The 71,222-nt window shown below is 45.3% G+C and overlaps 14 non-coding genes across 14 annotated transcripts; 7 read left to right on the top strand and 7 right to left on the bottom strand.

The window, feature by feature from the left end:
* The first annotated feature begins 40,851 nt into the window (after positions 1-40,851).
* trnas-gcu (transfer RNA serine (anticodon GCU)) lies at positions 40,852-40,933 on the top strand. The gene has a single exon. It is a non-coding gene; the product is annotated as a tRNA-Ser (tRNA).
* A 920-nt stretch (positions 40,934-41,853) lies between these two features.
* trnap-ugg (transfer RNA proline (anticodon UGG)) lies at positions 41,854-41,941 on the bottom strand. The gene is given in 2 exon segments: positions 41,854-41,889; positions 41,906-41,941. It is a non-coding gene; the product is annotated as a tRNA-Pro (tRNA).
* Positions 41,942-42,449: 508 nt separating this feature from the next.
* trnas-gcu (transfer RNA serine (anticodon GCU)) lies at positions 42,450-42,531 on the top strand. Its single transcript has one exon. It is a non-coding gene; the product is annotated as a tRNA-Ser (tRNA).
* Positions 42,532-43,451: 920 nt separating this feature from the next.
* On the bottom strand, positions 43,452-43,539 carry trnap-ugg (transfer RNA proline (anticodon UGG)). The gene is given in 2 exon segments: positions 43,452-43,487; positions 43,504-43,539. It is a non-coding gene; the product is annotated as a tRNA-Pro (tRNA).
* A 508-nt stretch (positions 43,540-44,047) lies between these two features.
* Positions 44,048-44,129, top strand: trnas-gcu (transfer RNA serine (anticodon GCU)). Its single transcript has one exon. It is a non-coding gene; the product is annotated as a tRNA-Ser (tRNA).
* A 920-nt stretch (positions 44,130-45,049) lies between these two features.
* On the bottom strand, positions 45,050-45,137 carry trnap-ugg (transfer RNA proline (anticodon UGG)). Its single transcript is given in 2 exon segments — positions 45,050-45,085; positions 45,102-45,137. It is a non-coding gene; the product is annotated as a tRNA-Pro (tRNA).
* A 508-nt stretch (positions 45,138-45,645) lies between these two features.
* Positions 45,646-45,727, top strand: trnas-gcu (transfer RNA serine (anticodon GCU)). Its single transcript has one exon. It is a non-coding gene; the product is annotated as a tRNA-Ser (tRNA).
* A 919-nt stretch (positions 45,728-46,646) lies between these two features.
* trnap-ugg (transfer RNA proline (anticodon UGG)) lies at positions 46,647-46,734 on the bottom strand. Its single transcript is given in 2 exon segments — positions 46,647-46,682; positions 46,699-46,734. It is a non-coding gene; the product is annotated as a tRNA-Pro (tRNA).
* Positions 46,735-47,242: 508 nt separating this feature from the next.
* On the top strand, positions 47,243-47,324 carry trnas-gcu (transfer RNA serine (anticodon GCU)). Its single transcript has one exon. It is a non-coding gene; the product is annotated as a tRNA-Ser (tRNA).
* A 919-nt stretch (positions 47,325-48,243) lies between these two features.
* On the bottom strand, positions 48,244-48,331 carry trnap-ugg (transfer RNA proline (anticodon UGG)). Its single transcript is given in 2 exon segments — positions 48,244-48,279; positions 48,296-48,331. It is a non-coding gene; the product is annotated as a tRNA-Pro (tRNA).
* A 509-nt stretch (positions 48,332-48,840) lies between these two features.
* On the top strand, positions 48,841-48,922 carry trnas-gcu (transfer RNA serine (anticodon GCU)). Its single transcript has one exon. It is a non-coding gene; the product is annotated as a tRNA-Ser (tRNA).
* Positions 48,923-49,842: 920 nt separating this feature from the next.
* trnap-ugg (transfer RNA proline (anticodon UGG)) lies at positions 49,843-49,930 on the bottom strand. The gene is given in 2 exon segments: positions 49,843-49,878; positions 49,895-49,930. It is a non-coding gene; the product is annotated as a tRNA-Pro (tRNA).
* A 509-nt stretch (positions 49,931-50,439) lies between these two features.
* trnas-gcu (transfer RNA serine (anticodon GCU)) lies at positions 50,440-50,521 on the top strand. Its single transcript has one exon. It is a non-coding gene; the product is annotated as a tRNA-Ser (tRNA).
* A 918-nt stretch (positions 50,522-51,439) lies between these two features.
* trnap-ugg (transfer RNA proline (anticodon UGG)) lies at positions 51,440-51,527 on the bottom strand. The gene is given in 2 exon segments: positions 51,440-51,475; positions 51,492-51,527. It is a non-coding gene; the product is annotated as a tRNA-Pro (tRNA).
* Between the last annotated feature and the right edge of the window lie 19,695 nt (positions 51,528-71,222).

Below are 71,222 nucleotides of genomic sequence, written 5' to 3'. Positions count from 1 at the left end.
CTAACTGTTTACAATATTTCTTCCTCATTGTTCATTTTTAGAAATGTTTTAAAAGTACAGAAGCTTTACTTAAAATTTACAAGTTATTCACTGTATACATCGAAACTGAAGATGAAAAGTTTTTGATGATGCAATAAAAGGTCACTGTTTCACTTTAATAGGTGTCTGCTTCTGTCTTTGCCTTGCGGGGGGAGGGGTAGGTACAGGGCGTAACTACCGCATGAAACTTTTAGCTGCCAGCAGTTCGCGAGCAGCCTTAGATTCGGCGGCACTTGGCTCCTCCCCATGAGGCCTGGCAACATGCACATTGCCATCGCCTTCATCCTCCACTTCAACAGGCAGCTGTTCATTATTGTTAAGGGTCAGTCCTTCCTGCAGGGCAAGGAGGCCAGCACAATCCGTGCCACTTTCTGGTGAGAGTACTGCAAGGTCCCTCCTGACCAATCCAGGCACCGGAAGCGTGATTTCAGAACTCCTATTGTCCTCTCCACCACTTGACATGTAGTCACGTGTGCATGGTTGTATCTCTCCTGAGACTGATTAATGGTATTGTGGTAGGGGGTCATCAGCCATGATTTTAGCGGGTAGCCCTTGTCGCCCAATATCCATGCGGATACTGTAGGCAATTTGCTGAGAGAATCGTACAATTTAGAGTTACGGAGGACGAAGGAGTCATGATTACTTTCCCGGTGCCCTGCATTCACGTTTAGGATCCGGAGGTGTGCATCACATAATATCATAACATTCAATGAATGATACTCCTTCCTGTTAACGAATGTCACAGGTGCATCCTTGGGTGCCTTCAAAGCAATATGGGTTCCATCGACGGCCCCAATCACTTTGGGTAATCCAGCAATGCGATAAAAAGCTAAGGCCATCTCCTTCTGATGTCGAGTGGACAAGTCATAACGAATGAAATCTGAAAGCCTACGGCAAATGGCTTCTGTGACCTGGTGAATGCAGACCTTCGCAGCATTCTTGGAGATGTTGCATATGTCACCGGTGCCTGCTTGAAATGATCCACTTGCAAAGAAGTTCAATGCTGTGGTTACCTTCATGTTCACTGACAAGGCAGTGCGTGTTTTTGAGCGTGGCTACAAGTCCGCCTTCAACATGTCACATAGTCGGCCAACTTCCTCTTTACTGAAGCGCAGCCTCCTGATACACAACTCCTCGGAAAGCATTTCAAATGATCGCCTCTCCCTGTAAACTCTGTGTGGTGGGTGGTTGTTTCTTCTGATCAGGCGACGGTTATGGTTCCTCAATCTTCTATGTTGCTCCCTGGCGTTGCGATTTCTTTGAAGCAAATACACATAGAACATCGTGGCAACATTTCTATAAGAGGGCATGTTTCTCGCTCACAGGACTCCTCACTACACAGGCGTACCTGTTTGGAGTAAATGGAAATAGTTGTTACAGTTATTTTAATAAACTTAGTGCCTATAACATCAACTCGGCCTATGCCAGGAAGCTTGCTTTAACGGCTTGCAAACACATCCTTCCCGCCTGATGAATATCACAGGCCTAGATCCTTTTCTAACAAATTACATTTGCAGAAATTCATCATTACTTTAATACATTCATCCACGTACTGAAAGGAATACATACATAAATGCACATCCTTAATGGAATATATACAGACATACATACAATCATACATACATACTTACTAAATATTACTGATGACAATTTCATTTTGTAAGCATTTTATTATTTCTAAAACTGTAAATTTCACAATTTATAAAAATAAATTCAATGAGGCCTTGCCCACAGCCACAATTGCTCCTTCTACCTACAGTACTGAAAAACCGTTTTAAACAAAAAAATGTTTTTAAACTTACCTCAGCCTTTCTTAAAATAACTTTCCTCCCTTTCCCAAACAGAAATAAAATGTCTTTCAAAAGCTCCACGATGACAGACTTTACCTCCGCAGCTTCTCGATAGCTTTACTCCTGCTTTTTTCATTTCCAAGTTGTCAGGACCTACCCTTACTGAATCCATGAATGAAATCGACGAAGTTCACTGCGCACGCGCTGCCTGTGCAGTCGCACGCGCTGTGCCTCTGAACCCATTAGGTCAGGGGACAGGAAATGCCAGTTTTCCCCGCGTGTGCTGTGCATGCTGAAAACCGGCAATTCCTCCGGCCACACGCGTGAGTACCCCGTCCGTACTCACGCGTTCAGAGAGGAATTACTGGGCCAATGTAATTTCAAAAATATTTATCAACCTTAATGACGAGATTTTCTGTTTTAGTGTCTTTGGTTGAGAGATAAATAATGGGCGAGAAATCCTCGTTCTTTTCGGCATACTCTCATGGGATCGGAGGGCCCGGTTTAACGTCTTACTAGAAAGACGGAGGCACCAACAGTGCAGCACTACCTCAGTACTGCACTGGAGTGTCAGCCTGGATTATGTGCTCAAGTCTCTGGAGTGGTGCTTGACTTTGCTGCCGCTGAGCCACGGCTGACACCTACACTCATTTCATTTGGCTGGAGAGAAATGACGGAGATAAAAGGAAAAATTATAATGGAGTGAACCTTCAATTTGTTGTCCAACAGAAAAGCGGGCATCGTAATCGGCCGCCTGTTATAGAAACAGTCCGATTTGTGTTGCCATACATTTCATAAGCATTGAAAACCAGGCCTGTCTATAATGGAATGGGTCGTGGTCAGTTGTTAATCACTCTGGGCCTGCTTAAACCGGGAGTGCTCACAGTCCCGGTCATTCTGTATCTGTTTAAAATGGCAGAGCTCACAGTCCAGGAACATTCCGTTTCTTTTAAAGTAGAGCGATTTCAGTTTTCATGACCGAGGTGTTGAGTTTAACTAAATGTGGCGGGGCTTGTCTGGGATTTGAACGCGGGAGCTCTCGCATTTCAAGCCACAGAAATTCCCTAAGACGAGAATCATACCCCCAGACCAACGAGCCGCCGATGCTCTGCTTCAAGTTACATTGCGATTCCCTGCGCTGGTGCAAACCCAGCTAGCAGAAGTCCTGTTCATTCAGTTAAAATGTTTATCTTTTCCTCAATCCGCTTCTTTTTGCGAGCAGTTTCCTTGAATCTGCACACAATTCTCCCCATAAAAAGAAGCTCAGCAGCAACAACAGCCACGTGTTCTAATGGATAAGGCGTCTGACTTCGGTTACGCGTCTTTCCAGTTATCAGAAGATTGCAGGTTCGAGTTCTGCCGCGGTCGTTTAATTAACTGGGTGGCACTTTTTCTGTTCTGAATCTAGCTTCAAACCGACCATTTTTCACAGTCCCTCAACTGAAGCAGCGGAAGGCCATTTGCTTACATTAAGCTGATTGTACATTTTCGACATTGTAGATCTGTGTGCACGGGCAGGATAAGCGGGAAGTGGACTTTCTTTCAGAGTATTTCTGCTTAGATGCAAAAAGCAGGAAATGGAATGGTTGAGAGCAGCGAATGGTTGCGACGAGGTGGCCGGGAGATTAAGGCGATTGACTGTTAATCTCAGAGCCGATCTGTAGGCGAAGGTTCGAATCCCATCCTTGTCATTATAACGTTTGATACTGGTACACCTTCCGTGCATTTAATTGAATCTTGCCTAAATTAAGCTTTCAAATGCAATTTCGTTAGAATCGCCCTGGTTCTCCTGGTCTGTGCCCCATGCATTACTCATATCTTGTTAAAATTAAAAGAGACCACTGCAATTCTTCAACTTCTTGAATGAAGGTGGAGCAGTGATCGCGATACGGAGATTGTCGAACTCCTCCTTTCTTCTGCTGAGATTGTCACCAAATGAAAGAGTAGCGGGACCACAGACAAATGATTAGGGAGCAGAAACATAAATTGCTCCTTTAGGAGGCAATGTAATTTCAAAAATATTTATCAACCTTAATGACGAGATTTTCTGTTTTAGTGTCTTTGGTTGAGAGATAAATAATGGGCGAGAAATCCTCGTTCTTTTCGGCATACTCTCATGGGATCGGAGGGTCCGGTTTAACATCTTATTGAACGACGGAGGCACCAACAGTGCAGCACTACCTCAGTACTGCACTGGAGTGTCAGCCTGGATTATCTGCTCAAGTCTCTGGAGTGGTGCTTGACTTTGCTGCCGCTGAGCCACGGCTGACACCTACACTCATTTCATTTGACTGGAGAGAAATGACGGAGATAAAGGGAATAATTATAATGGAGTGAACCTTCAATTTGTTGTCCAACAGAAAAGCGGGCATCGTAATTGGCCGCCTGTTATAGAAACAGTCCGATTTATGTTGCCATAGATTTCATAAGCATTGAAAATCAGGCCTGTCTATAATGGAATGGGTCGTGGTCAGTTGTTAATCACTCTGGGTCTGTTTAAACCGGGAGTGCTCACAGTCCCGGATCATTCTGTTTCTGTTTAAAATGGCAGAGCTCACAGTCCCGGATCATTCCGTTTTTTTTTTAAAGTAGAGCGATTTCAGCTTTCATGACCGAGGTGTTGAGTTTAACGAAATGTGGCGGGGCTCGTCCGGGATTTGAACTCGGGACCTCCCGCATTTAAAGCCACAAAAATTCCCTAAGCAAGAATCATACCCGTAGACCAACGAGCCGCCGATGTTCGACTTTAAGTTGCATTGCGATTTCCTGCGCTGCTGCAAACCCAGCTCGCAGAAGTCCTGTTCATTCAGTTAAAATGTTTATCTTTTCCTCAATCCGCTTCTATTTGCGAGCAGTTTCCTTGAATCTGCACACAATTCTCCCCATATAAAGAAGCTTAGCAGCAGCAACGGCCGCGTGGCCTAATGGATAAAACGTCTGCACTTCGGTTGCGAGTTTTTCAGTTGTCAGAAGATTACAGGTTTGCGTCCTGCTGCGGTCGTTTAAGTAATTGGACGACACTTTTTATGTTCTGAATCTAGCTTCAAACCGACCATTTTTGACAGTCCCTCAACTGAAGCAGCGGAAGGCCTTTTGCTTACATTAAGCTGATTGTACACTTTCAACATTGTAGATCTGGGTGCACGGGCAGGATAAGCGGTGAAGTGGACTTTCTTTGAGGGTATTTCTGCTTAGATGCAAAAAGCAGGAAATGGAATGGCTGACAGCAGTGTATGGTTGAGATGAGGTGGCCGAGAAGTTAAGGCGATGGGTTGTTAATCCATTGCCGATCTGTACGCGAGGGTTCGAATCCCTCCTCGTCGTTATTGCGTTTGATACTGGTACGCTTTCCGAGCATTTAACTGAATCTTGCCTAAAATAAGCTTTCAAATGCAATTTCGTCAGAATCGCCCTGGTACTCCTGGTCTGTGCCCCATGCATTACTCATATCTTGTTAAAATTTAAAGAGACCACTGCAATTCTTCAACTTCTTGAATGAGGTTGGAGCAGTGATCGCGATTCGGAGATTGTCGAACTCCTCCTTTCTTCTGCTGAGATCGTCACCGACTGAAAGTGTAGCGGGGCCAGAGGCAAATGATTAGGGAGCAGAAACATAAATTTCTCCTTTAGGAGGCAATGTAATTTCAAAAAAATTTACCAACCTTAATGACGAGATTTTCTGTTTTAGTGTCTTTGGTTGAGAGATAAATAATGGGCGAGAAATCGTCGTTCTTTTCGGCATACTCTCATGGGATCGGAGGGCCCGGTTTAACGTCTTACTAGAAAGACGGAGGCACCAACAGTGCAGCACTACCTCAGTACTGCACTGGAGTGTCAGCCTGGATTATGTGCTCAAGTCTCTGGAGTGGTGCTTGACTTTGCTGCCGCTGAGCCACGGCTGACACCTGCACTCAGTTCATTTGGCTGGAGAGAAATGACGGAGATAAAGGGAAAAATTAAAATGGAGTAAACCTTCAGTTTGTCGTCCAACAGAAAAGCGGGCATCGTAATCGGCCGCCTGTTAAAGAAACAGTCCGATTTATGTTGCCATCGACTTCATAAGCATTGAAAATCAGGCCTGTGTATAATGGAATGGGTCGTGGTCAGTTGTTAATCACTCTGGGTCTGTTTAAACAGGGAGTGCTCACAGTCCCGGATCATTCTGTTTCTGTTTAAAATGGCAGAGCTCACAATCCCGGATCATGCCGTTTTTTTGAGAAGTACAGCGATTTCAGCTTTGATGACCGAGTTGTTGAATTTAACTGAAGGCGTCGGGGTTCGTTCAGGATTTGAACCCGAAACCTGTCGCATTTTAATCCACAAAAATTCCCTAAGCGAGAATCATACCCCTAGACCAACGAGCCACCGATGTCATCCTCTCATTTGCATTGAGTTTCACTGCGCTGGTTCGAATCCAGCTCGCAGAGGACCTGTTTATTCAGTTGAAATATTTTTATCTTTTCCTCAATCCACTTCTTTTTTCCAGCAATTGCCTTGAACCTGCTCACAACTCGCCCCAGAAAAAGAGATCCAGCCGCATCAGCGGCCGCATAGCCTAATGGATAAGTGCTTCTGACTTTGGTTGCGAATTTTCAGTTGTCAGAAAATTGCATGTTCAAGTCCTGCTACGGTCGTTTAATTATCTGGGCGACACTTTTTCTGTTCTGAGTCTGGCTTCTAACCGACCATTATTGACAGTCACCTGAAGCAACGGAAGGTCTTTTGCTTACATTAAGCTGATTGTACATTATCAGCATTGTAGAACTGTGTGCACGGGCAGGATAAGTAGTGAAGTTGACTTTGTTCAGGATATTTCTACTTAGATGCAAAAAGCAGGAAATGGAATGTCTGAGAGCAGTGCATTGATGAGGCGAGGTGGCCGAGAAGTTAGGGCAATGGACTGTTAATCCATTGTGTATTGCATGCGTGGGTTCGAAATCCCATCCTCGTCGTTACTGTGTTACATGTTTGAAGCTGATGCACTTTCCAAGCATTATCACTGAATTTTACTTGAAATGCAATTTCGTGAAAACTGCACTGGTGTTGCTGGTCTGTGCCCCTGCATTGCTCATACCTTGTTAAAATTGAAACATTCCACTGGAATTTCTCAACTACCTTGAATGAAGGTGGAATAGAGATCGCGACTCGGAGATTGAGAACCCTCTCTACCTTCTTCTGAGATTGGCACCGAATGAAAGACTAGCGGCAACAGAGGCAAATGATTGGGGAGCAGAAACATAACATTTCTCCTTTGGGGGCAATTTAATTTCAAAAATATTTATCAAACTTAATGATGAGATTTTCTGTTTTAGTGTCTTTGGTTGAGAGATAGATAATGCGCGAGAAATCCTCGTTCTTTTCAACATTCTCTCATGGGATCTGAAGCCCCAGTTTAACATCTTACTAGAAAGACGGCACTGCCGACAGTGCAGCACTCCCTCGGTACTGCACTGGAGTGTCAGCCTGCATTATGTGCTCACGTCTCTGGAGTGGGGCTTGAGTTTGCTACCGCTGAGCCACGGCTGACACCTGAACTCAGTTCATTTGGCTGGAGTAAAATGACGGAGATAAAGGGAAAAAAGGTAATGGAGTAAACTTTCAACTTGGCATCCAAGATTAAACTGGGCATCGTTATAGAAACCGCGAGATTGATGTTGCCATCGATTTCATAAGCATTGCAAATCAGGCCTGTCAAAAATGAGCGGAGTCGTTATCAGTTGCGAATTATTCTGGGTCTGTTTAAACCGGGAGTGCTCACAGTCTGTGATCATTCTGTGTCTGTTTGAAATGGCAGAGCTCACAATCCCAGATCCTGCCGGTTTTTTTAGAAGTCGAGCGATTTGAGCTTTGATGACCGAGTTGTTGAGTTTAACTAAATGCGTCGGGGCTCGTCCGGGATTTGAAACCGGGACTTTTCGCATTTTAAATCGTCAAATGCCCAAAGCGAGAATCATACCCCTAGACCAACGAGCGGCCGATGTCATCGTCCCATTTGCAATGAGTTTCACTGCGCTGGTGCGAATCCAGCTCGCAGAGGACCTGTTTATTCAGTTGAAATATTTTTATCTTTTCCTCAATCCACTTCTTTTTTCGAGCAATTGCCTTGAACCTGCTCACAATTCGCCCCATAAAAAGAAATCCAGCAGCATTAGCGGCCGCATAGACTAATGGATAAATGCTTCTGACTTCGTTTGCGAATTTGTTGTCAACTCCGTTTGTGCTCGGTGTGATTCCAACCAATGGAGAGTTTTCCCCTTGATTCCCATTGACTTCAGTTTTGCAGGTTTCTCTAGTTGTGTTTATCTTTCATTCTTCATCTATGAGCTGTTTCTGAATCCGTGAGTTTGTGCTGCTTTGTGGGTGAGCGGCAGACATGTAGATATGTGCTGTTCGCTCTCCCAGATTGAGAATGTGGAAAATGTGGAGCAGTCTTCTGTAAACAAGCGGATTTACATATTTACCTCACAGTTTCCGCACATCTGGGACTGAATTCCCGCTTTTAATTATAAAATCGCGGAATTTTTAACAGTTTTTGTTTTAAATCTTCTGCAATGTCGCCAAACTGAGGGAATTGGGGATTTTTGATTAAAGAGCGGGGGCTCATCCGCGATTTGGGTCCTCGCCTCTCACTTTAAAATCAATGGATTTTTCTGTGCGAGAATCATACCTCTACACGCTATCTTTCAATGTCTCACGTCTCTGTGACTTGTCTCTCTGTGTTTGCCACTGATGGACGTCTCAGGCTCCCTTCAACTGCCAAGTCTGATCTAACCTGCCGCACCAGCAGGAAAGGGTAAAGAAAGTAATAATGACTGAGGCGGCAGGGAACGTATTTAAAAAGTCAAATTCTAATTTTCATACCGAACCCGGTGAAGTAAGGATGATATTGTTGACTTGAAATATTTCGGGTACCACATGATATTGCTGTACATTTTATAGGAACACGAGATTGGAAGGACAGAAGCAGTCTGAAAGAAATCATACAGCTTCGTTTACCAGCGGCTTGTTTGTCTCGGAGTTTGAATCTCGCTCGAGGGGTTTCATTGGTTGCTTTGGGAGAGGTTCCCAGATTCAAACGCTGTTTTTGTACAGTTGCAGAATGTGCGCAGATTGAAGCTGACATGATAATTGTTTACAACTCAACTGACCTCATTGGCGATTCTCAGTCCTTGAAAAACTTCAATGTGCTTTGGCTTTAGAAGTTCATCACCAAAACCTGACCGAACAGCGATTCTGGCGAGACTCAAACCCACAACCTTTGAAAGACCTTTCCAGCCATTACACTAGAAAGTCCAATGCGCTACCCATTGCGCCACAGAGCCGATTACAGCAGATGACGCTGAATCGATGAGATTGAGCATCTTTGTGGTGACCGGGAGACTGGACGATATGTTCAGATGATTTCCCTGTAAATAGCCTCCACAATAGCCTGGGCCTCCTTTTCAACAGTGGAGTGCCTGGTCTCCGAGCCCTGGAGGGTTCGTGAAAAGAAGGCCACTAGTCTCCCCGCCTGATTGAGGGTAGTGGCCAGGGCAAAGTCAGACGCATCGCTTTCCACCTGGAAGGGGATGGATTCGTCCACTGCATGCATGGTGGTTTTGGCAATGTCTTCCTTGATACGGTGGAAGGCTAAGCGGGCCTCTGCCGTCACGGGAAAAGAGGTGGACTTGATCAGCAGATGGGCCTTGTCCGCATAGTAGGGGACCCACTGGGCGTAATAAGAGAAGAACCCTAGCCACCTCTTCAGGGCCTTGAGGCAGTGGGGCAGTGGGAGTTCCATAAGGGGACGCATCCGGTCGGGATCGGGGCCGATGACTCCGTGTTCCACAATGCAGCCAAGGATGGCGAGGCGGGTTGTGTGGAATATGCACTTCTCCTTGTTATATGTCAGGTTGAGAAGTTTGGAGGTGCAGAGGAATTTTTCGAGGTTTGCGTCATGGTCCTGCAAGTCATGGCCCTAGATGGTCACATTGTCCAGATATGGGAAAGTGGCCTGCAACGCATTTTGATCGACCATCCGGTCCATCTCCCTTTGGAAGACGGAGACCCCGTTGGTGACGCCAAAGGGAACCCTAAGGAAGTGATAGAGGCGGCCGTTTGCCTCAAAGGCAGTATACTGGCTGTCCTCAGGGCGGATAGGAAGCTGGTGGTACGCTGATTTCAGGTCAATGGTCGAGAAGACGTGGTACTGCGCGATCTGGTTGACCATATCAGCTATGCGGGGGAGTGGGTAAGCGTCCAGCAGGGTGTAGTGATTTATTGTCTGGCTGTAGTCGATGACCAGGCGCTGCTTCTCGCCGGTCTTAACGGCCACAACCTGGGCTCGCCAGGGGCTGGTGCTGCCCTCAATAATCCCTTCCTTCAGGAGACGCTCCACTTCGGTTTTAATGAAAACCCTGTCCCCGGCACTGTATCGCCTGCTCTTTGTGGCGATGGGCTTAGAGACGGGGGTGAAGTTAGCGAACAGTTCGGGGGGGGGTTGACTCTGAGTGTGGAGAGGTTGCACCTGGTGCACGGCTGGCAATTTGGAAGCTGCTGGCTGCGGACTGTGAGTGGGGGGAGGGGTCCACCGTACGCCATCGTAACACTTTTCAGGTGGCACTGAAAATCTAACCCCAGTAGAACGGCAGCGCAGAGGTGGGGCAGGACCAGAAGTTTAAAATTATCATACACAGTCCCATCTACTACGAGTGTCACCACCGCCAATGTCTGCCGACTGGGACTCGGAGGCCATAGAAATCTGCTGGTGCGCAGGCAGGACTGGGAGAGGGCAACGCCGCACTGTGTCGGGGTGGATGAAGCTCTCCGTGCTCCCAGAGTCAAAAAGGCAGATTGTTTCGTGACCATTTACCTTCATGTCCATTGTGGACCGGGCCAGCTGGTGCGGTCTCGCTTGGTCCAGCGTAACGGAGGCCAGCATAGGGGTCGGTGTGTCGCTGCGGGTATCAGATGAGGCGGTGTCGGTGGCCTGCTGCGTCCCGGCTGTCGTCCAAGATGGCGGCGTCCATGATCCCCATGTGGCTGGAGGCGTCCAAAATGGCTGCTGTTCCGGTGGTTCGCACATGGCAGGGGAGGCCCAAGATGGCGGCCCGCACGGCCCACACGCGGCGCTGCTGGGGTTCGGGGTGGCTTTGGTCCTGCCGACGCTGGCGTAGTGTCCCTTCTTCCTGCAGCCCGAGCGGATCGCATTTTTCGCCGGGCAGCGTGCTCTGGGGTGTTTGGCCTGGCCACAGAAGTAGCATTTCTGGCCTTGGGGCATTGCTGTCTGGCCTTGGGACACTGCTGCGGTAGTTGGGCCGTTGCTGGGATGTGGCTGGGGTGGCACGGTGCTATGAGACGGTCCTACCGTGTCCCAGGCTGTCATTACCCGCGGCGTCCACGGTGCAGAGGAGTAGGCATCCATGCCCCGGTAGGCTGCGTCCAATGATAGTGCGAGTTCAGAGGCCTTGTTGAGATCGAGGTCACTCTGCTCCAACAGTCGCTGTCGGGTGTAATTGGACCTGTGGCCCGCTACAAAAGCATCCTGGATACGTTCCTCTGTGTACATGGCGGCCTTTACATCCTTACAACCACAGGCCCGGCCAAGCACAGACAGTGCCTGAAGGTATTCCTCGGTCAATTCCCCAGGCTGTTGTTTACGACTCCCCAGAAGGTGCCTGGCGTACACTTCATTCACTGGGCGCGTGTACTGGTCCTTGAGGAGCTTGATAGCATCCGCGTACGAGATCGCATCCTGGATGACCGAGTACACTCGGTGGTTCACTTTGGAGGTCAGGACATCCAGTTTGTCCTCGTCCAATTTGACCATTGCAGCGGAGGTGATCAGGAATTTTTCAAAGCACCTCAGCCAGTGAGTAAACTTGGTGGATGTGTCCGCCTCCCGATGGGCTAAGTCTAGGCATGCTGGTGTGAGGATCTTCTCCATTATAAAATCTTGTTAATAAAATTGATGCTCTATCAATAACTCAAAAGACTGAGATTAAGTGAGTAATTAACAGGCTTTTATTAACAAGAGAATGAAGGTGTGCCTCGAGTGGTCGACCGGTCCAGAATACAGAGGGACTGTGGAGCAGTCACCTTTATACCTGGACTCGTGGAAGGAGTCAGCCGAGACATGTACAGGCATGTACACAGTGGAATACAAACAGTGGTTTACCAGACCTCCCTCACCTCTTTTTCTGGTACATTGATGACTGTATTGGTGCCGTTTCCAGTCTCGCCCTGAACTAGACATTTCATTCACTTTGCCTCCAATTTCGACCCTTCCCTCACCCTCACATGGTCCATCTCCGAATCTCCACTCCCTTCCTCGACTTCTCCGTCTCCATCTCTGGGGATAGGTTATTGACCAAAATTCACTACAAGCCCACTGACTCCCACAGCTACCTGGACTACACTTCCTCCTCACCCCGCCTCCTGTAAGGACTCTATTCCATTCTCCCAGTTTCTCTATCTCTGCCGCATCTGCTCCGAGGATGTCGCCTTCCACACCAGTACTTCTGACATGTCTTCCCTTTTCCGCAACCGATGAATCCCCTCTACCATGGTTGACACGGCCCTCGACCATGTCCATTCTATCTCCCGCACTTCTGCCCTCACCACTGCCCCTCCCTCCCAGAACCACGATAGGGTTCCCCTTGTCCTTATCTTTCACCCCACCAGCCTCCACTTTCAACGGATCATCCTCCACCACTTCCGCCACCTCCAATTTGAACCCACCACCAAACGCATCTTCCCTTCACCTCCCCTTTCAGCATTCCCTAGGGAACGCTCCCTCCATGATACCCTTGTCCACTCCCCTATAACCGCAACACCCCCTCCCCTTCACCTGGCACCTTCCCGTGCCAGTGCAGGAGGTGCAATACCTGCCCTCCTTCCCACTGTCCAGGACCACAAATACCCCTTCCAGGTGAAACAGCGATTTACTTGTACTTCTTGCAATCGAGTATACTGTATTCGATGCTCACGATGTGGCCTCCTCTACATTTGGGAGACCAAACGCAGATTGGGTGACTGCTTTGCGGAACTGCTCTGTTCAGTCCATAAGGATGACCCTGAACTTCCGGTCGCCTGTCACTTTAATTCACCGCCCCATTCCCACTCAGACCTCACCATCTTCGGCCTCTTGCATTGTTCCACGGAAGCTCAGCATAAGATCGAGGAACAGCACCTCATCTTCCGATTAGGCACTTTACAGCCTTCTGGACTCAACATAGAGTTCAAAATTTTCAAATTATAACCTTGGCCCCCATTACATTTTTACTTATATTTTTTATCCACACCTTTGTTCTTGCGCTCCCCCTTTTTTTCGCTCCCACATGCCAGCTGTCTCCAATTCTGCCAGCGCATTTCACACCTAATCTAGAGCCATCTTTTGTCTCCACTACTCCTATCACCATCCTGTCTCATTTTGAATATCCCTTAATGTCTCTTCACTTCTCTTTTGTTCTCTCCCAGCCTGGCATTTTAATCTGTTTCATTTCCTGTGCTTTTTCAGTCTTGGGAAAGTGTTCTGACCTGAAACTTTTACTCTATTTCTCTCTCCACGGATGTTGCCTGGCCTGCCGAGTTTTTCCAGCATTTTCTGTTGTGATCTTCTGTGGATGTCTTGCCTCCCTCTCCCCTTCCTCCCACACGCAGCCGGTTTTTAAACCTTGTTTTAAATCTGCTGCTCTGCTGGGCCAGTGCATTCCACAGTCTCACAACCCTTTCTACAAATACACTTTCACTGCATGACTTCTCTGTTTCTTAGATATTAATCACCTTGAGGTGCAATGATGGCGTTTGTGACGTCAAATTAAAACGCGGCCAATTGCAAACACGTTGGGTTCAAAGTTTCTTTTGCATAGAATTGAACCTGAATCTTTCAAGATGGAATATTGTGTTTGCTGCTTCACAATAAATAATATCTTTTTATAAATGTTGGCTCATTAGTTCCCCAGTGTCAGAGGAAGTATTGTCTGATCCCCTCATTTATTTCATATAAGACACAAACATAGGGTAATCATTCAGAATCACCTCACAGATTGACACTGAGGTAAATTAAGTGGGAGATACAGACAGCATCGGGACACGTGGAGGAATAGACAAGAGAGTTGGAGAAATAAAAAACGGCCTGAGAGTCCAGAAGACAGTGAATGGTAGCTGATAGATATCAATGAGTGGAGGCGAAAAATTGTATTGGGATTCGGCACCGTGGCTTAGCTGGTCCAAGCGTTTGTCTACTTAAACAGGAGATCCTGGGTTCGACACCCAGCAGGGTCATTTTTTTTAATGAATCTCTAGGGATGAGCTTCTTCTCGTGTGAAAAGGCTAAAATTCTTTTAAATTAAACTGCGGCTGCACTAGTTCCCATTCTGGATGAAGGCTCCAGTCGCTGCGGGGCCTGGGTCGAATTTCACCACTTCCTAATTTCTGGCGGTGCTGATTTTTAACTCTTCACCTATTCTCCATCTTTTCTAAGCAGTGCCGTGTGTTACTTTGTTGTGGTCAGAGCAGAGCTCCAGTAGTTGATGTGTGGCGCCATGATCATATAGTGGTTATTACTCTGCGTTGTGGCCGCAGCAACCTCGGTCCGAATCCGAGTCACGGCACAGATTTCCCTTCCTTCCACATTCAATAGCCCTCCTTTATTTCCCTCCTTCAATGTCATTGTAACTTTCCTGCGGTATTACCTTAATCTAACATTCACTTTCTCCTACTTAAACCGCTAAGTGTGCTCTGCTCCCACCGCTGATCCTGGGGCACATGTCCCATTCGCCCCAATCTGAATTGGTGCATTGAAACGAGTCGATAGATTTAGACCTGCGGGACCTCTCGACAGACAAGCTCTGCGAAAGCAGGGCCGGCCTTTGGAAACAAAGCAGCCCGATTGTACAAGAACATTCCTTGGGAAATGAAGTGCACTGGGGAGGCTAACTGAAGAATTGGATTTGTTCACCTGGTAGTTGATGCTTTTCCCTAAACAGTTGATCAGCGTGAGCGACGGGAAGCGCTACATTGCTGCGGATGAAGGGTGAAATATGCAATTTTGGCAAACTGGTTGTCAAAAAGGAAAATCGATGCTCAGGATTTATGAAGGAGAGTAAGGGACGCTCCGGACGTAATAGACAGGGGAAGGGACGCTCCGGATATACCAAACTGTTTCAGGGACGCTCCAGATTTACCAGACAGTGTAAGGGACGCTTCTGTTGTACTAGACAGGGTATGGGACACTGCGGATGTAACAGACAGTGTAAGGGACGCTCCGGATGTACCAGGCAGTTTCAGGGACGCTCCGAATTTGCCATACATGGCAAGGGACGTTCCTGTTTTACCAGACAGGGTAAGGGACGCTCCGGATATACCAGACAGGTTAAGGCACAGTCTAGATGTACCAAAAAGGGTAAGGGACGCTCCGGATATATCTCACAGGGTACGGGACGCTCCGGCTGTATCAGACAGGGTAATGGACGCTCCGGATGCATCGGATAGTGTAAGAGACGCTCCGGATGTACCAGACTGGGTAATGTACGCCCCTGATGTACCAGACAGTGTAAGGGATGCTCCGGATGTTTCAGAAAGGGTGAGGGACGCTCCCGATGTACCAGACAGGGTAAAGGACCCTCCGGATGTAGTAGACAGGGTAAGGGATGCTCAAGAGGTTCTGGAGCGGGTAAGGGACGCTCAGAGCCTATCAGACAGGGTAAGGGGTGCTGAGGAGGTATCAGAGAGGCTGTTGAATGCAGGGTTATTACTTTCTAAACATCACATTTTCTAAGTATCAATAAAAGCAAAAGTTAAACCCGAATGTAACAGATGTTCTGCCGTGTCCCACGTGGGGGCAATGAGAAGGTAGAATGGGGCCGGACTGGACATTTACAGAGCTCAGCAATACATTTATAACTGACACAGATTCCCCCACTCAATACAATAATAAATAATACAGATACATCTAAATATATTTGTAACGAACAGTGGTGAAAAAGCATTTACATCTAACACAATAGCAACTCACAAATACATTTAAGAACATAAGAACATAAGAGCATAAGAAATAGGAGCAGGAGTAGGCCAATCGGCCCCTCGAGCCTGCTCCGCCATTCAATAAGATCATGGCTGATCTGATCCTAACCGCCAATCCACTATCACAGAACCATCTCCTGAATCTAGCAGAATTAGACAAACGAAATAGGAGCAGGATCAAGCTACACGGCCCCTGGGCCCGCTCCGCTAACCAAAGGGCCATGACCGATCCGAACCTAGACTCATGTCCAAATTCCTGCCCGCTCCCCGTAACCTTTAATTCCCTTAACTTCTAGGAAACTGTCTATTTCTGTTTTAAATTTATGTAATGATGTAGCTTCTACAGCTTTTTGGGGCAGCATATTCCATGGACCTACCACCCTCTGAGTGAAGTAGTTCCTCCTCATCTGAGTTTTGAAAGAGCAGCCCCTTATTCTAAGACTATGCCCCCTAGTTCTAGTTTCACCCATCATCGGGAACATCTTCCCCGCATCCACCCGATCCAACTCCTTCACAATCTTATATGTTTCAATAAGGTCGCCTCTCATTCTTCTGAACTCCAATGAGTAGAGTCCCAATCTACTCAACCTCTCCTCATATGTCCATCCCCTCATCCCCGGGATTAACAGAGTGAAACTTCTTTGTACTGACTCGAGAGCAAGTATGTCCTTTCTTAAGTGTGGACACCATAACAGTATGCAGTATTCCAGGCGCGGTCTCACCAATACCTTGTACAACTGAAGCAATACCTCCCTATTTTTATATTCTACCCCCCTAGCAATGAAAGCCAACATTCCATTGGCCTTCTTAAGCACTTGCTGCACCTGCATACTAACCTTTTGAGCTTCGTGAACCAGGACCCCCAGATCCCTTTGTACTTCAGTACTTTCCAGTTTCTTGCCATTATGATAATAACTTGCTCTACGATTTTTCCTGCCAAAGTGCATAACCTCACACTTTCCAGTATTGTATTCCATCTGCCAAACCTCTGGCCACTTACTTAGCCTGTCGATCTCCCCTTGCAGGTTTTTTATGTCCTCCTCACTCACTACTTTCCCTCCAATCTTAGTATCATCTGCAAACTTTGATATGTTACACTTGGTCCCCTCCTCCAAATCGTTAATATAGATTGTAAAGAGTTGGGGACCCAGCACTGACCCCTGCGGAACACCACTAGTTACTGATTGCCAGTCTGGGAATGAACCATTTATCCCAACTCTCTGCCTTCTGTTAGATAGCCAATCCTCTATCCATGCCAGAATATTACCCCCAATCCCGTGATTTTTTATCTTAAGCAATAATCTTTTGTGTGGCACCTTGTCAAATGCCTTTTGGAAGTCTAAATACACTACGTCCACTGGTTCCCCTTTATCCACCCTATACGGTACTTCCTCAAAGAACTCCAGCAAATTTGTCAAACATGACTTCCCCTTCATAAAACCATGCTGACTTTGTCCTATTAAATTATGATTATCCAAATGTCCTGTTACTGTCTGCTTAATAATGGACTCCAAAATTTTACCTACCACAGATGTTAGGCTAACCGGTCTATAGTTTCCAGCCTTCTGTCTACTGCCCTTTCTAAAAAGGATGTTACATTTGCAGTTTTCCAGTCTGCCGGGACCTATCTAATTTGTATCTAATATGGACACACACAAATATATTTATAACCATCACTCGTGATTGTTTGCTGAAAAGATACCTTAATTGTTTGTCTTTAAAGCCATGATATTTACATGGCAGCTGCATTGACGTTCCTCCTGAGCCGCTGGAGTTTGATAGAGAATGATTTGGGTCCTGAACGATCATTTCTTAGGCGGATTAAAACAATTTTGAGTGCAAGTCCAATATTAGAAGTCGACGTTAAAAAGGGGCTCATGTGGGACCTTTCGCAAATCGCAATCTACAATCCGAAAGCGAGATTCTTACACCTGGATTAAATAGTCGCTCTGTCTAGAATACAGGCCCCATCAATTGGTTATCAAACGTAAAATCAAATGGATTTGTCATGTATTGTCCATTGCATTTTGACTGAGACGTGTGCCCGCAGTTCCATTCCGGTTCCAAGCCCTCTATTTACTGTCGATGACTTGCCCGGAATGTGCTTGGAGAAGTGTTAGAATCGCAGTACAGCCCTTCCCACTGTCGCTTCCTCTAAATCTCCATCCAGGATTTTCACCAGTGCAAGGTTCATCAACCTGAGCTACTGTTTAATTTGTTCTCGGCATTAACTGTGCTGATCCTTTAACTTGTTCCACTACACCGCATCTCCAAATTTGTCGATTGCACCTCGAGGGCACATTTCATACGTAAACCTGCAACATCTGCCAGAGAAAGATTCAATTTCAGCGGTTCCAACAACAATGAGTCGATCGATATCAACCTCGACCATCCTTAACTACGCTATAGATGCAAATTTCTGCGCTCCTCTGCTTCAGTGACATTTTGTTTCGCAGCGATGGGCAGATTATGCTCTCTGAGGCTGCAATTGCTGCTTTCCGCTGGCAGACGGTGCTTGGCGAGAGCGGGACCGGACAGACGGCCTGAACTTCGCTGCTGTCGCGGCCTCACGGACTCCGGGAGCTGGGGAACAACAAACCAATTCATGGGTTTGTAGCGGCACCTGAAATGCGGCTCCGAACTGTTGTTATTGACCGAGGCAGCGCTGCAGGATCCTGTAATGATCTCTCACACAGTCGGTATCTCTGTAGCGTTTGAGTGTGTACAGAACTGTATAGGTTAACGGCTGTTAATGTATTTTATTAATCTCTACCTACAAAAGATGATTGAACCAGGGACCTGTTGTACTTTAGATGGAAGTGATAACCGCTACACTTCGGAAACCGCTGCTCTTTGAATAATTAGAGAAACAGCTCAGAACAGCAATTGTAATCTACAAATACTCTTACCCTACGACGGATTCCATTCCAGTCGAGGAGTTAGCTTTAAGAAAACTGTTCTATTACATAAAACTCATTAGACTGTGTGAAAACGTTATTGTAATCGTCATTAATCAACCGGTAACTCACATGGTTAACGAATCATGGACAAAATTTTAAAACGTTTTTTGTGTTTTGGAAATGATGAATTTTCATCGGTTCTCATTTTGCAGACTGTATTTTAGGAGTTGGGTAAAACTGTTCAGTGCTTATGACACCAGGATCTGGTGCAGCCTTTGGTAAATTCACCAGCTCGCTAACACATGAGAGTAACTCCTGCTTCACTCTTTCATATAAACCCAGGCAATGTGCCTTAATTAAACAACATTGCACCCCCGCACAATTAGACAACCTGAGATGTGAAAGTAAATGAGCATGGATAAATAGCACAGGTCAAGCACAGCTCCAGTTGCGCAATCGGTTAGCGTGCAGTATTGATCACAACAGGTAACTCAATGCTTTGGCAGATCAAATGCCGAGGTTGCGAGTTCGAGCCTCATTTAGAGCAGCTAATGTTTTTGCGGTGTGATATTCCGCAAACTGTCTAGTTATTAGTTGTTCCACGTCGGCGCTTAGGATCCTCAGGCCCACCGTGTTGCAATAATTGATGGGAGCTTTAAAGGAGCCCTTCAGTGTTACTTATTGACAGGAGGGAAGGTGGGGCCAGTTTTAACTGTTAAACCAGCAACTATCAGGCAAACAATAACGTGCTGGAAAGAGTTTCGATTTCAACACAGTGACTGAGACTTTGGCACCAACGAGATGATGTGTAAACTCACGAGTTATCTGTACATGTTTCCGACATCATGTTGAACACAAACAACGATTCACCTGGACATGATGTTGAGAAATACAAGGACGAAAGTTACGTACAGACAATCGCCCAAACACCATATCCACAATTAGGTTGTCGCCGATATTCTTGTTATGGGGAGATTTGTGAAAAAATTCAGGGAAACTGCTCATATAAAGAAGTGGATTTAAGAAATGATAAACATATTTCAAATTAATGATCAGGTCCTCTGCGAACTGGGGTCGCACCAGCGCAGGGAAACCTAAGGCAAGCTCACACACAAAATCGGCAGCTTGTTGGTCTAGCGGTATGATTCTCACTTTGGGAACTTCGCTGTTTAAAATGCCACAGGTGCCGGGTCCAAATCCCGGACGAGCCCCGCCACATTCAGTTAAACCTCACCAACTCGGTCATTACAGCTGGAATCACTTTTCTTTAAAAAAGACTAACACATTGAATGATCCGGGACTGTGAGCACACGCGGTTTAAAACAAACACAGGGTGATCCTTGACTGACCACGAGCCCACCAAATATAGACAGTCCTGATTATTATTGCTTATGAAATCGAGGGAAACATAAATCAGGCTGTTTCTATAACGGGCGGCCGAATAGGATGCGCGAATTTTCTAGGGCGCCAAGTTGAAAGTTTACTCCATTATCATTTTTCCCTCTATCTCCGTCATTTCACTCCAGCCAAATGAACTGAGTGTAGGTGTCAGCCGTGGTTCAGCGGCAGCATACTCAAGCCCCACTCCAGAGAATTGAGCACATAATCCAGGCTGACACTCCAGTGCAGTACTGAGGTAGTGCTGCTATGTCGGCGGTGTCGTCTTTCCTTTACGACGTTCAACTGAGGCCTCAGATCCCATGAGAGTATGCCGAAAAGAATGAGGATTTCTGCCCATTATTTATCTCTCAACCAAAGACACTAAAGCAGAAAGTCTCGTCATTAAGGTTGATAAATATGTTTGAAATTATATTGCCTCCTAAACGATTAAGTTATATTTCTGCTCTCTATTCATTTGGCTTTGTTCCCTCTAATCTTTCATTTGGTGCCAATCGCAGAGGAACGAAGACAGGTAGAGATGGTTCTTTATCTCCGATTCCCGCTCTACCTTCATTCAAGAACTCCAGTGCTCTGTTTTAATTTTAACAAGATATGAAGAGTGCAGGGGCACAGATTTGAATCACCAGTGCGATTTTGACGAGATTGCGATCACAAAGGCTGTATGAGGCAGAATTCAGTGAAATGCTCGGAAGGTTTATCTGCATCACACTTGCAACGTAATAAAGACGAGGATGGCACTCGTAATCACACGTGCAAAGCACAACCGATTAACAGTCCATGGCCTTAACCCCTCGGCCACCTCATCTCACGGATACACTGCGCTCAGCCGTACCATTTCCTGCTATTTGCATCTAAGCAGAAATATTCTGAAAGAAATTCCCCTTCCCCACTTGGCCTGCCCGTGCACACAGATCTACTATGTAGAAAATGTGCAATTAGCTTCATGTAAGTAAAAGGCCCTCCGTTATCTGCAGGCGAGAGACTGTCAAAATTGGTCGGTTTGAAGCCAGATTCAGAACAGGGAAGAAAAAGTTTCGCCCAGTTATTTAAACGACCGCGGCAGGACACGTACATGCAATCTTCTGACAACTGATGAATTCGCATCAAAGTCAAATGCATTATCCATTAGGCCACGCGGCCACTGCTGCCGGCAAACTTCTTGTTATGGGAGAATTGTAAGCAGATTCAGGGAAACTGCTGATAAAATAATTGGATTAAGGAAAATATAAGCATATTTCAAATTAATGAACATATCCTCTGTGAACTGGGTTCGCAGCAGCGCAATGAAACCTAATGCAACTTCGAGCCCAAAATCGGTGGCTCGTTGGTCTAGGGGTATGATTCTCGCTTAGGGAATTTCACTACTTAAAAATCCCGGACTGAACCCCGCCAACCTTAACAGCTGGATCATCGCAGCTAAAATCGCGCTCCATGAGAAAAGACTTATACAATTGATGATGCTGACTGTGCGCCCACCCAGTTTAATCATACAGTCATAATGGCACAGACGGAGGCGATTCGGCATATCGAGCCAGTGCCATCTCTCTGTAGAGCAATCAAGTCAGTACCATTCCCTTGCACTATCCCCCTATTCCTGCAAGTTTATTTCTCTCAAGTTCCTATCCAGTCTCCCCTTGAAAACATTGAGTGAATTCGGCAGCGGATTCCAGGTCATCATCACTCACTGCGTAATTTTTTGTCTTCACAGCCCCCTCTGAATCTCTTGCCTAAAATCTTCAATCTGTGGCCCCTCGTCCTTGTACCATCAACTAGTGGGAAATGCCGTTCCCCGTCTAGCCTGTCAAAGCCTGTCATTATCTTGTACACCTCTATCAAATCACTCCTCAACATCCTTTACTCTAATGAAAACAAATCCAGCTTCTCCAACCTGCCCTTGTAGCTAAGATCCCCCTCCCCGGAGCCATCCTGGTAAATCTCCTCTGCACCCTCTCAAGGGCCTTCACATCCTTCCAAAAGTGTGGTGACCAGATGTGACGCAATACTCAGTTGTCACCTAACCAGCGCTCTATAAAGACTCAGTATAACTTCTCTACTTTTGGACTCAATGCCTCTATTTATGAAGCCCAAGGTCACAAATGGTTTGCTAACCACTCTCTCAATATGTCCTGCCACTTCCAGGGACCTATGCACATTAACTCCCAGGTCCCTCTGTCCCTGCACACTATTTCAAACTGTGCCTTTAAGTGTATATTGTATATGTATATTGTAAGTGTATATGTTCCATCTGCAAAAAGGTATCGACTCACACTTCTCTGCATTAAATCCCATCTGCAACTTGTCTGCCCATTATGCCAAAAAGTTAAAGTTATGTTTCTGCTCTCTAATCATTTGTTTTCCCGCTAGTCTTTCATTGGGTTTCAATCTCAGAGGAAGGAAGAGAGAGGAAAAGGTGTAACTGTTATTTGCGATCTTTGTTCTACGTTTATGCAATGAGCCCATGTTTATTTTAGTATTTGCATGAACAGCGCAGAGGCACAGACTGGAAAGCCCACTGTGCCCAGTAATCACAGAGTTCAAATCACAGAAACCCCACAGTGCAGATAGAGGCCATTTCGGCCCATCGAGCCTGCACCGACACATATCCCACCCGATCCCCGTAACCCCTACACCAACACATATCCCACCCTATCCCCGTAACCCCATGTATTTAATCCCCCCTAACACTAAGGGTCAATTTATCATAGCCAATCAACCTAACCCGCACATCTTTGGACTGTGGGAGGAAACCGGAGCACCCGGAGAAAACCCACGCAAACACGGGGAGAATGTGCAAATTCCACACAGACAGTCACCCGAGGCCGGATTTGAACCCGGGTCCCTGGCGCTGTGAGGCAACAGTGCTAACCACTATGCCACCGTGTGATGAGGATGGGATTCAAGCCCACGCGGCCAGTGCACAATGGATCAGTAAGAATGACCATCGGTTTTAATGGTCTCTTTTGAGCTGGATTCAGAGCAGAGAAGAAAATGTTTCGCCCAGTGAGTTAACAGACGGCGCACCACTCCGCTGCTCTCCCCCATAGTCCGATAATATTTTCCATTCCGCCTATATATCAGTAATTTGAGCCTTGCCACGAGCTAATTGTTGCATGCTTGGGAGGAAAATGTGACTTTGGACAGAAGGATCTGTAGGGTTTTTGTTTTAGCTCTCTTCACTCTTCAGGGTAATCAGAGCTAAGATCCACAAACAGCTTTAAACTTTTAAAACAAATCGTTTTATTAACCTAATAATACAAGTTTTACACAGAGAGATTTGTACCACCTTTAACTCAGTGATGCAACTCAAAACTCAGAACAGCCAATGCTTCTGCTTCGGGAGACGGAGAGATGAATTATGTGTTGGTGTCCTCCTTGGTGTTTTTCTGGTCAGTCTTCCAGATCTCCACCCCGTTTGTCTGTCTCCTGGACTGTATTCTGCTTTTCACTTTAGAATGGCTGCTCTTGTACCATTGCTGCTGACAGAAACAAGCCTTCCAATGACTTTCCATTCTTTCTCTCCCATGGATACACAGACTGACGCTAGCGGACAGCACCGAGTGTATGCGAAGGTTCCTCAGAGACTCTCGAGACCACCTTACCTGGAGCTTCCAGACAATCTGCAGAACACTTTTGGAATTCAGTCAGCAAATCTTCTTGAAGTGAGGAAGTGATCCGGGTCTCTCGGCAATCCTTTTGTTTCCTTAAAACCGGCATTGAGAATTCCAAAATCCTTCCAGAGGGAGCAGATTGAAGAAAATAAAGTATTTTAAGTAATTAATTGCAATTATGAGAGAATCCGCTGCGAGCAGGGCTCGACTCTCCGCAAGGACACCCCGTTGGATTTCAATCCAACGCCTTAACCACTCGGCCATCGCAGCTGCGGCAACGCCATCTCCAACAGATTAAATTCTCAAATCGCTGACCCTGTTTATTATTGGCGATGATGGTTTCGAAATATTTAATTTGCTGCAAATTCAGCAAGTCCAGAAGAATTGCATTGATCATCATTACAATAAAAGAAAACTTCCGATATTTAACGGTATGTAAGATGTTGAGAACAGTATGGAATATTCTGCAGGGTAATGAAAATAAACAGCAGGAACTTTGTGTCCTGCTTCCACATGACACAGATCAGCGTCAGCCTCTGCTCCCTGCCCGCCGGCTACAGAAACCTTGTCTCCAGATTAGAAACTGATCTTACGTTGGAGATGAATATTCAGGGTAGAGCCTGAATGCAGGGGGTGGGGTCAAATATATAAAGCAGTTATTTTAGATGAGAGACAGCGATAAATTACATATATTGCTCAAATGCATCAATGTATGAATATGACATTAAATGTGTTTAAATACAGTGGGGGATTTAAAGTAGATTCGGGGCCAGTAATTTCCAAGGTGACATTTCCTGTGTCTCTCTTGCCTCTCTCTCCCCTTCCTCCCCCACGCTGCCGGTTTTTAAACCTTGTTTTAAATCTGCTGCTCTGGGTCAGTGCATTCCACAGTCTCACAACCCATTCTGCAAATACCATTTCACTGCTTGACTTCTCTGTTTATTAGTTATGGATCGCCTTGAGGTGCAATGGTGGTGTCTGTGACGTCAAATTATAAAGCGGCCTTTTGGAAAAACGTTGGGTTCAAAGATGGATTTTGCACAGAATTGAAACTATATAATGCAAGAATGAATCTTGTATTTGCTGCATCACAATAATCAAAATCTTGTTAGAAATATTGGCTCATTATTTCCCCAGTGTCAGAGGAAGAATTGTCTGACCCATCAATTATTTAATGTAAGACACAAACACAGGTATTCATTTAGAATCAACCCACAGATTGAAACTGAGCTAAGCACAGTGAGATACAGACAGCATCGGGATAAATGGCAGAATAGACAAGAGAGATGGATCAGTAAATAAACGGCCTCAGACTCCAACAGGCAGTGACAGGTAGTTGATAGATATCAGTGAGTGGAGGCGAGGTAGTTGTGACATGATTTGGCTCCGTGGCTTAGCTGGTTTAAGTGCCTGTCCAGTAAATAGGGTGGTCCCGGGTTTGACTCCCAAATGAATCTCCAGGGTTGAGTTTCTTCTCATGTGAAAGGGATGCAATCCTTTTAATTGTAACTGCGACTGCAGTGGTTACCATAATTGATTACGGCTCCAGCCGCTGCGGGTCGTGGGTCGTATTCCACCGCTCTCAAAATATCTGGCGGTGCTGATTTTGGCATCTTCACCAAAAACCTATCTTTTCTAAGAAGTGCCGTGCATGATTTTGCTGTGGTTAGGGCAGCGCTGGATCAGCTGATGTGTGGCACTGTGATCATATAATGGTCAGTACTCTGCGTTGTGGCCGCAGCAACCTCAGTGCGAATCCGAATTATGGTATAGCTCGCTTTATATCTTCTCTGCGGCACCTGCTGATAGAACACAGCGAGAAATCAATCTTCACTACATCAAACAGCATTTTTTTTATTGATGGTGAAAACCTATTTACTCCTTCAAACCTCGTGCTCCTGCATGCCTGAGCTTGATGCTCCATAATTCAAAGCAGCATCTTCTCCCAGCTTTTTCTTCCGTCCACAATCTGTAGCCCTCCTTTACTATCCTCCTTCCAGTTCATTGTCACTTTCCTGCGGTATTACCTTAATCTAACATTCACTTTCACCTACTTACACAGTTAAGTTTGCTCTGCACCCACCGCTGTTCCTGGCGGCACATGTCCCATTCGCAGCAATCTGAATTGATGCTTTGAAACCAGTCGATACATTTAGAGCTGCGGGACCGCTCGACAGACAAGCGCTGCGAAAGCAGGGCTAGCCTTTGGAAACAAAATATCCGGATTGCAGAAGAAATGTTCTTGGCCTAATGGATAAGGCGTCTGAAGTTGTTGCTAATCGTAATCAGGATTGCTGTCAGTCACGGATCATTCCATGTCTGTCTAAAACGGGTTTGCTCACAATCTTGCTTTGGTATTTCACAGTTGCGAGAAATCCCGGGTTCAAATCCCGAACGAGCCCCGCAAAATTTTAGTCAAATCTCAGCTTCTTACAGCCGATCGACATTGCAGAAAACATAAATACTTTCCATTACAAACATCAGATTTCGTGTCATTTTGCCCATATCTTTCGAAATCACAGAGCTTCACTGAAGCAACTGAAAACCCAACAACTGAGAAAAGTTAAAGTCTCCCAGGTGTATTCTGCTCGGTGTCTCATTGGACGCCTTGCAGCCGTGTTCGATTCCGGCCAATGCAGGAACTTTACATTTTGCTTTCTGCGCCCATGAGCTCGCCTGAATTGGGATAAACTTACATTCAGCGTCAATCTTCGTGAAACACCCTCTTCCCTGAATATTAGTCAGTCCTGCTTCCACTAGCGCTGAAAGGATGTGAGAAGCTGCCTTGTGAATTGGTCCTATGGGTGCCGAATTCAAACCGTACAGGGTTCTGTACTGACCGGGAATCAACCCGGTGTGACCAGCCTGCCTGGTCTGATTAAAAGGGGTGCGCACCTCATGTTTCGATCAGGCACATTACTGCCTTCCTGAATTAATGGAATGCCTTTTGCTTACAGAAGCTGATTCTATATTTTCAGCATTGTCGATCTGGGTACATGGGCAGGACAAGCTCTAAAGGGGACTTTCTTGCAGAGTATTTCTGTTTAGATGCAAAAAGCAGGAAATGGAATGGCTGAGTTGCCGTAGACGGGAGACGAGAGGTTAAGAGGATGGAATGTTAATCCATTGTGCTTATTTATTGTGTTGAATGTTTGGTGCTGATAAACCTTCCCAGCATTTGACTGAATCTTACATAAAATTAGCTTTAAATTCTAATCTCGTCCAAACCACTGGTCTTGGCCCCTTCATTGTTCATATCTTGTTTAAATTAACACGGACCATTGCAAGTCTTCACCTTCTCCAATGAAGGTGAAACAGAGATCGCGAATCGGAGAGAGAACTTTCTTCCTTCTTCCTTCAGTTCGTTCGGCTGGAGTGAAATGATGGAGACAAAAAAAAGATGGTATCCAAACAGAAACAATTTGCACGAAAGTCCTCTTCACCACAAGTCCTGCCCATGACACCCGGATCCACAACATTGAAAATGTACAGTCAGCTTCTGTAAACAAAAGGAATTTAGATGTTTCCGTTACATGAGGTCAGTGATTGTTAGAAATGGTCCGGTGTAAATCAGGTCCGATCCAGGTTGGAACCCAGTGTGCAAACCGACCACGGCAGGCTGGAAACTACAATTGTCTGATAACATTATAATACACCAGCAAGTTAAACAGCTTATCCATTATGTGATCTGGTTATTACTGAATGATTTCTAATTGATTTTGAAATTCCACTGAATTAACTGAGGGCGGAATCGCTTTAACTCCACATGATCGTCTCGGCTCATCCTTTGGCCGAGTGGCGAGTGCTGCAAACAAATTTTGCAACTGAATCATTAATGTTCTTCAAGGATGGGAAACTGCTCTCTACACTTCCTGTCACACAAGTGGCCCCAGTCCCATTCCACTTTCATGATGCTTAATCCCCTCTGAGGTGGACTGACGAAACATTTTCAAGAAGGAGGCTCATCGTCTGCTCAGCCGAAAACTCAATCTGCTGGATGTCCAGCTCTGCCGGACTGCATGTTCTTTCAGACAGCTTTCCAACTGGACACAGGCATCCAAGTGCCGTGCGGACATTGCTGACTAGTTCAAGTCAACAATATTAGACTCTCTTTACAAGACTAGTTTTGAATCTACGACTTGTATTATCAAATAAGATTTTGCAGATTTAATAGCTCAACTTTGTCGTCTGTCTCAGCATCCTCGTATAATACACTCTAGAATAGTCAACTGTACTGAAAATGTTGCGTTATTACACTGTGACAGCGAAGAAGCATTTGAGTGCAGACATTGGCCATGAAGTTTCACCATTTCTTGTCCTCAATGCATGGCTGGAGAGATGGTGCAGGAGGGAGGGCGTTAGCTTCCTGAGGCATTGTGACCAATTCTGGGGAAGGTGGGACCTGTACAAGCTGAAAGTGTTACACCTCAAGAGAGCAAATACCAATATTCTCGTGGGGAGGTTTGATAGTGGTGTTGGGGAGTGTTTAATCTAGCTTGGCAGGGGGATGGTCACCAGAATATAGGGGTACAAAAGAGGAATAAGGTGCATAAAAGAGTGAGTGTGTTGGATAGTACTAGAGAAGAAAGTAGTACTAGAGGAGGAAGTAGTACAATATTAGATAGGAGCAGACTCATTCTACATAACAAAAAATACCAGATGATCTGGTCATTGTCAATTGGTTTAGAATGCATGTACAGAAAAGCACAAAGTGTGGTGAATAAGGTTAGTGAGTACAAGCACAATTAGCCGTGTAGCAATATGATGTTTTGGCAACATACTAAACGCGTCTTTAAAACGTAAGGACTTGCCATTTAACATGCAAGGGAACAAAATGTTCAGAACGGATATGGAAGAAAAAATGGGAGATGGGGTGACAGTTCGGATTAAGGAAGACATCGTAGTGTTGGAAAGGGAAGATGTTCTTGAGGGGAAAAGGACATAATCCATTTGGTTAAAGTTGAGGAGCAGAAAGGGTGTGATCACGGTATTGGGGTATTCTACAGGCCCCCAAATAGTGAGAGGGAGACAGAGGAGCAAATCTGCAGGGAAATCGTAGAGATATGCAAGAGCTATAGAGTGGTGATATTGGGGGACTTTAATTACCCAAATATCGATTGGGAAATTGCTAGAGTAAAGGGAAAGGAGGAGGAGGAAGTTCTGAAATGGGTTCTGAAGTTCTGAAGAAGGGTTACGACCTGAAACGTTAAATCTGTTTCTCTCTCCACGGATGTTGCCTGGCCTGCTGAGTTTTTCCAGCGTTTTCTGTTGTTATTTCGGGATTCCAGCATCCACAGTATTTTGTTATTGTATAAGTTCTGAAATGTGTTCAGGAGAATGTCTTTGGCCTGTATGTTCTTGGCCCAAGTAGGAAAGAGGCATTGCTGGATCTGGTGCTGGAGAATGAGGTGTGCCAGGTCGACCAAGTGTCTGTGGGAGAACACTTGCATACGACTGATCATTGCATCATAAGATTTAGATTAGCAATGGAGAGGAGCAAGGAATAATCTAGATTGCAGCACCTAAACTGGAATAGGGTTAACTTCAATGGGAAGCGAAAGGATCGAGCCAGATTAAGATGGAACCAAAGGATGACAGGAAAACTGTAACGGATCAATGAGTGATCTTTAAGGAGGAGAGGTTCCAAGTACAGGCTAGATACATTCCAACAAGAGGGAAGGGTAAGGGAATCAAAGCAAGGGCTCCTTGGACGAAGAGGGAGATAGAGAAGATGATGAAACAAAAAGAGGGTGTATGATAAAAGTCAGGTGAATTCTTCAACGGTGAACCAGACCAAATACAATAAGTTGAGAGGGGAAGTGAAGAAGAAAATAAGATTGGCAAAGAGAGAATATGAGAGTAGAATGGCGGTTAACAAAAATTGGAAACCAAAAATTCATCTACCGGCATGTAAACAGTAAGCAGGTAATAAGAGGCGGGGTGGGGCCTATTAGGGACAAAGAAGGTGATTTGTTTAGAGGCGCAGGGCAAGGCTACAATACTCAATGACTGCATTGTGTCTGTGTTTACTAAGGTGGTGGATGCTGAAAAAATATCAAAAGAAGTTGAAATGTTAGAAGCAATGGAATGGGTGAAAATTGATAAACATGATGTACTAGATAGGCTGGGTATTCCTAGAGTGGATAAGTCGCCTCGTCCAGATGGCTTGCATGTCAGGTTGCTAACGGAATTGGGGGAGGAGATAGCAGAAGTGCATGCCATTATTTTCCAATCTTCCCTAGCTGCGGGGGAGGTGCCAGAGGATTGGATATTGACAAATGTGACAACATTGTTCAAGAAAACGTCCAAGTCAAGCCTAATAAGTGCAGGCCGGTCAGTTTAACATCAGTGGTGGGTAAAGTTTTAGAAACAATAATGAAATCTAAAATTAACGGGGAATTTGAGAGGTTTATGCTAAATAAGGATAGCCAGCACGGATTTGTAAAGGCAAGATCGTGTTTGCGTAATCTATTTGAATGTTTTGATGAAGTAAGAGGGAGGATTGATGAAGGGAATGCAATGGATGTTGTCTGCATGGATTTACGGAAGGCGATTGACAAAGTACCACATAGAAAGCTAGTTGACAAAATTGAGGCTCATGGAATAGTTTGGATCAGTGGCAGCTTGGATAAGAAATTGGCTTAAGGACAGATAAGATCTGCAGTTCTCTTCCATTTTCTTCTTTTCCTCCATATAACAGTCAAGGCTGTTGTGTTCTGTTCTGGGAGTCTAAAATTTTCTCACAGTGGGTGGCGAGAGCAAAGGGGAGCTCAGAGGCTGTGAGGGAATTGAAGGGTTTCGGAGATGGTATCAAGAGTGTATGAAGGCTTTGAGTGGCTAACAGAGAGAGTATTGGACTCTGTGGAGGGATCAGGGAGATTACGGGACTCTCGGGATGTACCAGAACGCGTAATGGACGCTCGGGAAGTAATGAAGAGTGTAAAAGACACAGAGGAGCTATCAGCGAGGGTCAGCAATGTTCTGGAGATATCAGAGTGGGTAATGAACACTCAGGTTCTATCAGAAAGATTGAGGCACACTTAGAAGGTAGCAGAGACGAATATGTGACGTGGAAGAGGTGTCAGAGAGGCTGGTGGAAGAAGAGTTGTTTTTTTGCAAATCATCACTTTTCCTAAATGTCAACATAGTTAATAAAAGCAAATTTTGAATCTGAATGTAACAGATGGTCTACCATACCCCATGTGGGGCAATGAGAAGGTAGAATGGTGCTGGACTGGACATTTCCAAACCTCAGAAATACATTCATAACTGACAAATAGAAACATAGAAACATAGAAGGTAGGAGCAGGAGTCGGCCATTCGGCCCCTCGAGCCTGCTCCGCCATTTAATGTGATCATGGCTGATCATCCAAATTCAGTACCCTGTCCCTGCTTTCTCCCTATATCCCTTGATCCCTTTAGCCTTAAGAAATATATCTAACTCATTCTGAATATATTTAATGAATTGGCCTCAACTACCTTCTGTGGTAGAGAATTCCACAGCTTCACCACTCTCTGGGTGAAGCAATTCCTCCTCATCTCTGTCCGAAATGGCTTCCCCCTTATCTTTAGACTGTGACTCCTGGTTCTGGACTACCCCGCCATCGGGAACATCCTTCCTGCATCTAGTCTGTCTAGTCCTGTTATAATTTTATAAGTTTCAATGAGATCCCCCTCATTCGTCTAAACTCCCGCGAATATAAGCACAATCGACCCAATCTCTCCTCGTACATCATTCCTGCCATCCCAGGTATCAGTCTGATGAATCTTCGCTACCCTCCCTCCATGGCAAGAACATCCTTCCTCAGATAAGGCGACCAAAACTGCACACCATACTCAAGGTGTGGTCTCACCAAGGCCCTGTACAACTGCAGCAAGACATCCTTGCTCCGAATCACGAATCCTCCCGCTACGAAGCACAACATACCATTTGCCTTCTTATCCGCCTGCTGCACCTGCATTGTTACCTTCAGCGACTGGTGCACAACGGCACCCAGGTCTCGTTTTGCTTCCCTTCCTCCCAAACTGTTGCCATTCAGATAATAAGCTGCCTTTCTGTTTTTGCCACCGAAGTGGATAACCTCGCATTTATCCACATTATACTGCATCTGCCAGGCATCTGCCCAATCACCCAACTTGTCCAAATCATACTGGAGATTCCCGGCATCCTCCTCACAGCACACATGCCCACCCAGTTTTGTGTCGTCTGCAAACTTGGAGATATTACATCTAATCCCTTCGTCTAGATTATTAATATATATTGTGAAGAGCTGCGGTCCTAGCACCAATCCCTGCAGTACCCCACTATTCACTGCCTGCCACTCGGAAAAAGACCCATTTATTCCAACTCTTTGCTTTCTGTCTGCCAACCAGTTCTCTATCCTAGTCAATACCTTGCCCCCAATCCCATGTGCCTTAACTTTACATGCTAATCTCTTATGCGGGACCTCATCGAAGGCCGTCTGAAAGTCCAAATACACCACATCCACTGGTTCTCCCTTATCTATTTTACCAGTTACATCCTCAAAAAATTCCAGTAGATTAGACAAGCATGATGAAACACAGGTCACCCACCAATACATTAATATTAATACAAACACATCTAGATATATTATTAACTTACAGAGACGCAACATCACTTACACTCAACACAACAGCTACTCACAAATACATGTTTATCTATCATGTACACACCCGAATATATTTACAAGGACCACAGGTAATTAATTGCTAAGAAAGACATTAATTGAGTGTTTTTAAAGACTTGATATAAATATGGTGGTTTGCAGTGACCTTCTTCCAAAACCGCTGGAGATTGCTGTGGAATGATTTGAGTCTTGTCCGATCATTTATTGTGTGGATTATGCAAATTTTAGCACAATGGATTGATTTCACTGGCCCTGTTCTGCTGACTCCCAACACAATACATATTTTCATCCAATAAAACAAATCTGCCCTGGATGGATATCGGCTTCGTTTTCTGCAAGGAATAATCAACAGGGCCGAAAAATGACCTCTCGCAAAATCGTTCTTTATAAGCAAAGGAGTAAATGCCAGAAGTGGGATGTGAACTCACGCATCCAGGAGAAACTCCGACCCAAATGGCTGAGACCGCTCATCCAACCTGACATCCTGTGGCAGTTCTACTCAGGTCCCCTCCCGTACCTCCTTTTCCGGTACATTGATGACAGTATCGGTGCTGTTTCCTGCTCTCGCACTGAACTAGAAAATTTCATTCACTTTGCTTCCAATTTCCACCCTTCTCTCACCTTCATCTGGTCCATCTCCGACTCTTCCCTTCCCCTCCTCGACTTCTCCGTCTCCATCTCTGGGGATAGGTTATTGACAAACATTCACCTCAAGCCCACTGACTCCACAGCTACCTGGACTACACTTCCTCCCACCACGCTTCCTGTAAGGACTCTATTCCATTCTCCCAGTGCCTCCGTCAGTTCCACATCTGCTCTGGCGATTCCACCTTCCATACCAGTGCTTCTGACATGTCTTCCTTTTTCCGCAACCGAGGTTTTCCGTCTAATGTGGTTGACACAGCCCTTGACCGTGTCCATTCTATCTACCGCACTTCTGCCCTCAGCTCTGCCCCTCCCGCCCACAACCACCATAGGATTCCCCTTGTCTTCGCCTTTCACCCCACCAGACTCACATTCATTGGATCATCCTTCGCCATTTCTGCCACCTCCAGCGTGATCCCACCACCAAAACCATCTTCCCCTCACCTCCCCTTTCAGCATTCCGAAGGGAATTCTCCCTCCACGACCCGCTGGTCAACTCTTCTGTCACCCCAAACACCTCTTCCCCTTTGCCCACCACATTCCCATGCAAGCACAGGAGAGGCAACACTTGCTCTTATACCACCCCCTTCCCACTGTCCAGGACCCCAAACACTCCTTCCAGGTGAAACAGCGATTTACTTGTAATTCTTTCAACTCAGAATAGTGTATTTGATGCTCACGATGCAGTCTTCTGTACATTGAGGAGACCAAACCCAGATTGGGTGACTGCTTTGCGAAACACCTCCATTCAGTCTGTAAGGGTGATCTGGAGCAACCGGTCGCCTGTCACTTTAATTCTACGCTGCTCTCCGACTTAGGCCACACTGTGCTAGGCCTCTTACATTGTTCCACTGAAATGCAACATAAGCTCGAGAAACAGCACGTCATCTTTTGATTAGGCACTTTATAGACTTCTGGACTCAACATAGAGTTCAACAATTTCAGACCATAACCTCGGCCCTGATCTTATATATTTCTTTCCACACTTATATTTTGCTTATTTGTGTTTTTTTTCTTCTTCTCTCCCACATGGCAACTGTCTTTCCTTCTGCCAGCGCAATTTACACTTCATCTATAGCCATCTTTTGTTTCTTAATCTGCCCCATAACCATCTCCTTTTGCCTTGAATACCTGTTAATGTCTCTAAATGTCTTTACACTCTCCTGCCTGCTATCCTATCACAGACCATCGCGTTAGTTCTTTCATCGCCTCACCCCTTCTTCCAGCTCCTACACATGCTTAAAAATCTGTTCCATTTCCTGCTTTTTTCCAGTTAGATAGTAGAGCCGCCAAATAACTGCCTCATTTACATGAATCATTTAATAAAACCTTTCAGAGAATCAGAGAGTCATACATCACAGAAGGAGGCCATTTGCCCCGTCGTGCTCTTGAAAGAACAATCCAATTATTCCCAGCTCTTTCCCCATACCCCTGAACATTTTTCCAATTCAAGTATTTATCCAATTCCCTTTTGCAAGTTACTATTGAATCTGCTTCCACCACCATTTCAGGCAGAACATTACAGATGATAAGAACTCGCAATGTTAAAAAATCTCCTCATCTCCCCTCTGGTTCTTTAGCCAATTACATTCAAACTGTGCCCTCTGTTGTCCTCTGGGTGTTGCCAGGAATGGAGAATTTTGGCCCTGAGGAAAGATTGGATAGGCTGGAGTTGTTTTCTTTGGAACAGAGGAGGTGGAGGGGAGACTTAATTGAGGTGTATAAAATAATGAGAGGCCGAGCTAGAGTGGATAGGAAGCACCTATTTCAGTTAGCTGAGAGGTCAATAACAAGGAGGCATAGATTTAAAGTAATTGTTAGAACGATTAGAGGAGAGTTGAGGAGAACTTTTTCATCCAAAGGCTGGCGGGTGTCTGTAACTCACTGTCTGAAATGCTGGTAGAGGCAGAATCACTCACCATATTTGAAAAGTACTTCGATATGCACTTGATGTGCCGTAAACTGCAAGGCTATGGGCCAACAGCTGGAAAGTGGGATTAGGCTGGATCGCTCTTTCGACCCGAGCCGATGGCCCTCCTTCTGTGCCGTACATTTCTAAGGTTCTATGATTCTAACAGGTAATGAGTTCTCCGAGGTGTCCTGGGCATATCTGTGTCCAACAGCCAACAGCACTAGTGGGATCTTGCTTTGTAGAAATTGGCTGTCGTGTTTTCCTACATTATAAGCAGTGAGTATGCTTCAAAAAGTACTTCATTTTCTGTAAAGCAATTTAACAAAATTGCCATTCATGGGATGTGGGTGTCGCTGGAAAACCATCATTTATTGCACAACCCTAATTGCCCTTGAGAAGGTGGTGCTGAGTGCCTTTTTGAACCACTGCAGTCCGTGAGGTGAAGGTACCCACAGTGCTGTTAGGGAAAGTGTTCCCGGATTTTGACCCAGCGACAATGAAGAAACATCGATATATTTCAAGGTCAGGATGGTGCATGCCTTGGAGGTGGTGGTGTTCCCATGCGCTAACAGCTTTTGTCCTTCTATGAGATACAGGTCGTGGTTTTGGGAGGTTCTGTGGAAGAAGCTTTGGCACTTGTGTAGCGCGATTGTTACTTTCCACGTATCAGCCCAAGCCTGAATGTTGTCCACGTCTTGCTGCATGCAGGCCAGGATTGCTTCATTATCTGATGAGATGAGAATGGAACCATCGCTGACCATCCCCACTTCTGATCTTATGATAGAGGGAAGGTCATTGATGGAGCAGGTGAAGATTAACTCCTGGAGTGATGTCCCGGTGCTGACATGATTGACCTCCAACAACCACAAGCATCTTCCTTTATGCTAGGTATGTCTCCAGCAGTGGCATTTCCACGCCCCGCCCCCCGCGTCCCCGCACAAATTACATTGACTTCAATATTACTCGGGCTCCGTGATGCAACACTTGGTCTAATGCTGTTTTGATGCTAAGAGCAATCACTCTCAGCTCGCCTTTAGAATTGAGCTCCTTTCTCCATGTTAGGATCAAGGATGTAAAGAGGTCTGGGACCTAGTGGTCCCGTCGGGACACAAACTGAGCATTGGTGAGCAATTGGGATGTCCCAAAGTCGTGAAAAGTGCTTTAGGAGTGCGAGTTCTCTTTTAACTATTTAGAAACGACTAACACTTGTGTGAGGATTATTTGTAGGAACAGATGGTCATCGAGCTGGGTGCTCTTGTGCACCAGTCGCTGAAGGTAAGCATGCAGGTGCAGCAGGCAGTTAAGAAGGCAAATGGTATGTTGGCCTTCGTAGCAAAAGGGTTCGAGTACAAGAACAAGGATGGCTTGCTGCAGTGGTACAGGGCCTTGGTGAGACCGCACCTTAAATATTGTGCGCAGTTTTGGTCACCTTACCTGAGGAAGGGCGTTCTTGCCATGGAGGGAGTGCAGCGAAGATTCACCAGGCTGATACCTGGGATGGCAGGAATGACGTACGAGGAGAGATTGTGTCAATTGGGCTTATACTCACTGGAGTTTAGAAGATTGAGAGGGGATCTCATCGAAACCTATAGCATTCTGTCAGGTCTGGACAGAGTAGATGCAGAAAGGATGTTTCTGATGGCCGGGGAGTCCAGAACCAGGGGTCACAGTCTAAGGATAAGGGGTAAGCCATTTAGGACTGAAATGAGGATGAATTTCTTCACCCAGAGAGTGGTGAACCTGTGGAATTCTCTGCCACAGAGGGCGGTGGAGGCCAGTTCATTAAATATATTCAAGAAAGAGTTGGATATATTTCTGGAGGCTAAAGGGATCAAGGGATATGGGGAGAAGGCAGGGACAGGGTATTGAATTTGAATGATCAGCCATGATCTCATTGAATGGCGGAGCAGGCTCGAAGGGCCGAATGGCCTACTCCTTCTCCTATCTTCTATGTTTCTATGTTAACCCCACCTTCCTCTCCCCACAGAACCTGCCAGGGTGTACCAACATGGCCCGTTTATAAATGTTGATATTAAATAAATGGTTCCTTCTATACTCATTAATGACTTAGAAAACACAATACAGAGCCAAATATCCACGTTTGCCAATGTTGCAAAGGTTGGTGGTACGGTAAGGCGTGTAGGGAGCAGCATATAATTGCAAAGATATATAGATAGATTAAATGAATGGGCAAAACAGTGGCTGATGGATTTCAACGCAGGTAAGTATGTAGTCATTCATTTTAGACCAAAATAGTAGACCCGAGTATTAATTACACGGTGCACAGCTCGGAACAGCGGAGTTCCAAAGTGATTTCGGCTCCATGTTCACAGACCACTAAAATGTAGCAGTAAGGTACAGAAATAATCAAAAAATCTCACAGCATGTTAGGCTGTATAAAGAGGGGCTAGAAAATATAGGAGAGGAAGTTATTCAACGGGTATACAGAGATCTGGTTAGACCACATCTGGAGTTCTGTGTACAGCTCTGGGCACCGTCCGATAAAAGGATAGATTGACCTTGGAGGAAGTGCGGTGCACATTCACCAGAACGTTACCAGCGCTCCAATGGTTAACATATGAGGAGAGATTACATAAACTGGGCTTGTATTTCCTGGAATATAGAAGGTTGTGGCATTTGATTGAGGTTTTTAAGGTTTTGAAACGCATTGATAAGGTAGATAGAGAGAATACTTTTTTTGCCATTGGTGGGGGAGGCTAGGACAAGGGGACAGAATCGAAAAATCAGAGGCAGGCCATTCGGGAAAGAAGTTAGGAAGCATTACTTCACACGAAGGTTGGTAGCAGTGTGGAACTCTCTCCCACAAAATAGCAGTATATGCCATCTCTGCTAAACCTGCGTTAAAATGATATGCAGACAGTGCAGATGGATGGAGTTAAGACGCTGCTGAGCCATGAAGTAAGTGAATGGCGAATAGGCTCGAGGGGCTGAATGGACTCTTCCTGTTGCTATGTTCAGAACACCAATGTAAATGAAGAAACGCTGTTTGAAGGGTTCAAATGGCTTCTTACCAAAATATGCATTGGTTTTACTTTCAATGGCCATTGGCTGAGCATTTACCTGAAGTGGAGATCGAACCTACGCTGACAAACGCCCATTAGATACTAAGCCCAACACGTTAGCTACGCGGTGTCTTCGGCTGAGAGGCAAATAATAGGCGAGGAATCCTCATTCTTTTCGGCATACTCTCATGGGATCTGAAGCCCCGGTTTAAAGTCTTACTAGAAAGACGGCACCGCCGACACTGCAGCACTTCCTCAGTACTGCAATGGAGTGTCAGCCTGGATTATGTGCTCAAACCTCTGGATCATTCTGTGTCTGTTTAAACCGGCAGCGCTCACAGTCCCGGATCTTTCCCTTTTTTGAAAAGTAGAGCGATTTCAGTTTGGATGACCGAGTTGTTCAGTTTAACTAAATGCGGCGTGGTTCGTCCGGGATTTGAACGCGGTACCGCTCGCATTTTAAACTGTGAAAATCCCAAAGCAACAATCAATGCCCCGAGACCAATGAGCCGCCACTGCTATTCAGCTATTTGCATTGAGTTTCACTGCGCTGATCCGAACCCAGCTCGCAGAGGACTTGTTTATTCAGTTGAAATATGTTTATCCTTTACTCAATCCACTTCATTTTTCGAACAGCTTCCTTGAATCTGATCACAATTCTCCCCATAAAAAGAGATTTAGCAGCATCAGCAGCTGTGTGGCCTAATGGCTAAAGCGCCTGACTTTGGCTGCGAATTCTTCAGTTATCAAAAGATTGCAGGTTCGAGTTCTATCACGGTCATTTAATTATCTGGGTGGCACTTTTTCTATTCTGAATCTGGCTTCAAACCGACCATTTTTGAAAGTCCCTCACCTGAAGGAACATTAAGTTAATTGTACATTTTCTACATTGTAGATATGTGTGCACGGACAGGATAAGTGGTGAAGTTGACTTTCTTTCAGGGTATTTCTGCTGAGATGCAAAAAGCAGGAAATGGAATGTCTGAGAGCGATGCATCGGTGAGACGGGTTGGCCGAGAGGTGAAGGCAATGGACTGCTAAAACAGTCAAGACGAAAATGGGATTCAAACCCACGCGTGCAGCGCAAAATGGCTCAGCAGTCCATCGCCTTACCCTCTCGGCCACCTCGTTGCAGAAATGCACCGCGTTCAGCCTTTCCCTTTCCTGCGTTTTGCATCGAAACAGAAATACACTGAAAGCACTTTGCGTCCAAGAATAAACCGAGCATCGTACATTTTCTGCATTGCAGATCTGTGTGCACGGGCAGGATAAGCGGCGAAGTGGACTTTCTTTCAGGGTATTGCTGCTTAGATGCAAAAAGTAGGAAATGGAACGGCTGAGAGCGGTGCGTGGGCGCGACGAGGTGGCCGAGAGGTTAAGGTGATGGGCGACTAATCCATTATGCGCTACACGCGTGTGTTCGAATCTCATTCTCGTCGTAACTGGGGTACATATTTGATGCTGATACACTTTCACAGCATTTCACTGTATCTTTCTTAAAATATTCCAAGAAATTTCTCAACCCACCTTGAATGAAAGTGGAGATGAGATCGTGAATCGGAGATTGAGAACCCTCTCTTCCTTCTTCCTTCCTTTGAGATTGGCACCGAATGAAAAGACCAGAGGCAAATGATTAGGGAACAGGAACAAAAATTTCTCCTTTGGAATTTCAAAAATATTTATCAAACTTAAAGACGAGATTTTCTGTTTTTGGGTCTTTGGTTGAGAGATAAATAATGCGCGAGAAATCCTCATTCTTTTCAGCATTCTCTCATGGGATCTGAAGCCCCAGTTTAACATCTTACGAGAAGGACGGCACTGCCGACAGTGCAGCACTACCTCAGTACTGCCCTGGAGTGTCAGCCTGGATTATGCACTCAAGACTCTGGAGTGAGGCTTGAGTATGCTGCCGCTGAGCCACGGCTGACACCTAAACTCAGTTCATTTGGCTGGAGTAAAATGACGGAGATAATGGGAAAAATGATAATGGAGTAAATTTTCAACTTGGTGTCCAAGATTAAACCGGGCATCGTTTTAGAAACAGCCCGATTTATGTTGCCATAGATTTCATAAGCTTTGAAAATCAGGCCTGTCTATAATGGGCGGGGTCGCGGTCAGTTGCGAATCATTCTGGGTCTGTTTAAACCGGGAGTGCTCACAGTCCCGCAACATTCTGTGTCTGTTTGAAATGGCAGAGCTCACAATCTCGGATCATGCCGTTTTTTTCGAAGCAGAGCGATTTCAGCTTGGATCACCGAGTTGTTGAGTTTAAGAAAATGTGCCAGGGCTCGTCCGGGATTTGAACCCGGGACCTATCGCATTTTAATCGTGAAATGCCCAAAGCGAGAATCATACCCCTAGACCAACGAGCCGCCGATATCATTTCCCATTTGCATTGAGTTTCACTGCGCTGGTGCGAATCCAGCTCACAGAGGACCTGTTAATACAGTTGAAATATTTTTATCTTTTCCTCAATCCACTTCTTTTTTCGAGCAGTTTCCTTGAACCTGCTCACAATTCGCCCCATAAAAAGAGATTCAGCGGCATCAGCGGCCGCATAGACTAATGGATTAGGCATCTGACTTCTGTTGCAAATTCTTCAGTTATCAGAAGATTGAAGGTTCAAGTCCTACAAAGGTCTTTTAATTATCTGGGCGACACTTTTTATATTCTGAATCTGGCGTGAAACCGGCCATTTTTGACAGTCCCTCATCTGAAGTAACGGAAGGCCTGTTGCTTACATTAAGCTGATTGTACATTTTCAACATTGTAGATCTGTGTGCACGGGCAGGATAAGCGGTGAAGTTGAATTTCTTTCAGGGTAGTTCTAATTAGATGTAAAAAGCAAGAAATGGAATGTCTGAAAGCAGTATATTGGTGAGACGAGGTGGCCGAGAGGTTAAGGCGATGGACTGCTAATCCATTGTGCTCTGCACGCGTGGGTTCGAATCCCATCCTCGTCGTTACTGTATTACATGTTTGATGCTGATGCACTTTCCAAGCATTTCACTGAATCTTACTTGAAATACAATTTCGTGAAAATTGCACTGGTGTTGCTGGTCTGTGCCCCTGCATTGCTCATATCTTGTTAAAATTAAAATATTGCTAGAAATTTCTCAACCCACCTTGAATGAAAGTGGAGATGAGATCGTGAATCGGAGATTGAGAACCCTCTCTTCCTTCTTCCTTCCTTTGAGATTGGCACCGAATGAAAAGACTAGCGGCAACAGAGGCAAATGATTAGGGAACAGGAACATAAATTTCTCCTTTAGGAATTTCAAAAATATTTATCAAAGTTAAAGACGAGATTTTCTGTTTTTGGGTCTTTGGTTGAGAGATAAATAATGCGCGAGAAATCCTCGTTCTTTTCAGCATTCTCTCATGGGATCTGAAGCCCCAGTTTAACATCTTAGTAGAAGGACGGCACTGACCGACAGTGCAGCGCTACCTCAGTACTGCCCTGGAGTGTCAGCCTGGATTATGCACTCACGTCTCTGGAGTGAGGCTTGAGTATGCTGCCGCTGAGCCACGGCTGACACCTAAACTCAGTTCATTTGGCTGGAGTAAAATGACGGAGATAATGGGAAAAATGATAATGGAGTAAATTTTCAACTTGGTGTCCAAGATTAAACCGGGCATCGTTTTAGAAACAGCCCGATTTATGTTGCCATAGATTTCATAAGCTTTGAAAATCAGGCCTGTCTATAATGGGCGGGGTCGCGGATCATTCTGGGTCTGTTTAAACCGCGAGTGCTCACAGCCCCGGATCATTCTGTGTCTGTTTGAAATGGCAGAGCTCACAATCTCGGATCATGCCGTTTTTTAAGAAGCAGAGCGATTTCAGCTTTGATGACCGAGTTGTTGAGTTTAAGAAAATGTGCCAGGGCTCGTCCGGGATTTGAACCCGGGACCTCTCGCATTTTAATCGTGAAATGCCCAAAGCGAGAATCATACCCCTAGACCAACGAGCCGCCGATGTCATTTCCCATTTGCATTGAGTTTCACTGCGCTGGTGCGAATCCAGCTCACAGAGGACCTGTTAATACAATTGAAATATTTTTATCTTTTCCTCAATCCACTTTTTTTTCGAGCAGTTTCCTTGAACCTGCTCACAATTCGCCCCATAAAAAGAGATTCAGCGGCATCAGCGGCCGCATAGACTAATGGATTAGGCATCTGACTTCTGTTGCAAATTCTTCAGTTATCAGAAGATTGAAGGTTCAAGTCCTACAAAGGTCTTTTAATTATCTGGGCGACACTTTTTATATTCTGAATCTGGCGTGAAACCGGCCATTTTTGACAGTCCCTCATCTGAAGTAACGGAAGGCCTGTTGCTTACATTAAGCTGATTGTACATTTTCAACATTGTAGATCTGTGTGCACGGGCAGGATAAGCGGTGAAGTTGAATTTCTTTCAGGGTAGTTCTAATTAGATGTAAAAAGCAAGAAATGGAATGTCTGAAAGCAGTATATTGGTGAGACGAGGTGGCCGAGAGGTTAAGGCGATGGACTGCTAATCCATTGTGCTCTGCACGTGTGGGTTCGAATCCCATCCTCGTCGTTACTGTATTACACGTTTGATGCTGATGCACTTTCCAAGCATTTCACTGAATCTTACTTGAAATACAATTTCGTGAAAATTGCACTGGTGTTGCTGGTCTGTGCCCCTGCATTGCTCAAATCTTGTTAAAATTAAAATATTGCAAGAAATTTCTCAACCCACCTTGAATGAAAGTGGAGATGAGATCGTGAATCGGAGATTGAGAACCCTCTCTTCCTTCTTCCTTCCTTTGAGATTGGCACCGAATGAAAAGACTAGCGGCAACAGAGGCAAATGATTAGGGAACAGGAACATAAATTTCTCCTTTAGGAATTTCAAAAATATTTATCAAACTTAAAGACGAGATTTTCTGTTTTTGGGTCTTTGGTTGAGAGATAAATAATGCGCGAGAAATCCTCGTTCTTTTCAGCATTCTCTCATGGGATCTGAAGCCCCAGTTTAACATCTATACTAGAAGGACGGCACTGCCGACAGTGCAGCACTACCTCAGTACTGCCCTGGAGTGTCAGCCTGGATTATGCACTCAAGTCTCTGGAGTGAGGCTTGAGTATGCTGCCGCTGAGCCACGGCTGACACCTAAACTCAGTTCATTTGGCTGGAGTAAAATGACGGAGATAATGGGAAAAATGATAATGGAGTAAATTTTCAACTTGGTGTCCAAGATTAAACCGGGCATCGTTTTAGAAACAGCCCGATTTATGTTGCCATAGATTTCATAAGCTTTGAAAATCAGGCCTGTCTATAATGGGCGGGGTCGCGGATCATTCTGGGTCTGTTTAAACCGCGAGTGCTCACAGCCCCGGATCATTCTGTGTCTGTTTGAAATGGCAGAGCTCACAATCTCGGATCATGCCGTTTTTTAAGAAGCAGAGCGATTTCAGCTTTGATGACCGAGTTGTTGAGTTTAAGAAAATGTGCCAGGGCTCGTCCGGGATTTGAACCCGGGACCTCTCGCATTTTAATCGTGAAATGCCCAAAGCGAGAATCATACCCCTAGACCAACGAGCCGCCGATGTCATTTCCCATTTGCATTGAGTTTCACTGCGCTGGTGCGAATCCAGCTCACAGAGGACCTGTTAATACAATTGAAATATTTTTATCTTTTCCTCAATCCACTTTTTTTTCGAGCAGTTTCCTTGAACCTGCTCACAATTCGCCCCATAAAAAGAGATTCAGCGGCATCAGCGGCCGCATAGACTAATGGATTAGGCATCTGACTTCTGTTGCAAATTCTTCAGTTATCAGAAGATTGAAGGTTCAAGTCCTACAAAGGTCTTTTAATTATCTGGGCGACACTTTTTATATTCTGAATCTGGCGTGAAACCGGCCATTTTTGACAGTCCCTCATCTGAAGTAACGGAAGGCCTGTTGCTTACATTAAGCTGATTGTACATTTTCAACATTGTAGATCTGTGTGCACGGGCAGGATAAGCGGTGAAGTTGAATTTCTTTCAGGGTAGTTCTAATTAGATGTAAAAAGCAAGAAATGGAATGTCTGAAAGCAGTATATTGGTGAGACGAGGTGGCCGAGAGGTTAAGGCGATGGACTGCTAATCCATTGTGCTCTGCACGTGTGGGTTCGAATCCCATCCTCGTCGTTACTGTATTACACGTTTGATGCTGATGCACTTCCCAAGCATTTCACTGAATCTTACTTGAAATACAATTTCGTGAAAATTGCACTGGTGTTGCTGGTCTGTGCCCCTGCATTGCTCAAATCTTGTTAAAATTAAAATATTGCAAGAAATTTCTCAACCCACCTTGAATGAAAGTGGAGATGAGATCGTGAATCGGAGATTGAGAACCCTCTCTTCCTTCTTCCTTCCTTTGAGATTGGCACCGAATGAAAAGACTAGCGGCAACAGAGGCAAATGATTAGGGAACAGGAACATAAATTTCTCCTTTAGGAATTTCAAAAATATTTATCAAACTTAAAGACGAGATTTTCTGTTTTTGGGTCTTTGGTTGAGAGATAAATAATGCGCGAGAAATCCTCGTTCTTTTCAGCATTCTCTCATGGGATCTGAAGCCCCAGTTTAACATCTATACTAGAAGGACGGCACTGCCGACAGTGCAGCACTACCTGAGTACTGCCCTGGAGTGTCAGCCTGGATTATGCACTCAAGTCTCTGGAGTGAGGCTTGAGTATGCTGCCGCTGAGCCACGGCTGACACCTAAACTCAGTTCATTTGGCTGGAGTAAAATGACGGAGATAATGGGAAAAATGATAATGGAGTAAATTTTCAACTTGGTGTCCAAGATTAAACCGGGCATCGTTTTAGAAACAGCCCGATTTATGTTGCCATAGATTTCATAAGCTTTGAAAATCAGGCCTGTCTATAATGGGCGGGGTCGCGGATCATTCTGGGTCTGTTTAAACCGCGAGTGCTCACAGCCCCGGATCATTCTGTGTCTGTTTGAAATGGCAGAGCTCACAATCTCGGATCATGCCGTTTTTTAAGAAGCAGAGCGATTTCAGCTTTGATGACCGAGTTGTTGAGTTTAAGAAAATGTGCCAGGGCTCGTCCGGGATTTGAACCCGGGACCTCTCGCATTTTAATCGTGAAATGCCCAAAGCGAGAATCATACCCCTAGACCAACGAGCCGCCGATGTCATTGCCCATTTGCATTGAGTTTCACTGCGCTGGTGCGAATCCAGCTCACAGAGGACCTGTTAATACAATTGAAATATTTTTATCTTTTCCTCAATCCACTTTTTTTTCGAGCAGTTTCCTTGAACCTGCTCACAATTCGCCCCATAAAAAGAGATTCAGCGGCATCAGCGGCCGCATAGACTAATGGATTAGGCATCTGACTTCTGTTGCAAATTCTTCAGTTATCAGAAGATTGAAGGTTCAAGTCCTACAAAGGTCTTTTAATTATCTGGGCGACACTTTTTATATTCTGAATCTGGCGTGAAACCGGCCATTTTTGACAGTCCCTCATCTGAAGTAACGGAAGGCCTGTTGCTTACATTAAGCTGATTGTACATTTTCAACATTGTAGATCTGTGTGCACGGGCAGGATAAGCGGTGAAGTTGAATTTCTTTCAGGGTAGTTCTAATTAGATGTAAAAAGCAAGAAATGGAATGTCTGAAAGCAGTATATTGGTGAGACGAGGTGGCCGAGAGGTTAAGGCGATGGACTGCTAATCCATTGTGCTCTGCACGCGTGGGTTCGAATCCCATCCTCGTCGTTACTGTATTACATGTTTGATGCTGATGCACTTTCCAAGCATTTCACTGAATCTTACTTGAAATACAATTTCGTGAAAATTGCACTGGTGTTGCTGGTCTGTGCCCCTGCATTGCTGATATCTTGTTAAAATTAAAATATTCCAAGAAATTTCTCAACCCACCTGTGGAGATGAGATCGTGAATCGGAGATTGAGAACCCTCTCTTCCTTCTTCCTTCCTTTGAGATTGGCACCGAATGAAAAGACTAGCGGCAACAGAGGCAAATGATTAGGGAACAGGAACATAAGTTTCTCCTTTGGAATTTCAAAAATATTTATCAAACTTAAAGACGAGATTTTCTGTTTTTGGGTCTTTGGTTGAGAGATAAATAATGCGCGAGAAATCCTCGTTCTTTTCAGCATTCTCTCATGGGATCTGAAGCCCCAGTTTAACATCTTACTAGAAGGACGGCACTGCCAACAGTGCAGCACTCCCTCAGTACTGCCCTGGAGTGTCAGCCTGGATTATGCACTCAAGTCTCTGGAGTGAGGCTTGAGTATGCTGCCGCTGAGCCACGGCTGACACCTAAACTCAGTTCATTTGGCTGGAGTAAAATGACGGAGATAATGGGAAAAATGATAATGGAGTAAATTTTCAACTTGGTGTCCAAGATTAAACCGGGCATCGTTTTAGAAACAGCCCGATTTATGTTGCCATAGATTTCATAAGCTTTGAAAATCAGGCCTGTCGAAAATGGGCGGGGTCGCGGTCAGTTGCGAATCATTCTGGGTCTGTTTAAACCGCGAGTGCTCACAGCCCCGGATCATTCTGTGTCTGTTTGAAATGGCAGAGCTCACAATCTCGGATCATGCCGTTTTTTTAGAAGCAGAGCGATTTCAGCTTTGATGACCGAGTTGTTGAGTTTAACAAAATGCGCCAGGGCTCGTCCGGGATTTGAACCCGGGACCTCTCGCATTTTAATCGTGAAATGCCCAAAGCGAGAATCATACCCCTAGACCAACGAGCCGCCGATGTCATTTCCCATTTGCATTGAGTTTCACTGCGCTGGTGCGAATCCAGCTCACAGAGGACCTGTTAATACAGTTGAAATATTTTTATCTTTTCCTCAATCCACTTCTTTTTCGAACAGTTTCCTTGAACCTGCTCACAATTCGCCCCATAAAAAGAGATTCAGCGGCATCAGCGGCCGCATAGACTAATGGATTAGGCATCTGACTTCTGTTGCAAATTCTTCAGTTATCAGAAGATTGAAGGTTCAAGTCCTACAAAGGTCTTTTAATTATCTGGGCGACACTTTTTATATTCTGAATCTGGCGTGAAACCGGCCATTTTTGACAGTCCCTCATCTGAAGTAACGGAAGGCCTGTGGCTTACATTAAGCTGATTGTACATTTTCAACATTGTAGATCTGTGTGCACGGGCAGGATAAGCGGTGAAGTTGAATTTCTTTCAGGGTAGTTCTAATTAGATGTAAAAAGCAAGAAATGGAATATCTGAAAGCAGTATATTGGTGAGACGAGGTGGCCGAGAGGTTAAGGCGATGGACTGCTAATCCATTGTGCTCTGCACGCGTGGGTTCGAATCCCATTCTCGTCGTTACTGTATTACACGTTTGATGCTGATGCACTTTCCAAGCGTTTCACTGAATCTTACTTGAAATACAATTTCGTGAAAATTGCACTGGTGTTGCTGGTCTGTGCCCCTGCATTGCTGATATCTTGTTAAAATTAAAATATTCCAAGAAATTTCTCAACCCACCTGTGGAGATGAGATCGTGAATGGGAGATTGAGAACCCTCTCTTCCTTCTTCCTTCCTTTGAGATTGGCACCGAATGAAAAGACTAGCGGCAACAGAGGCAAATGATTAGGGAACAGGAACATAAGTTTCTCCTTTGGAATTTCAAAAATATTTATCAAACTTAAAGACGAGATTTTCTGTTTTTGGGTCTTTGGTTGAGAGATAAATAATGCGCGAGAAATCCTCGTTCTTTTCAGCATTCTCTCATGGGATCTGAAGCCCCAGTTTAACATCTTACTAGAAGGACGGCACTGCCGACAGTGCAGCACTCCCTCAGTACTGCCCTGGAGTGTCAGCCTGGATTATGCACTCAAGTCTCTGGAGTGAGGCTTGAGTATGCTGCCGCTGAGCCACGGCTGACACCTAAACTCAGTTCATTTGGCTGGAGTAAAATGACGGAGATAATGGGAAAAATGATAATGGAGTAAATTTTCAACTTGGTGTCCAAGATTAAACCGGGCATCGTTTTAGAAAAAGCCCGATTTATGTTGCCATCGATTTCATAAGCTTTGAAAATCAGGCCTGTCGAAAATGGGCGGGGTCGCGGTCAGTTGCGAATCATTCTGGGTCTGTTTAAACCGCGAGTGCTCACAGCCCCGGATCATTCTGTGTCTGTTTGAAATGGCAGAGCTCACAATCTCGGATCATGCCGTTTTTTTAGAAGCAGAGCGATTTCAGCTTTGATGACCGAGTTGTTGAGTTTAACAAAATGTGCCAGGGCTCGTCCGGGATTTGAACCCGGGACCTCTCGCATTTTAATCGTGAAATGCCCAAAGCGAGAATCATACCCCTAGACCAACGAGCCGCCGATGTCATTTCCCATTTGCATTGAGTTTCACTGCGCTGGTGCGAATCCAGCTCACAGAGGACCTGTTAATACAGTTGAAATATTTTTATCTTTTCCTCAATCCACTTCTTTTTTCGAGCAGTTTCCTTGAACCTGCTCACAATTCGCCCCATAAAAAGAGATTCAGCGGCATCAGCGGCCGCATAGACTAATGGATTAGGCATCTGACTTCTGTTGCAAATTCTTCAGTTATCAGAAGATTAAAGGTTCAAGTCCTGCAAAGGTCTTTTAATTATCTGGGCGACACTTTTTATATTCTGAATCTGGCGTGAAACCGGCCATTTTTGACAGTCCCTCATCTGAAGTAACGGAAGGCCTGTTGCTTACATTAAGCTGATTGTACATTTTCAACATTGTAGATCTGTGTGCACGGGCAGGATAAGCGGTGAAGTTGAATTTCTTTCAGGGTAGTTCTAATTAGATGTAAAAAGCAAGAAATGGAATATCTGAAAGCAGTATATTGGTGAGACGAGGTGGCCGAGAGGTTAAGGCGATGGACTGCTAATCCATTGTGCTCTGCACGCGTGGGTTCGAATCCCATCCTCGTCGCTTACTGTATTACACGTTTGATGCTGATGCACTTTCCAAGCATTTCACTGAATCTTACTTGAAATACAATTTCGTGAAAATTGCACTGGTGTTGCTGGTCTGTGCCCCTGCATTGCTGATATCTTGGTAAAATTAAAATATTCCAAGAAATTTCTCAACCCACCTGTGGAGATGAGATCGTGAATGGGAGATTGAGAACCCTCTCTTCCTTCTTCCTTCCTTTGAGATTGGCACCGAATGAAAAGACTAGCGGCAACAGAGGCAAATGATTAGGGAACAGGAACATAAGTTTCTCCTTTGGAATTTCAAAAATATTTATCAAACTTAAAGACGAGATTTTCTGTTTTTGGGTCTTTGGTTGAGAGATAAATAATGCGCGAGAAATCCTCGTTCTTTTCAGCATTCTCTCATGGGATCTGAAGCCCCAGTTTAACATCTTACTAGAAGGACGGCACTGCCGACAGTGCAGCACTCCCTCAGTACTGCCCTGGAGTGTCAGCCTGGATTATGCACTCAAGTCTCTGGAGTGAGGCTTGAGTATGCTGCCGCTGAGCCACGGCTGACACCTAAACTCAGTTCATTTGGCTGGAGTAAAATGACGGAGATAATGGGAAAAATGATAATGGAGTAAATTTTCAACTTGGTGTCCAAGATTAAACCGGGCATCGTTTTAGAAACAGCCCGATTTATGTTGCCATAGATTTCATAAGCTTTGAAAATCAGGCCTGTCGAAAATGGGCGGGGTCGCGGTCAGTTGCGAATCATTCTGGGTCTGTTTAAACCGCGAGTGCTCACAGCCCCGGATCATTCTGTGTCTGTTTGAAATGGCAGAGCTCACAATCTCGGATCATGCCGTTTTTTTAGAAGCAGAGCGATTTCAGCTTTGATGACCGAGTTGTTGAGTTTAACAAAATGTGCCAGGGCTCGTCCGGGATTTGAACCCGGGACCTCTCGCATTTTAATCGTGAAATGCCCAAAGCGAGAATCATACCCCTAGACCAACGAGCCGCCGATGTCATTTCCCATTTGCATTGAGTTTCACTGCGCTGGTGCGAATCCAGCTCACAGAGGACCTGTTAATACAGTTGAAATATTTTTATCTTTTCCTCAATCCACTTCTTTTTTCGAGCAGTTCCCTTGAACCTGCTCACAATTCGCCCCATAAAAAGAGATTCAGCGGCATCAGCGGCCGCATAGACTAATGGATTAGGCATCTGACTTCTGTTGCAAATTCTTCAGTTATCAGAAGATTGAAGGTTCAAGTCCTACAAAGGTCTTTTAATTATCTGGGCGACACTTTTTATATTCTGAATCTGGCGTGAAACCGGCCATTTTTGACAATCCCTCATCTGAAGTAACGGAAGGCCTGTTGCTTACATTAAGCTGATTGTACATTTTCAACATTGTAGATCTGTGTGCACGGGCAGGATAAGCGGTGAAGTTGAATTTCTTTCAGGGTAGTTCTAATTAGATGTAAAAAGCAAGAAATGGAATATCTGAAAGCAGTATATTGGTGAGACGAGGTGGCCGAGAGGTTAAGGCGATGGACTGCTAATCCCTTGTGCTCTGCACGCGTGGGTTCGAATCCCATCCTCGTCGCTTACTGTATTACACGTTTGATGCTGATGCACTTTCCAAGCATTTCACTGAATCTTACTTGAAATACAATTTCGTGAAAATTGCACTGGTGTTGCTGGTCTGTGCCCCTGCATTGCTGATATCTTGTTAAAATTAAAATATTCCAAGAAATTTCTCAACCCACCTTGAATGAAAGTGGAGATGAGATCGTGAATCGGAGATTGAGAAACCCTCTGTTCCTTTGAGATTGGCACCGAATGAAAAGACTAGCGGCAACAGAGGCAAATGATTAGGGAACAGGAACATAAATTTCTCCTTTGGAATTTCAAAAATATTTATCAAACTTAAAGACGAGATTTTCTGTTTTTGGGTCTTTGGTTGAGAGATAAATAATGCGCGAGAAATCCTCGTTTTTTCAGCATTCTCTCATGGGATCTGAAGCCCCAGTTTAACATCTTACTAGAAGGACGGCACTGCCGACAGTGCAGCACTACCTCAGTACTGCCCTGGAGTGTCAGCCTGGATTATGCACTCAAGTCTCTGGAGTGAGGCTTGAGTATGCTACCGCTGAGCCACGGCTGACACCTAAACTCAGTTCATTTGGCTGGAGTAAAATGACGGAGATAATGGGAAAAATGATAATGGAGTAAACTTTCAACTTGGCGTCCAAGATTAAACCGGGCATCGATTTAGAAACAGCCCGATTGATGTTGCCATGGATTTCATAAGCTTTGAAAAACAGGCCTGTCTATAATGGGCGTGGTCGTGGTCAGTTGCGAATCAATCTGGGTCTGTTTGAACCAGGAGTGCTCACAGTCCCGGATCATTCTGTGTCTGTTTGAAATGGCAGAGCTCACAATCTCGGATCATGCCGTTTTTTAAGAAGCAGAGCGATTTCAGCTTTGATGACCGAGTTGTTGAGTTTAAGAAAATGTGCCAGGGCTCGTCCGGGATTTGAACCCGGGACCTCTCGCATTTTAATCGTGAAATGCCCAAAGCGAGAATCATACCCCTAGACCAACGAGCCGCCGATGTCATTTCCCATTTGCATTGAGTTTCACTGCGCTGGTGCGAATCCAGCTCACAGAGGACCTGTTAATACAGTTGAAATATTTTTATCTTTTCCTCAATCCACTTCTTTTTTCGAGCTGTTTCCTTGAACCTGCTCACAATTCACCCCATAAAAAGAGAGTCAGCGGCATCAGCGCCCGCATAGACTAATGGATAATGCGTCTGACTTCGGTTGCAAATTCTTCAGTTATTTGAAGGTTCAAGTCCTACAAAGGTCTTTTAATTATCTGGGCGACACTTTTTATATTCTGAATCTGGCGTGAAACCGGCCATTTTTGACAGTCCCTCATCTGAAGTAACGGAAGGCCTGTTGCTTTCATTAAGCTGATTGTACATTTTCAACATTGTAGATCTGTGTGCACGGGCAGGATAAGCGGTGAAGTTGAATTTCTTTCAGGGTCGTTCTAATTAGATGTAAAAAGCAAGAAATGGAATGTCTGAAAGCCGTACATTGGTGAGATGACGTGGACGAGTGGTTAAGGCGATGGACTGTTAATCTATTGTGCTCTGCACGCGTGGGTACGAATCTAATCCTCGTCGTTACTGTATTACACGTTTGATGCTGATGCACTTTCCAAGCATTTCACTGAATCTTACTTGCAATGCATTTTCGTGGAAATTGCACTGGTGTTGCTGGTCTCTGCCCCTGCATTGCTCATATCTTGTTAAAATTAAAATATTCCAAGAAATTTCTCAACCCACCTTGAATGAAAGTGGAGATGAGATCGCGAATCGGAGACTGAGAACCCTCTCTTCCTTCTTCCTTCCTCTGAGATTGGCACCGAAACAGTTATCAGAAGATTGAAGGTTTAAATCCTACAAAGGTCTTTTAATTATCTGGGTGACACTTTTTATATTCTGAATCTGGCGTGAAACCGGCCAATTTTGACAGTCCCTCATCTGAAGTATGAATGGGAGAGGTTCCCAGGCTCAAATGATGGCTTTTTACCGTTCCAGAAGGTCGGATTCTCTTTTCTCCAGAGAATGTTTGAGCTCCAGAGGACAGAAGGCACAGGGTTTGTCGACACAACACTCGTGGAGTAAAGAAAAATTTTCCAGCAGGTGCGCAGATTGAAGCTTACATGAGGTGCGCAGGTTGAAGCTGACATGAGGTGCGCAAATTGAAGCTGACATGAGGTGCGCAGATTGAAGCTGACATGTTAATTAATCACAATTCAAACGGACTCATTGGCGATTTCCATTCCTTGAAGGACATCAATGAACGAGTTGTGGTTTTGCTGCAAAAGTTCATCACTAAATCCTGACTGTACAGCGACTCTGGCGGGACTCCAACCCACAACCTTCCCACCATTAATTAGAAGGCCAACGCGCTATCCATTGACCCACAGAGCCGATTACACTCAAAGATTCTGAATCCGTAAGTTTGAGCTTCTTTATGGGTGAACGCGAGACTTGAAGATATGTTTTGATAATTTCCCTGTAAATCATTTCCACCTCCGTCCTTTCCCGAGGTTTGTACAAACGAATGAATGAGAGGATCAGGCACATCACTCCGAGAAACTCGTCCGCTAAACAGTGAAAAGTGACAGTGTTTATTGTGAGGGGTTTCGAGTTATTCACACACAATCTGGTAAAAAAATTTAGCCGCAACCCAGACACGTCGTCTTATGATCTGGAGTCAGGCGAGTTCCCCAAATCATGTTGTGTCTCCAAAACCCCCATAAAGAGGCGCTTCCTTCATATGTTGGTACTTTGAGACAACACTTCTTAAATCCTAACTGTGTCACACATGAATGCTTTCAAACCCCCGCTAGCTCCCGCGGGGGGTGAGGCAGCCATGAGAAGCAGCATTCCCTGTGAGCGCCCATATCCCGCTCGCTTTTGCCGCCAGCTGCCAGTGATCTACAACAAATCCAAATGCAGAGACAGGGCGCAAAGCATCATCAGGGAAAGAGGCACGGGCTCAAAATATAAATTAGTGGGATAGGATCAGAGGAACAGTTAATGTCCTGGGATGTGGACTTCGGTTAGAGCTGCAGTCAAATAAGTGTGAGAGAGAGAGAGAAACTATTTCCTCTGGTGGGAGGGTCCAGCAGAATGGGAAATAACCATAAAATTAAAGCTATCACGTTCAGAGATAATGTAAGGAAGGGCTTCTTCAGACAGAGGGTAGTGGGAATCCGGAACTCTCTCCTACAAAAGGCTTTTGAGGCCGGGGGTCAATTGACAATTTCTAAATTGAGGTTGATAGATTTTTGTTAGGCAAGGATATGAAGATTTATGGAATCAGAGCAGGTAGATGGAGTTACGACATGATGTAATTGAATGGCGGAGCAGGCTCGATGGTTAAATGGCCACCACCTGTTTCTATGTTCCTATGACTGAAACAGCTGTAAACAACAATTGCATTTTATTCATATTTAGCAGCAAACCTATCCATGCCGTGCGCAACTATGCTGTGGTGAGAGCAAACACCCCGCAACTGATGTGTGCCGCTGTTATCGTAAAGTGACTGGTGATACTGCGTTCTAACCACAGCAACCACGGTTCGAATCCTTATTACAGCACAGCTGGCTTTATATTGTCTGTTCTCTGATAGACCGCTGGGACACATCAGTATTTACCACCTGAAGAAATGTGTCTTATTGGTGATGAAAACCTATTTATTCCTTCAAAACCCTGCGCTCTCACATACCTGTGTTGATGCTCCATAATACAAACATTATCATCCTTTCACAATCACCAGCCCTCCGTTACTTTCCTCCTTCCATTTCATTGTCACTTTCCTGCGGTGTTGTCTAATCCAACATTCACTTTCAGCTGCTTACGATGTTACGTTTGATCTGCTACCACCGCTGGTTTGGGCACAGGACCCATTCGCACCAATTTACATTAGTGCCTTAGAACCAGTCGATACCTTTAGATCTGTGGGACTGCTCGACAGACAAGGACAGTGGCCCGATTGTTCACAAAATTTTCTTGGGGAATCTTGTGATAGTGGGCTTGTTAACTGAAGGACTGGATTTTATTGTCTTGCTGGTTGGCGCTTTTCCCAAAACTGTTGTGATGCGTGAACGATGGGCAGCATCACCTAGCTGCCAATGAGGGTTGGAATGTGAAACTTTGGCTGGCTGGCGTGGTGCAGTTAGATCGAAAGCATTCCGCCTTAATCTTAACAGGTCTTTTGAAGTGTGCCATTGAACCAATTAACAGACAAATGAAAAGGGCGCTAGTGGATGAACGCAGCGATTACAGGAGGTTGGCCATAATTGAAAGGTTTTTGAAGGCCCATGGCGAGGGACACATTGTTCTTTATGAAGAGTGGGAGCAAAATAAAGTTTAACAGAAATTAATTGTACAGACTTGGTGCCAATCAGAAAACTGCGCTCATCTAAAATCAATAAAAATAAGAAATTAAATGAATTTTCAAATGATAAAGTAAACCATTTTTCCAGCTTCCTAGGCTGGATAGCTCTTTGTTGGCCGTCGTGGACACGAATGGCCAAAATGGCCTCATTCCGTGCTGTAACTTTCTATGATTCTATGATTCCTCATCATTTGCTTTTCCTGTCAATCTTTCAAGCGGTGTAAAGCCAGTGTAGATTGGAGATCGCTCTCAGCTTCTCCCATCGATGTGAAAATGAAACAGGACGAGGCGAGGATTGCCTTGGTATTGATTTGGATAGAGAACTGGTTGGCGGACAGAAAGCAAAGAGTTGAAATAAACGGGTCATTTTCCGAGTGGCAGGCAGTGACTAGTGGGGTACCGGCAGGATCGGTCCTAGGGCCCCAGCTGTTCACAATATATATTAATGATCTGGACGAGGGAATTGGATGTAATATCTCCAAATTTGCAGACGACACAAAGCTGGGTGGGAGGGTATGCTGTGAGGAGGATGTCGTGAAATTCCAGTACGATTTGTACAGGTTGGATGATTGGGCAGAAACATGGCAAATGCACTATAATGTGGATAAATGTGAGGTTATCCACTTTGGTGGCAAAAACAGGAAGGCAGATTATTATTTGCATGGCAATAGATTGGGAGAAGGGGAAGTGCAAAGAGTCCTGGGTGTTCTTGTGCACCAGTCGCTGAAGGTAAGCTTGCAGGTGCAGCAGGCGGTTAAGAAGGCAAATGTTATGTTGGCCTTCGTAGCAAGAGGGTTCGAGTACAAGAAAAAGGTTGTCTTGCTGCAGTTGTACAGGGCCTTGGTGAGACCGCACCTTGAGTATTGTGTGCAGTTTTCGTCGCCTTACCTGAGGAAGGACGTACTTGCCATGGAAGGAGTGCAGCGAAGATTCACCAGGCTGATACATGGGATGGCAGGAATGACGTACGAGGAGAGATTGTGTCGATTGGGCTTATACTCACTGGAGTTTAGAAGATTGAGAGGGGATCTCATCGAAACCTATAAAATCCTGTCAGGCCTGGACAGACTAGATGCAGGAAGAATGTTTCTGATGGCCGGGGAGTCCAGAAACAGGGGTCATAGTCTAAGGATAAGGGGTAAGCCATTTAGAACTGAAATGAGGAGGAATTTCTTCACCCAGAGAGTGGTGAACCTGTGGAATTCTCTGCCACAGAGGGCGGTGGAGCCCAGTTCATTATGTATATTCAAGAAAGAGTTGGATATATTTCTTAAGGCTAAAGGGATCAAGGGATATGGGGAGAAGGCAGGGACAGGGTACTGAATTTGGATGATCAGCCATGATCTCATTGAGTGGCGGAGCAGGCTCGAAGGGCCGAATGGCCTACTCCTGCTCCTATCTTCTATGTTTCTATGTTGCCCCGAACAGCAGAGCTGGGCACTGATTCTATTTCTGATGTCGCAGGAGTTGTTCCTCTAAAGATTCCCCTCACCATTGAAACGACTGTTATAACTCACTGGCTTTAAATGGACGATGTTATTATATGTTGGATAGTTTCAATCAAATAGATTTTAATAAATGTGCAAAAAGCCGAGGTTAGGACTGGAACTGATAAGCTTTTGATCACAGAGTTAACATCAAAATCAGGCTCCTTGCCCAATAAGGCAGGAAAGTGCGAACAAGGAAAGACAGAAAGATTCAAAATTCCGCCACGCGTTTCATGGCCACCGGACGTTCCAAAGTGCATTGCAGCCAATGAAGTACTTTTAAAGTATATTCACTGTTGTAATGTAGGAAACGCGGCAGGCAATGGAATGGAAGGAAGGAAGGAAGCGGGGAAAGATCTATCTGTAATCCGAGATCTCTGTTCCATTAGAACTGGGTGAAGCATTAGTTCGAGAAAGTGAGAGAATCTTACACAGCGAGAGGTAAGATTGTCTTACTTGGTTACTGTAAAATTTTCAGGCCAAGTGTCTTCCAACTGGATGAACAATCCATCACCTTAACCTCTCACCAACCTCGATCTACCTTTATTATCCAAAGAGGGTCGTCCGAAAATACCTTTTATTTCAATATTTTAGCTACCAAAGGATAGAAACAACGATTAATAAAGTCGTCCTTACCGTCTCTTCTGCCTGTGCTCCCAGATTGACAATATGGAAATTGTGGAGGCGGCTTCTGGGAATAGACGGATTTTCATATTTACGTCGCAGTTTCTGCACATCTGGGACTGAATTCCCGCTGTTAAAAATAAGCTCGTGAGTTTCTTGCGATACAATGGAATTAGGCTCTGCGCTGATTTTCTAACAATTACTGATTTGAAGACTTCTGCAATGTCTCCAGGGTGAGGAAATTGTTGATGTTTGACTAAAGATTCTTTTCAAGCAAGCATCATACCACTGGAGCAATGAGCCGCTGGTAGAAAACCTTTCAATGCTTGGAGTAATACAATCATATAATTCTTAATGTGGTGATGAAAATCATTGGGCCAATCCTTCCCGTGCTGGCTCTCTGCACGAGCTGTCCAATTATTGCCACGTCCCTGCTCTAACACACAGTCCGACCAATGTTTTTCATTCGAGGTATGTATCAGTAATTTGAGCCGTGCCATGAGCTAAGTGCAGCATGCTTGGGAGGAAAATGCGACTTTGGACTTGAGATTCTGTAGGATTTTTCTATTAACTCTCTTCACTCTTTAGGGTAATCAGAGCTAAGATCAACCAAGGCTTTAAACTTTTCTATCAAATTGGATTTATTAATATTTAAATATAACAAGCTTTGAACTTCCCGAGGCAGAACCGTGAAATGCTTTCTGCATTGCCTTTAACCAATTGGCCATGCTGAATTCAGAAATATCTGACGCTGCACTGATTGTTACATAACCATTTCGTTGGTTTGGTGATATTTAATTTGCAGCAAATTCTTAAAGTTGAAAAGAGCCGCAGCGATCATTGCAATAAACTAAACCCTCCGATATTAAGTGTATGGAATATCCTGCAGGATAATGAAAATAAACAGCAGGAATATTGTGTTCTGTTCCCACGGGATACAGATCAGCCTCAGCCTCTGCTCCCTCCCTGAAACTTTGCTACAATTGTACAAGGTCTTGGTGAGACCACACCTGGAGAACTGTGCAGTATTTTGATTTGCCTTTTATTCTTTCATTAACAGAAACACGAATGCGACTGGAGAATTGAAACGTAAGGTAAGGTGAGCATTGGTGTTTCAGGGGTAGCATTCTCGCCTGCAACGCAGAGACCCGGGCTTCGGTTCCCAGTCAATGCAAAGCTGATTACTAAAGTATTCTCAGGTTTGATTGCGGTCGCTCTACACAATTCGATTAAAATGTCCAACAGAGAAAAGAACGGAGTTTATTTAACATTAAGTTCATGCCAAAGCTCATTCGGTCTCATTACTCACAATGACTCATTTCATTCCAAACGATGCTTTTTTATTATTACTTATATTTTCACTGCTGTTTTAGCAACCGTGCAAACTACCGCCCCATCTCCACCCTCCCTTTCCTCTTCAAATCCATTAACATGCTGTCGCCTCCCAATTCCGTGTCCATCTATACCGGAACTTCATGCTTTTATCCCCCAATCACGTTTCCGCCCCACCACAGTACGGAAATTGATCTTATCAAAGTCACAATTGACATCCTATGCGACTGTGACAGAAGATAAACGATCCCTCTTCACCCTTCTCGAACTCGCTATAGCATTTGACATAGTTCACCATGCTTCTCCAGCACCTCCAGGCCGCCGTCCAGCTGGATGGGACTGCACACGCCTGGTTCCATTCTTATCTATTCAGTCGTAGCCATAGTATCATCTACAATGGCTTATCCTCCAGCTCCGGCACTATTATCTCTAGTGAGCCCAAGGATCTATGCTTGGTCCCCTTCTGTTGCTCATCAATAAGCTTCCCCTTGGCGACATCATCCGAAACCACAGCGTCAGTTTCCACATATATGCTGATACCCAGTTCTACCTCACCACTGCCGCTCTACACCCCCCCCCCCCCACTGCCTCTGTTTTGTCATTCTGCTTCTACATAATCCAGTACTGGTTGAGTGGATATTTCTTCCAATGGTTTATGCGGAAGACCAAAGCCATTGATTCCAGACCCCGCCACAAACTCCATTCCCTCACCATCAACTCTATCCCTCTCTCACTCGTAACTGTCTGAGGTTGAAGCATACTATTCACAAACTTGGTGACATATTTGACCCCGAGAGGCGCTTCTGACAACATATGTGCTCCATCACCAAGACTGCCTGTTTCCACCTCCGGGACATCGCCCGACTCCATCCCTGCCTCGGCTCATCTGCTGCTAAAAAGCTCATCCATGCCTTTCTTAACTCTAGACTTGACAATTACAATGCACGCCTGGCCGGTCTCCCACGTTATATCCTCCGTAAATCTGAGATCATCCTGGCTGCCCGAGTCCTAACTCGCACCAAGTCTCATTCATCCACCACCCCTGTGTACAGAACAGGAAGCTGGGTAGCTATGGAAACCCGGAGGGAACGAGAACTTTTTCATTTCGTGTTCAACTTTTGACAAAGCAGAATCGCTGTATGGCAGCTTCCTATCAAATATGATTATGGAGCCTGAAATTACAGGCAGCTCGAGTCATAGCAATGAAGCATTAAATGCGTGCATCATTGTTAATACATCAATGTTGCAGCACGCACGAGGCGAGATATGTTGTGTTGCGCCATAAACTGCCGGCTTTTCACTACAATATTGCGCTCATTTGGGATTTGAACCTAAGCCTTCTCGCATATCAGTCAGTGAAACGCCTTAGCGAGAATCACAACACTAGAGCAACAATCCACTGGCCGCATTGCCGTTCAGCCAGTGTATGATTTCATGGCCAGCCACATCCAATCAGACAGCCTTTAACACCACTTCTGTCCATCCAATGCAAATTCAAATTCCAGCAAAACTCGTTGACATAAAGTGTACGTCGTTGAGGTGCCTTTATTCCAGAATATTTGCAAACACCCTTGCGCTTCACCCGGATTGATTTGGGAACATGCTTTCTGAATTTTCAACGGCAGTTCAAGTTCAAAAGCCGGGAACAAAACGAGGGCTCGCCCGGGATTTGAATCCGGGACTTCTCTCAAGTTCCAACCAATAAACCCGAAGCGAGAATCATACCCCTAGAACAACGAGGCAGCTGGTGGAAGCAAGTGCACTCAAGAGGTATCCATAATCAAACCATGTGTTAGCCATTCTTGATAACCAGAGCACTTGAGGCCGAAATAGCTCTGATTTTGCCTTCTCTACCTGTCTTCTAAAGTGCCACACTGCTCCACTCAGTCAGTTAATGAACTGTTAGGACAGTAATGTATCGGGACAGCAGGAGCCCAGCCTTGGGCAGCAGCAGAGTTTCTGCATTAGTTTGGCGCGATGCCTCAGATTTGGACAATGAATCAGCAAAGGCAGTGAGAAGACATGGAGGCAGCAAGTGATGCAACAAACGCCCCGGAAGTGACATTCGATTCTGTGGCGGAGACAAATTTTGCTTGTGGAGGGGGTTTGCTGTCAGTTCATAGCACCACCCATCTCCTCCACCACCCTTTGTGTTTTCTGCCACATTCGCACATTCAGGGTCGGGCCCGGGCAGATTCACCCCTGTCTCACCCGGGGACACTGAGGGTTCCATCGCCCCTGATTACCAACTCAACCAGTCTGTAAATTAAACCTGAAAAACTCCCTCGCAAATGGCAGGAGCGCATGGGGGTGGGGGAGGCTGTGACCTCTGACCAAATTTCAACCCAATAAGCGAAGTTTGTATGTCTATAAAGATCCTACATGTGTGCTGTGTGTGCTAGGCCGATGTAGCAGAGCCTGGTCTGCAATCATCTTTGATCCCCTTGCAATTGCACCAAGACCTTGTTCTGTCAAGCCCGTGTGATAGCTGGAGTGAAACGGCCACCGCACGTTAGAAGAATTCACGCACAGGCATCTTCCAACATTTAAAATGAAGTTCGGGACCTGGAACATCGGGATCCTCATGGCCAACCCCAACAGCGACAACCCGGAATGCTGTACAGGTATCGTTGTCAGCGAACTCAGCCACTTAGACATAGATGTCGCCACCCTAATCGAGACCTAGCATGCAGGGGAAGGCCAGCTCAAGGAGCAAGGTGGTGGTTAAACCTTCTTCTGGAAAGGCAAATCTGAAGAAGAATGCCGCCTCCATGGGATAGGCTTCACCATAAAAAATGAGCTAGTTGAACGTCTCAGAGTCTCCCCTGGTGTAATAAACGAACGCCTGATGACTCTACGGCTCACCTTAGCCCAGAACCAGTGCGCTGCGGTCATCAGTGCAAACGTCCCAACACTGGAAGTCACCGACGAGACCAAAGAGGAATTCTACTCTAGTCCCGAGTCCCAACGGGCGACAAGCTGATCCTCCTTGGTGACTTCAATGCCAGAGTTGAAAAGGACACAGACCTCTGTGGAGGTGCGATCGGCAGATAGGGAACAGGGAAAGCCAACTCCAAGGTAGCCTCCTCCTGATGAAATGCTTAGAACGTAACCAACACCTTGTTCCATCAGAGCGTCAAGTGCAAGGCTTCATGGAAACATGCTCGCTCAAAGCACTGCCATCTGCTGGACTATGTCATCATCCGAGCGAGGGACCACAAGGATGACAGCGTCACCTGCGCCATGACAGGAGCTGACGATTGCTGGACAATCCACTGCCTAATCCACTCTGTCATCTCCATCAACGTAGCCACAGAACAGCGGCAGCAACAGAAGCAATGCCACAAGAAAATCAACGCTGGAGCACTCAAAGACCCTGCTAAGAAAGCCCTATTCAGCCAGCAACTCACAATCAACCTGACGACTCCCAGTGATTCAGAGGCACAGAGTGCCCACAGTGCCTGGTCTGCAATAAAGACCTCCATAATAAGCACCTGTAAAGAGATGCTCGGTCACTCGACCCGGAAAACCAAGACTGGTTCGACGAGAATGACCAGGAGATCCAGGAGCTAATAAGCCACAAGCACAAGGCATGCCTGATCTGGAAACAGGAACAGAACTTGAAAGCAAGAAAGCAACTCTACAGCCGCCTGAAGGCCGAGGTGCAACATAAAACTAGCGACAAAAAGAACAGATGGTGGGTGGATAAATCACAGGAGATCCAGCAGCTAACCAACAACCACGACGTGCGTGGATTCTTTAGTGCAGTCAAGACCACGTACGGACCAAGCACTCAAGCTCCTACCCCACTGTGGGCCAAGAATGGCGAGGCACTCATCAGGAACAGAGAGGCAGTGAAATCCCGCTGGAAGGAGCACTTCAAAGATCTCCTTAACTAAGAATCTGTCTTCGATGCAAGTGTACTCAACTCCATCCCGCAGCATGCTCCCCGCCACCACCTAATCACAACCCCAGGCCGGCAAGAGGTTGAAAAGGCCATCCGACAACTGAAGAACAAAAAAGGCACAGGAGCAGATGGAATCCCTGACGAGGTACTAAAGCATGGCAGAGAAGCACTACTGCTGTGAATTCATGAACTACTTTCTCTTATCTGGAAGGAGGAGTGCATGCCAGGGGATCTCAGAGATGCCGTAATTATGACCATCTTCAAGAAAGGTGACAAATCCGATTGCGGTAATTACAGAGGAGTTTCCCTGCGGTCTGCCCCAGGGAAAGTCATCACAAGAATCCTCCTCAATTGCCTTCTCCCCAGTGGCTGAAGAGCTCCTCCCGGAGTCGCAATGCGGATTCCGCCCACTAAAGAGCACAATGGAAATGACCTTCACCGTGCCTCAATTACAAGAGAAATGCAGGGAACAGCACCAACTGCTGTACATGGCCTTCTTTGACCTACAAACACCTTTGACACTGTCAACTGTGAGGGATTATGGAGTGTCCTCCTCAAATTCGGCTGCCCTAAAAAGTTTGTCACCATCCTCCACCTGCTTCACGACAATATGCAAGCCATGGTCCTGACGTATGGTTCCACAACAGACCCAATTCAAGTATGGACCGGGGTTAAGCAAGGCTCTGTCATCGCACCAACATTCTTCTCGATCTTCCTTGCTGCAATGCTCCAACTCACCCTCAGTAAGCTCCCCGCTTGAGTGAAGCTAATTTACAGAACAAACGGGAAATTGTGAAATCTCCATCGCCTCCAGTCCAGATGCAAGGTCGTCCCATTCTCTGTCATCTAATTACATTATCCAGATGATGCTTGCGTCTGCATACAGTTGGAGGTCGAACGCCAAACCATCATCAACACTTTCACCGAAGTGTACCAGAGCATGGGCCTTACACTAAACATCCATAAGATGAAGGTCCTCTACCAACCTACCTGCCACACAGTACTGCACCCTGATTATCAAAAACCAGGACAAGGCCTTGGACAACTTGGACCACTTTCCTTACCTCGGGAGCCTACTGTCAACAAGGGCAGACATCGATGACAAGTCCAACACAGTTACCAGTGCAGCCTTTGGTCGCCTGCGGAAGAGAGTGTTTGAAGACCAGGACCTCAAATCCGGCACCAAGCTCATGGTCTACAGAGCAGTAGTGATTCCTGCCCTCCTGTATGCCTACCAGACATGGACGATGTACAGCAGGCAACTCAAAGCACTGGAGTGGAAGCACCAACGCTGCCTCTGCAAGATCCTGCAAATCCATTGACAGGATAGGCGCACCACCATCAGTGTTCTCGCTCAGGCCAGCATCCCCAGCATCGAAGCTTTGACCACGATTTAGTCCGTATCCCCGGTACGAGACACGCAAAACAAATGCTCGACTCAGAACTGCGACACAGCAAGAGAGCCCCAGGAAATGCTTTAAGGGCAACCTCAATGCCTCCTTGAAAAAGTGCAACATCGCCACTGACAACCTGGCCCAAGACCGCACAAAATGATGGAGAAGCATCCGGGAAGGCGCCAAACACCTCGAGACACTTCGCCGGGAGCAAATGGAAGCCAAGCACAAGGAGCGCATTTTAACCCAAGCGTCCCACCAACCCGCCCCTTCAACCACCGTCTGCCCCACCTGTGACAGAGTCTGTAGATCCCGCATTGGATCCATCAATCACCTGAGAATTAATATTTAACGTGGAAGCAAGTCATCCTCGGGTTCCCAGGCACTGCCTAAGAAGAATGCCCCAATTTATGTTGCCATCGATTCTTAAGCTATGAAAATCATGCAATTTCTATAACGAGCGTTGGATTGGTAGAATCATAGAATCTTAGAAATTATGCCCTGTATACCCAAGTCCAGGTCATTACTTATATATAATAGAGCAGTGCATGTGGCCTCAGACAGCGTATTACAGCCCATCCCTGGGAAACGATATACCCCGGCCCAGCCAAACCTTCCTACACACCGAGCACAAGCACAGCAAAAACAGACACAGCAACATTTGCCGAGGAACCGCAGTGAGTAAAATGTTCTTTTATCTCTGATAGTTGTAAATACATTTTGGTGACTCTGCGTTAGTAACAAATGTAGTTGTGAGTTGTTGTGTTGAATAAAAATATATTTTGTTTATTTGTGTTAGTGTTTATGTATTTGAATGCAACAGTTTTATTTACAATTGTACTGCGGCGCTTCTGTATTTGTTATAAATGTGATTTTTGTGTATATATTTGTACTTATGTTGCTCGTAAATAAATTGTAAATAAATGTAAATACGATTATAACACAGCAATACATGCAGCGATGCTCTCCGGCTGTGCAGCACCTGCCGCTTGCAGCTGCGATGGCCGGAAGGGTTAATGCGTTGGGCTTGAATTCCCCTCGGGTTTTCCTGCTTGCTGCGATACTGTTTAAAGCTCCGTACAATGCTCGAATAAGTAAGAGCTGGAGCTGCCGGGCTACATTTACATCGATTGCCAGGGCTGATCTAACCCGCAAAAGGGGCAGAAAAGGGGAAAGACTGAAAGAACATGCAGTCTGGCAGAGCTGGACGTCCAGCAGATTGACTTTTCTGCTGAGCAGACGATGAACCTCCTTCTTGAAAATGGTTCGTCAGTCCAGCTCAGAGGGGATTAAGCATCATGAAAGTTCGAATGGACTGGGGCCACTTGTATAACAGGAAGTGTAGGGGGCAGTTTCCCTTCCTTGAAGAACATTCATGATTCAGTTGCAGAATTTGTTTGCACCACTTGCCACTCGGCCCAAGGTTGAGTCGAGTCGATCAGGTGGAGTTAAAGCAATTCAGTGGCATTTAAAGAGAAATAAGAAATTAGCGTCATTAGATGCATTTGTCCTAAACTGATGCCTTTTGCACATCTCGGGACGGTCAGACACGCTCTGTCTGTCTGTTACTGCTTGTGACAATTAACGGGAACTGGCCGCCAGTTAAACGTTTATCAGCAAACCAAAGAAAGACATATAAACAGAAAGATGTGTTACTCGGCCCAGTGCAAAGGTGCAATGGATGTCCTTCAAAAAAATTGCCCCAGACATTTTGTGTGGATTTCGCTTTGTAAAGTTTAGATTTTGCACGTTACGAATATTATAACAAACTGTAAAGCAACAACAACTTGAATATATATAGCGCCTTTCATAGAATCATAGAATGGAATGGTTACAGCACGGAAGAAGGCCATTCAGCCCGTCGAGGCCGTGCCGGCTCTCGGCAAGAACACTTGAGCTAGTCCCTGGCACCCGCCCATTCCCGTATCCCTGCATTTTTTTTTCTTCAGATACTTATCCAACTCCCTTTTGAAAGCCATGATTGAACTGCCTCCACCACCTTTTCAGGCAGTGAATTCCAAATCCGAACCAATCGCTGTGTAACAATAGGTTGTGCTTCAGTCGCCTTTGGTTTGTTGCCAATCATATTCAATCTGTGTCCTCTGGTTCTCGACACTTCTGCCAATGGGAACAGTTTATCTCTACTCTATCCAGACCCCTCATGATTTTGAAAACCTCTATTAAATCTCAACTCAATCTTCTCTGCGCTAAGGAAAACAACCTGAGCTTCTCCGGTCTATCCACGTAACTGAAATCCCTCATCCCTGGAATCATTCTCGTTCACCTTTTTCTGCACCCTCTCTAAGGCCTTCACATCCTTCCTAAATTTTGGTGCCCAGGATTGGACAGAATACTCCAGTTGGAGTCGAGCCAGTGTTTTCCACAGGATCATCATAATTTCCATGCTTTTGTACTCAAAAGACCTATTCATGAAGCCCAGGACCCTGTAAGCTTATTTGTTAACTGCTTTCTCAACCTGCTCTGCCACCTTAAACGATTTGTGCACATATACCCCCAGGTCTCTCTCTTCATACACCCACTTTATGTTTGTACCCTTTATTTTATATTTCCTCTCCTCAATCTTTCGACCAGTATGTATCACTTCGCACTTTTCTGCATTAAATTTCATCTTCCACGTGTCATCGCTTTCCTCCAGGCTCTCTATGACCTCATGAACTCTACCACTATCCTCCTCATTGTTCACTGTACTTCCAAGTTTTGCATCAGCTGCAAGTTTTGAAATTGTGCCCTGAACTCCCAGGCCCAAGTCATTAATATATATCAACAAAAGCAGTGGTCCCAGTACTGAGCCCGGGATCAACACTGTAAACCTTCCTCAAGTCCGAAAAGCAACAGTTCAGCACAACTCTCTGTTTCCTGTACTTAGATCAGTTTCGTATCCATGCTACAACTGTCCCTTTTATTCCATGGGCTTTAACATTGCTGGCAAGCCTATTAAGTGTCACATTGTCGAAAACCTTTTCGAAGTCCATGTACACCACGTCAATTGCATTGCGCTCATCAACCCTCTCTGTTACCGCATCAGAAATCTCTATCTAGTGGGTGAGAGAGTTATTCTAAAATCAGTGAGCGCAGCACATCCCTTCAACATTGTTCAGATATAAGATTTAAAAAATACACTCTAACAGAAAAACTGACAGTGTAATCAAAAGTAACAGAAAAGGCACACTTAATTCGGAAAATAATTATTGCCCCAAAACTGGATATTCAATCATTCAAACACTGCCCTGATATAAACTCAGTACCGCACACTGTGAAAGCTCAGTGATCCCGCAGTGATTCAAACACACAGCATTATACTGTGAATGCAGATACACTGGCGTTCCACCACTAGGTCCACAGTTTGCAAGTGACACCGAATCCAGAGAAGGTAGATCGGTGTGGACCACCACCAGGGCTCTCGGAATGCAAAAGGCAGAAGCAGCAGCAGCCAGGATGCCCGCCCTCTAATCCGCCACTACCGGTGGAGAGCTGCCGGTCCCAGCTTGAGGCATGCCTGGGAGCCGCTGAAAACTGTGGCTACAAGAGCAAGTCAGATGCTGGGTATTCTATGGCGATTGTCTCATCTCCTGACTCCCCAAGTCATTTCCACCATCTACAAGGCACAAGTCAAGTGTGTGATGGAATACTCTCCAATTGCTTGGATGAGTGCAGCTCCAACAACACTCAGAAAGCTCGACACCATACAGGACAAAGCAGCCCGCTTGATTGGCATCCCATTCACCACCTTAAACATTCACTCCCTTCACCAGTGGTGTACCGCGGCTGCAGTGTGTACCATCTACAAGATGCATTGCAGCATCACGCCAAGGCTTCTTCAACAGCACCTGCCAAACCCACGAACTCTACCACCTAGAAGAACAAGGGCAGCAGGCGCATGGGAACACCATCACCTCCATGTACCCCTCCAAGTCGCACACCAGCCTGAGTTGGAAATATATCAACGTTCCTTCATCGTCACTGGGTCAAAATCCTGGAAGTCCCTCTCTAACAGCATTGTGGGAGTACCTTCATCACACGGACTGCAGCGGTTCAAGAAGGCGGCTCACCATCGCCTTCTCAAGGACAATTAGGGATTGCCAGCGAGGCCCACATTCCAGGAAGGAAAAAAAAACAGATTTTTCACGCATGATGTTGCTTAATATAAGGGATTGTTGATGAAGTGCATTTCTCACTAGATGCTGCTTGACCTGATTAATGTTCGCTCCATCATATATTTTTTATTTTGAACTTTGCAGCGAGCATTTCTTTGGACAACAACAAAAATTGACGCAATTTTATGGCAGTGGTGGCTTTTGAACCCACAGCCCTCGAAGAAACTGGAACTTAAACCCAGTGCCTTTGACCACAGCCATGCTACCCCGCCAATGACTGCACATTTCTGATACTGGTGACTGATAATTGAAAGCCGGCTCTCCTATTGCTTTTGCATTGAGTCCAGGGCTTTGCAGTGAGAAAGAAGGAAATAAAAGAGCTTTCTGAGCTGTGTTTATGGAGCGAGGTGGTTGAGGGGTTAAGGCGGTGGGTCGCTAATCGTCTGTGCTCTACACGCATTGTTTTGAATTCTACTGTTATTGCATTTAAGACTAGATATTTTTCAACACATCCAAGACTCCTGTATCTGAGTCCTTTCCTTGCCCAATCCGCAGTGGGAAGTTTTGTTTAGCTGCCTCGCTCTATTTGCACAAATCAGCAAAGTCCTCATTTCAGCCCAAACTGTTTCTTGCACGGAGGTGTTGAAATTGTAAGATATAAGTTACGTGAAGTATAATTCAAAGTGGACAGTGACGTCTTGGTAAAAGGAAAATTTCTCTTCAGATGCTGCCTGAGCTATTGAATATTTCCAGCATTTTCTGTTTTAATTTTGTGTTTTCACTATAGCAGTTTACCCGACAACACAAAACTTGCCTCAAGGGCGCAGCTCCAGGCAAAACGTTTCTGCGCTCTTCTCACATACAAGATCTACTTAACTTTCCCCACACATGATGTAAAGGCAGCCGTTTCTGCCCACATTGTCCTGCGCCGCAACATTCCAAACACACATTGCTCCTGGCATCAGGGAGTCTCAGATTTTCTCAGAGGGGATTGCCAGAGCAATGGGGAGCTCAGAGGCTGTGAGAGAAGTGAAGGGTTTCTGAGATAGTATCACGTGGGTATGAGGGCTCTCAGTGTATACCAGAGAGAGTAACGGACACTCAGAAGGTATTGCAGAGGTAAAGGGAACTCACGAGGTATCAGAGAGGTTAATGAGCGATCGGGAGGTATGAGAGAGAGAGTAAGGGACGCTCAGAATGTATCGAAGAGGGTACGGGACACTGAGGAGCTATCAGTGAGAGTAACCAATGCTCTGGAGATATCAGAGTGGGAAATTAAATCTCAGGTTGTATCAGAAAGATTGAGGAACGCTTAGGTGGTAGCGGCGAGTCTGGTGGAACAAGAATTGTTATCATCTAATCATCACATTGTCTTAATATCAACATGGTTAATGTAAGCAAAGTTGAATCCGAATGTGACAGATGGTCTGCCGTGTCCTAAGTGGGAACAATGAGAAGGTAGAATGGGGCCGGACTGGACATTTGCAGCGCTCAGAAATACATTTATAACTGACACACATTCCCGACCCAATACATTAAATAATAATACAGACACATCTAACTATATTAGTAACTAACAGAGACGCAAAATCATTTACATTCAACACATTAGCAACTCACAAATACATGTGTATCTAACATGGGCACACCCAAATATATTTAGAAGGATCACAGGTAATTGATTGCTAAAAAAAGACTTTAATTGTGTGTCTTTAAGTCCTGAATTAAATATGGTAGTTTACATTAACCCTCTTCCAAAGCCATTGGAGATTGCTGTGGAATGATTTGGGTCCTATCTGATAATTTATGACGTGGAACTGCAAGTTTGAAGCACAATAGATTGATTCTGGCCCTGTTCTGCTGACTCCCAACACAATACCTACTTACAACCAATAAAACAAACCAACTTGGATGGAAGTGGGCTTCGTTTTCTGGAAGGACTAAATCAACTGGGCCGAAAAGTTACCTCCAAAAGATCCAGATAAAATCGTTCTGTATAAGTAAAGGACAAAATGTCAGAAGGGGGATTTAAACACGCGCCTCTAGAGAAAATTACACCCTGAACGGAGCGCCTTAGACCATTCGGACATTCTGACTTCCTGATTCAAAACACAATGACCCTGCAGTTACACACTGAATTAAACAAAATGCGAACTGTTGCTGGAAGGCTGAGTGACTGGCAGTAATGCGCTGCCTTCGCTGCAGTGGGTCCACCAGCGATGGGTATTAGGATTATTGCTTTTCTTGTTATATATAAATGACCCGGACTTGGGTATAAGGAGTCAAAATTCAAAGTTTGCGGATGTGTTGGCAACGTAATAAATAGTGAGTATGTTATTGGCAGATTTCAGGGGGACATATGGTCATGGCAGATGAAATTTGGCAAATTAATTAAGTTTGGTAGGAAGTATCAGGAGAGTCAAAATAAACCACGTGTTACATTTAAAGTGGGTGCAGGAACAGAGCGACCTGGGGGTGTACGTTCACATGTGTTTGGAGGTGGTGGGACAAGTTGAGAAGGCTGTAAGGAGGGCATTCGCGGTCCATGACTTTATAAATCGAGGAATTGAGGAAAAAGCAAGGAATTTATGTTCAAACTTCATAAAACACTAATTAGGCCCAAGCTGGAGTATTGTGGCCAATTCTGGGCTCCACAGTGAGGAATGATGTCACGCCCTCAGAGAGTGTGCAGTGGAGATTTACTAGAATGGTACTAGTGATGAAAGACTTCAGTTATGTGCAGAGACTAGAGAAGCTGGATTGTTCTCGTTGGAGCAGCGAAGATTAAGGAGAGATTTGAGGGAAGTGATTAAAAACTTGAAGGATTTGGGGAGAGTTAAGAAGAACAATCAGTTTCCAGTGACCAGAGGGTGGGTTACATGAATTCACAGATTTACGATATTTGGAACTGAAACAGAAGTGACAGGAGGAAACATTAATACAGTGAATTTTTATGATCTGTAATGCACTGCCTGAAGGGGTAGTGGAAGCAGATTCAATACTAATATTTAAAAGGTAATTCGATAAACAATTGGAAATAAAAAATATGCTGGACTATGGGGAACCCGCAGGGGAGTGGGATTAATTGGTTCGCTCTTACCAAGGCTCGATGGGCCGAATGCCCTCTACTGTGCTGTAATATTCTATCATTCTATGATTCTATGTTATCCATCTCCATGGCGTCACCTATAGGCGTGAGATGCAAAGCTCTGCACAACTCTGCTTCAGTGGTATCTTGTTCCCCAGAGATGGGCTGTAATGCGCTCTCTGAGGCCACATTCACTGCTATTTGCCATCAGCAGGTTATTGAAGAGAGCTGCTTTTCGCGGCCTCACTCATTCCAGGCTCTGGAAAACAGCAACAAAACGATAGATTTGTTGCCTTGTCTGAAGTTGAGCTTAAAACAGTTGCTATTAACCGAGGCAGCCCTGCAGGATCTTATAATGATCTCTCACAAATCAACT

Source organism: Somniosus microcephalus, unplaced genomic scaffold (assembly GCF_052327205.1).
Source record: "Somniosus microcephalus isolate GS21.2 unplaced genomic scaffold, FLI_Smic_1.0 unresolved_chr1, whole genome shotgun sequence".
Lineage (NCBI taxonomy): Eukaryota > Metazoa > Chordata > Chondrichthyes > Squaliformes > Somniosidae > Somniosus > Somniosus microcephalus.
Note: the sequence above shows the minus strand (reverse complement) of the source record. Positions and strands in the feature narration are given on the sequence as shown.